At 48.4% G+C, this 72,089-nt stretch overlaps 2 pseudogenes; both read right to left on the minus strand.

The window, feature by feature from the left end:
• Positions 1–2,927, minus strand: part of LOC123038891 (F-box/FBD/LRR-repeat protein At1g51370-like) — a 3,845-nt pseudogene extending 918 nt beyond the window's left edge.
• An 11,037-nt stretch (positions 2,928–13,964) lies between these two features.
• LOC123038892 (uncharacterized) lies at positions 13,965–16,481 on the minus strand (annotated as a pseudogene).
• Positions 16,482–72,089: the final 55,608 nt, after the last annotated feature.

Below are 72,089 nucleotides of genomic sequence, written 5' to 3' on the forward strand. Positions count from 1 at the left end.
GAAAATCGAGAAGCAAAGCAATAGAAATCACGGTGCTATGCGTACGATAATTTGCATCCGATTTTGATATGACACTGTACATCGGGCAGTTATGCGTGGTAGAGAATGCAGGACTGCGGCCGGATTCAGCGCTGTACAAAGATCAGACCCCATATTGTCGTATGCATAGTAGTTTCGAAACCAAAATAATGACACGATGAAGTGTGGGACGGCAAAACTTCGGTAATAAATGTCTTAACATAAACAGATGAACAAGCAAGCCCATAATTCTAATTTCTAAAGGCGTATTCTAGTCTGCGTGCATACAGATGACCTGATGGCTGAGAATAAAAACCAATGCTTGGCTTTTCTAGCTATCCTGGTCAAGTATACCTAGTCATGTTGGTGATAGTATCATCATCCTATCCTATTATTCACAGGCAAATTACTTAGCCTAGCATGCATAACTACATACATGGCTCACATTTCACAGTGGAAGAAAATAAAGACTATAAAGAACCCTAATGATAATTGACTGTACAGATCTATGCAAATAAGTGAGAACACCATAAGCAACAAAATCTGGGAAAAAACTTTCAAGTCACGTGCAGAGTAAATTATCAATATCTCGTAAACAGAGCAAGAATAAGCTCAAAAGAATCCGTACGTAGTTCCTATTCGCTGTATGGAAAGAAAAGGATTGACAAGGCAATTGTATTTTTATACTATTATGGAAGACCTTTTTTGAGAGCGCATAGAGCATTTTTGCAGCTAAGACTCAGAATGTACACCACATACAGAGCTAACTGCTCAGAACTGAATACTGCAAATTATACTGGTCCATAGCTAAATGCTGGATCCAATTTGTAGGAGATGTGACAACTAGGAACCTCAATGACAACTCTATGTTTCAATGGATGAAAGTACCAGAATGTACTAATACTAAATAGCCTAGTAGTCCAGAGAAGAAAAGAAGAAGAATGGTAAGATATGGGCATAATTCATGGACAGCAAATTAAGATATATGCGAGGCTGCAAACTTCTGTCCGCAATGGACAACTTTAGTCTTAACAACATTTTATCAGATATGTTCTTTAATAAGAATTTCCGGACGTGAGCTACAATAGCCTCTTTCTATAGTAAATTACTAGGAGATAAATTTTTAAGATCCTGATATGATAAAACTAGCGTACTAGGATCAATAGAACGATTGTGGTGATACTAATACCACAAACTGTCTGCTTGAATGTGCTAATTACCATGTGTAACTTACATATAAGTCCGAAATAAGCATTGCATCTGTTACAGTACCATAGCGCAGATACTAGTAACTTGTATGAATACAGTGAGAAACGCTAAAACAAGAAAATCTGGACATACATAAAGAAGCAAAGCACTATAAATCAAGGTATCAGAATAATAATCATTGTACCACAAGAAAAACCTCTTACCAAGTGTCATAACTCTAACTGTGTAGTCTAGTCTACATATCTAGATTGTCAAGAAGACTAGATGGTGGCTGAGAATAAATGGCAAGGCATGAAAATTAACCTATAATAACTGGTCAAATATGTTACACGTCTTACATTACAGTGGACAAAACCAAAAAGAGCATATAGCATATAATTAAAGATCTATCACAATGACTGACTTGAAGTATGCAATCAATCATAAAGTGCAGTCTCTCCGCAACCACATATAAAGAGCTTATCACAACCAGCAACAATAAGCAGAACATGAACTCGTAATGCATACCACAATATGCAGTCTCTCAGCGCTGGGAAAGCATTTGAGGAAGGTGGGCACCATCTTGACGTCATTGCGAACCCCGAAACGCACATTCAAAGTCAGAATCTTCACGCTTGTGAGCATGGCACTTGCACTTCTTGCATTTATCCCAGGCTGAAATTTGACGAATTCAGGAAGGAACATCACACAATTGAGTCATCGGTTGATAATATTTGCTAACTGAATGAACAAATGGAGACTGATAATATTTGCTAACTGAATGAACAAATGGAGACGGGAGATGTACCATGATGACTGTCTCTCCGACCTCTAGGACCTGCCCTGGCTCTAAGTACCCGAACGTGCGCAGCTTGGGAGCATCCACAATCCTGAGCCTGGTACACAAGTCACGGGCGGTTTTGCAAGATTGAATCAGGATGAGCCTCTCCAGGCGCGGAGCCTTGACCACGGCGATGTCCTCCAGAACAGAGCCGCAGATTTGCACGCACCGCAGGCTCTAGCTGACGAGACGTAGGCGCAACCCGCCATTGATGCATCCCACGATGTTGAGGACCTCCAGGACGGGGCTCCTGGCGACCAGGGAGTCGACGACGCCGTGCTCCATTTCCATGAAATAGAGGCCGAGCTCGCGGAGGCGGGGAAAGGAGGCGCCACGCAGGGCGGCCGTGCCCGGAAGCTTCCAGATGCCGAGGTAGAGGCGGGTGAGGGTGGTGATGGTGAAGAGCGAGGCGGGGAGGGGCACGTCGAGCGGCCAAGGGCGGTTGACGAGGACAAGGTCCTGGACGCCCTTGGTGGCGAGGAGCTGGACCCAGCGCGCGGGCTTGGCCTTGTACGCGTCCATGTGGCTGCAGATGAGGTGGACGCAGCTGAAGGGGCCGGGGTGCGTTTCGAGGATGCGAGAGACGGCGGCGGTGACGGCCGGCGTGTTGGACGGCGTGGGGCTGAAGTCTTGGGCTTTGGGGAGGAGGTGGATGTCGACTAGGACGAGCGGCGTGGAGCGCCAGAGCGCGCGCCAGCGGGAGGAGAGCGCGGCGGTGCGCGCGGCGTCCCTGACGGGGAGGCGGGCGAGGATGTTGCGCAGGAGGTCCCGGGGGAGGCGGCTGATGCGGTCGGCCCGGCGGGCGGCGGGGAGGGCGGCGAGCCGCGCGCCGTTGTAGAGGGGGTAGTCGGGGGAGGCTTTGGTAGATGTACGACATCATGAACTCCACGGTCTCCTCCATCTTGTGCCGGTCGGCGCCATGGCGCCGTGCGTCGGCGGCCGTCGTGACCTGCTCCTGCTCGGCCATGGCCAACGGCGGCGCCGGCGAGGGTTTGGGGCTCGGTTGTGAGTGGTGTGTGGAGGCGAATGGTCGGTGCTCGGTTCTGCAGTGGTTTCGTGGGCCTAAGGCCTTATACAATGGGAGGTGCTTAAAGAGATGCTTAGAAAAATAAACCGGGTTTTTCTAAAGCATCGGTGCCTATTTCTACAGAAGAGACGCTTAGTTAAGCGTCTATCCTGTACAAATAAGCACCGGTGCTTAAGAAAAGCATGGTTTATTTCTCTAAGCACCTCCCCTAAGCATCTCCCATTGTACAAGGCCTAATGCGGCTGCTCACGGGCCCATAAGTGAGTATGGACCCACGAGTCAGCCACCCGCTTCTTCATTTTGCTAAGCTCCTCTCTCATCACTAAAAGATGTCATCTCTCATGGCTAAAAAATTGGTTTCCATGCTGATTGGGTTACCTTAATAATGCTATGCGTCGCTTCAGGTAAAAATGCACTCCCTTCATTCCGAAATAAGTGCCATGCTTTTAGTTCAAAATTAGGAGTACGTTTTATATCTGTATATATTTTAGAACAGTCTTTACATAAAATTTCTTGGAAAACATCCTGGTTGATTATAGCGGTGCCGCCTCCCTCTATCGCCAACTGTCCCGCACACATCCCTTTCCCCATTCCCACAACCTTTTTTTTTTAAATCGATCTTATCCTTTTAGGAGATACTTCTTAGGGCATCTCCAGCCGCTGCCCCCAGGACGCATAGAAATCGCCCCCTGAGGGCGAGCCGGCGATACACTCGGTGCTAGGGGCGGTTTTGCGCCCAGTCATCGCCCCAGCTCGCCCCCAGGCGCCGAAATTGGCCCACTTTGCAGCCCAATTTCGGCGAATAAACGGCCCATATGGGCGAGAATAGGTCCATATTCGGCATGATTTCGCCGTGTCTCGGCGTTCAATTATCAACACAATTATTCCTTATCACATATTTTATCATAGAAAAATCAAATACTTTAACAAAATACAACAACAACAAATAGTTCAATACAAATTATATAATTCAACAAATAAAAACTCGTATTTCGTCACGCGGCGTCCCCCTTGAGCCTCCATAGGTGCCGGTTCTTTGCTTTCACCCGCCCCGGCGCCGAGCCACCTCGACGCGGCTTTTCATTCATCGCCAGCAGCTGGGCGAGGGCGGCGAGCACCATCAGATGCTCTTCTTTCTGGACGTCGGCCGCGGCTTCCTCCTCCAGCAGCGCGGCGAGCTCTTCCTCCTCATCCGAGTCCATCGCTGAGACAGTCAAAACGTCGAACACCTTGCGCGCGGTGGGCGTGTACCCGCCGTTAAACCGCGCCTCCGCGGCCGGAAACGGCGGCCGGAAACGACCAGCTGCTGCGGGAGGGGCTGCCGCGGCGAAGCGCTGCTATTTTCTGGCGGGGAATGGCTATCTAGCGGAGTAGGCTGGCGGCCGTCGCGGATATAGCTAGTGGTGGCCGAGGGCGCGGGGGGTGAGAGGCGTGTCGGGGGAAGAAAGCCTTGACTTTTCCCCTGTCGGTGTGGGCCAAGCGTGCTTTTCCCTAGCGCCGGAGCCCCCAACGGCTCCCCAGCGCGCGGGTTCGGCCTGTGACCGCCGGGCGGAAAAAAGGTCTGAACCGGCGATTTTCGGCGTCCTGGGGGCACGACTGGGCCGTTTTTTCGGCACCGGTGCCGAAAAAGTGGCCTGGGGGGCCTGTTGGGGGCGCGGCTGGAGATGCCCTTAGCTTCTTCATCTTCTCCACATCTCTCATGTGTCATATAACCAAGACACCTTTACGACCGCATAACCTCATCACGCCGCCCATCTATTCAACAATACTGTGCCCATCTGTGTTACTCCCTGCATCCATCCTTGCGTGGCACTACTAGAGAAAAGCTTACCGATAGCGCTTGTTTTTGTGCTACTAGTAGCACGGGGTACCAGCGCTACTGCTACGACGCTACAACTATTTTCTAGCAGTAGGGTGTTTATAGACCAGCGCTACTGGTAAGTTCAACTACTAGTAGCGCGTTTTTAGGCCAGCGCTACAGCTAACATTTATGTTTTCTTTTTAATGTTTTGGCGTTGTACACGTTTAAACAGATATATCTTTTATACAATAACAACTCATTATGAACTAGTCTGTTTAAATAGCATATTCATTAACAGTAGTCATCACCACCAAACAATGTTCGTCAATGAGACATCATATATATATATAACACGTTGGTCACTAGTCATAATCACAACTCCTCATCCTCCTCATCAACTCTAACACATTATAGCACATAATAACACATTCTACCTAGGACCTACCCCTCTCATAGGACCTACTCTACCCTTTCTTAGCTAAAATATCATAAAATAGGATAGGCATTGACTCTTCATTAAGGAAACTGAACTCTCCATAATGAAGAACGGAGATCATCCTGTCTCCAAGTCCTGGCCTACGCACAATGTTGCTTCCAAGTAGCTCTCTACAATGGTTGAAACATTTTTTCTAATTATTTATTATCATGGCTTCCTCGCTTTTAGAAATCCGGTATGGACATGAGTGATATGGATACTGTGGCTGACCTGGCCGTGGTGGCCGTAAGCTCATAACTTCAACGCGACCTCTTGGCAACATCAGATGAGGCACACAATCCATCGAGATTTTCTGTTCAAAAACATAGTAATAACTTTATAGTTAGCAATGTAGTTAGCAATGTTCAAAGATGCACGGATGTCGTAATAGTAGAAAATTTTACCATGATATCTCCATTGATGTTACCGTAGCACACCGCATGCACTAGTGCAAATATAGACCATAATTTTGAGGAATTCGATAATAGTTATTGTAATTCTCAAGATCAGTAAAAAAAGTGATAAGACCATCTTTCTCCTTATAAGTTAATTGTGCTTCATCATTGTAGTAGTAGGTTCTGTCTACCATCTTCCGTACATTTTTTGAAGAATGAAAATAAGCTGTCAATGAAAATAAGCTGTCAAATATTTTGAAATTAACAATATAAATTACTTAGTAAATATGTTTAAGAAACTCACACAGCGGTAGAACTAGAAGTGTGTCAACAAGGACCCAAATGGTCATATCATTTTTGTCGATGTCAGGATCACCAAGATCGAAGGTGAGAAGCATACCCTCATGAAAATCATACGCCTTGGAAAGGGCTTCCCAATTCGGGCAACCAAAACTGGATGAGTTCACAGAATTGTATAGTTTTACAGCAAAATCATAACCATGATGGGTCCTTAGTTGAATTATCTTTGTCTCCGTGCTTTCATGATCTTTAAAACTCATCTTCTCTAAGACATAGCGTCTTGCATGGCATGGGATAAGCTAGTCGAATTGTAAAAGATGGAAATTACACGTTGAAGAAGCAGAGAAGTCGTGCAAAAATAACATAAAAAACTTGTCATCGTTGCGTACCGTATCAACGTCGAAGGTCTCTTGGAGCTTGATGCTGAAGTGCCGACCTTCTACCAGGTGAGGCCTGTCGCACATACCGCGCTTATCTTTGCAGTAATCGCATATAGCGAATTCCCTTTCATCGTCAGACATTTCCTAATAGGTAATTAATAATCCATTATAAATACAGATGTAGTAGTTTGTAGCACAAACCGCGCTCATCTTTTGCATTCAATAAGTAAATAACTAATAGGTAATTAATAATCCATCATCGAATATATATATAGTAGTTTGTAGCAAAGATCATCATATAATAAGACTCATACATCTCGAATAATAGCTCCTCTAGGTTCAGTGGGCCGCGGTGGACACCCAAAGAGAAGGAACCATCACCGGATCATAGCTCCGGTGAGATCCCCAAATAATCTGCCAGGTATTGGAGAACCGGCCGTTCGCCAACGCAACCAAGTAGCGCTGGACGTGCGCGTTCTCCTCCGTGACACGGTGTTGAACCACCTGCGCGGGGGACTGAAGCCTCTCCACCGATGCAGGCCCACGTGACCGCGACCAAAGAAGCTCCGGGTCGACGACGGGCTGGCTCCTCACTAATCTGCGCTCGCCAGAAGGTAGCACAACCCAGTACCAGCCCGGCGGAGCCCAGTCCCGGACATGGCCCCTCGGCTCAAGTAGGAGTCCTCCGCCGAGTCGACGACGAGGATGCGGGATAGGCATCGTCGACGTCGAGAACAAAATGCTTAATTATGAAAACAAAATTGATAAACACTTAGCAAAATTTGACATGACCTTTGCTAAAAACAGGACCAATCGAGCGCCTGAAATTTGCCAGAACGTAAACGAATCGACATTTTTGGCAAAACATAGGCCACTCGGAAAAATATAACATTGCCCTAAATATGACATGTTCAAAATATGACATGTCCACTGCAAATTTGCATAAAACAGGAAAAAATGCTTTAACTAAGAAAATAACAACAATTGCTTTAACTAAAAAATACCTAGAATTCTGTTAACTACAACTAAAACAACTAAAATACCTAAAATTCTGTTAACCACACCTAAAACAACTAAACCACCTAAAATTCTATTAACTACACCTAAAACAACTAAAACACCTAAAACAACTAAAACACCTAAAACAAATTCAACATTATTCTAAGAACACCTACATTATTCTAAGAACCTACCTTTTTAACTAAAACACCTACAAATTTAACTAAAACACCTAAAAATTCAACTAAATCACCTACATTATTTAACTAAAACACCTACAAATTCAACTAAAACACCTAAAAATTAACTACTCTCTAATAACTATAACTAGGGAGGGAGGGAGGAGGAGCAAAGAGGGAGGAGTATACCTCTCGGTGGAGGAGGGCCAGCACGGGGGGGGGGGGCGATAGGTGGGGGAGGATGGCCGGTGCGGGGGGGGGCAGGGGAGGAGGGCTGGTGCGGGGGGGGGCGGCCGGCAGGGGAGGAGGGCCGGTGCGGGGGGGCGCCGGTAGGGGAGGATGGCCGGCGTCGGGGAGGGCGGCCGGAGTAGGACGCGGGGGCGGCGGACGGATTGGGGGACGACTGGGATTCGATCTGGTGTGAGCGTGTGAGTGTGAGTGAGGGGAGGGGTGGTGCGCGGGCCGGCGCGGGGGGAAGCAGAGAGGTGGGCTTAGCGGCAGCGCGGGGTAGGCGGCCTAGCGCTGTAGCTAAAGCTGCAACGGGGGCCTGAGAGCGTGGCCCATTAGCAGTAGCACTGGCTGTGAAATCCAGCGCTACTGCTAACGTGCACTTGTAGCGCTTTCGCTGGCCGGCGCTACTGCTAAATAGCAGTAGCGATGGGTATCTAACCAACGCTACTGCTAAATGTCTACCTATAAGCATTTTCCTAGTAGTGTGGGCTCCAGGCCCTTCGCAAGTGGCGCAACATTCCTATTGTAATGGACCACTCGGAGATGCGTCGATGATGTGGGAAGGACACAAACATTTCCCATTGCACGCGTTGTTGCGAGCCAGGCGTGGGCTGCAGCAAGCGGTGGTCAGCTAGTGTTGCAACCTTTAGGCGAGAGATGCTAATGCTACAAGGCCTAGATGACTGGCGCTTGAAAGGCATGTCGTTGGCGTTTGCAAGACCCAGGCACAGTGCACTGTTCCCTAGCACGAGACGGAGGTGGAGGGCATGTTGTGTGAACCTGCACCACAATGCTTTATGGGGTGGAGTCAGCGACAGAGTGTGTTGTTGTATTCGACGAGCGTACCAACGCTGCCACAAGGTCGGGTGTGTTGTAGGCAGGCACCTAGGTAGCGAAGCTACAAGGTTACTGACGTGTTGCAATGCAGCATGCAGGGGGTTTTCAAGGTGAATGCCGCTTGTGGCAGTGTTGCAACGCAACACAAAGGGAGAGGCCGAAGGCGGGCACCGCTCGCCGCAGTGCTGCAATGCATCACTCAATGGGGAGACCGGAGGCGGGTGCAGCTCATCGCGCAGTGTTGCAATGCATAATGCAAGGGGGTCGGGTCCACCGGCCGCACTACTACAACCCAAGATGCAGGAGATTGCCGGAGAAGGGGCCGCTCACTACTGCAATCCGGGGCTCCCCTCACGGAGGACACACGGGATGCTTCAAGGGGCCACAAGATGCTCCCCTCAGTTGTTAGTTTCCTTGAACTATTGATTACTTTTACATCCCTTCACGTGTGTCTCGAGACCAATTTTAACTGTGTCTTCTGCAAAAATTTAAGGCATAACTTTATTACCAAACAAAAGTTTTACGCTGAGACGCTCTACCCAAACTGGCGGGGTTTCACTTCACGTGAGTCTCAACCTTTCTAAAAATCTAGATGATTTATTGTATTTGAGCATTGCATAGTCATAACTTTTTTTATTAAATATAAAAAAGCATAATAGAATGAACATTATAATGCATTGTTGCATGTTGAGATGGCAGTTTGCCATGCATGTTGCATATTGTGGTGACATGCTTGCATGTTGAATTGAAATAAATATTTAGAGGGGCTAGGTATTTAAATATAGAAGATGTCCACGTGAACAATTATTCTCAACTCGGCATCATCTGAATTCCATGGTAAATTCTAAATCAAGAACTCAAAGGAAACATTGAAGATGAAGGAAATCTCTATAAAGGCTTAATTAAGGTCGAATAAAGATGGCTATTTATCACTCATTTCTCCCACCATTTATCAGAAATAGTTTAAAAAATATTTATTTTCTGTTTTTCTTAGCATTTTCTCATTTTTAGGAGTATTGTAGTATTACTCACTTCACATTTTTAAGTTATATTATTTTACTATTTTAGACGGGTTATCTTGTTAAATAAAAATTTCTCCTGTTTTTAAATGCTAATTTCAAGGATGTGAATTTTTTGCATGCTAGGGTAGGTGCCTTTTCTAGATCATCCAAGGCTCAAAGACTATTGTTTTTTTTAATAAAACCACATAGTCTTCGATGAAACATTAAAAAAATCCAGATATTTTAGAAACTTGTACAATAATTTGTAATAAATGAATAAAATTAATGCTCTTCAATTTGAAATGTTGGAAAACTAATAATTTATCATTACTCCCTTATATTTTATAATGTATCGTTTACTAGGGTTCATTAGAGTTGAAGCAAAATTATGGAAGCACGAAGCTCTAATATGTCGCCCCTGTGAGTGATTAATGAAGACCCGAAGGCTGCTCGATGGCAAGGATCTGCCAATTTTTTTCAATTGGCACAATGTAGGTGAGGGGGGCTTAACCCTTGGCCTCTCCTTCAAGGGAACATGCTAGCTAGGGTTTCTGCCTCCCGCTGGCGGAGCCGCCGATCTGCTACGTCTCATGTGGCCTTAGGACGATGGCGGTGCGGTGGATCCCGCCCTTGCCAGCGGGAGAGGTCCATTTTTCTATGTTTTCTTAATTTGTTATGGTTTGTGTCCCGCTCAGAAAGACGAGATGGTAGCGACTCCCTGAAGATGGAATAAGGTTATCCTGGCCTAGCCCTTGTCCCGCTTGTGCGTCTAGCATCATCAGACGACGTGTGGAGGCGTGTCTCTAGCAGATCTCGCACGATTCGGTCGGTGGTTGTCTTTGGTGGATCCGCTCAGATCCGGTCTTCGTTCGCCTATGTGAGTGTGTCTTCAGGTTGGATCCTTTCGATCTACGCTTCTCTTCATCAACAGCAGTTGCGGTTCTAGTGTGTCGGTCATTTGGGGCCTTAGCACGATGACCTCCCAACTGTCTACTAGAACAAATTTTGCCCAGATCCGGTGAGGAGGGGTGATGACGGCGGTGCGCCTTCAACTCGCTCCAGTGTTTGTAGTCGCCGCAGGTGGTCTATGAACCTGGATGTAATTTTTATTATTTCTGGTGCTTGTTGTGTCATGATTGATAATGAATGGATTGTAAGTTTTCTCAAAAAAAAAAAGATCCGAAGGCTTTTGCTAGACTTCATTTTTTGAACTTCAAAGTCATGTACTGTCCAAGGACCTGTAAAGCTGTGCTCACACTCTTGCAGCAACGGGCAGCAAGAGGATAAACGAGCCAGTCTATTACGTGTCTCATTCTTTGCACTAAATACTGTCCAAAAATAAATGCATTCCCAAAAATAAATGTTCCAGAAAATCAAAATGAGAAAAGGAATCAAATGCCTTGAGATCAGGTTGGGATCCAGGAACTTCAGATGGAACATTGTTATCAAGTAACACATACAGATGGAGCTGAAGTCAGCAGCGTGACCTCCTGATGCTCCTCTACTGCATTTGGAACTAGTGCAGTTTGTTTACTCCTTTCATGTTTGAAACTAAAGAACCTGAAACATGTAACATGTTTCGTTCAAGTAATTGAACGGGCCGGGGTACCCGTTTTCGGCTTCCTGCTGATCTAAAAAAACACCCAGCAACCGCAAAGAAAGAAGCGTATTGCCAGAAATAAAAAGTTCCAAGGACCATACATAGGTAGAGAGGGAAACTAAACTCAACTGACCACCACCACAGGTTACAGGGCAAGCTAAATATCGGTTGATAGCACCAGGCACCAACCCGCAAATTCGACAAACCAAAATAAGGCCGCAAGTAGCAACAGTCCACTTCTCCCCAGAGGCCTAAGGGCATCTCCAGCCGTTCGGCCCCCCAGGGCGCCTAAATAGAGTGGCCTGGGGGCGTGCCGGCGCTAGTTCGGCCCCTGGGGGCGACCTAACTCCCAGTCACGCCCCCACGCGCCGGCCCCGGGATGCGGGAAATTCAAACTTGGTCGTTCCCGCTCTCAAAAGACGCCGCAAATCCGGCGATCGAACGTAGTCTGGCGTTACAAAAAACAGAGGGGCGCCGTGCGCAACGAATCACTCGGCTTGGTCGGCTCCAGGCGTTGGCGGAGTCGGCGTGCGCGGGCTCGTCGGTGTCGGACCTGCTTCGTCGCAGGGTTGCGTCGGCGCGGCTTCGGCACTGCTGGGCGGCGATGTAGAGGCGCCGTCCGGGCTTGGCATCCGTGTGGTCGTGGGCGTCATCAGCGTCGTCGGCGTTGCCGTCGGCAGCTCGTTCAGGATGAGGCCGCGCTGCACCAGGTACCACGCCTTGAGCTTCTCGTCGTTGCTCTGGAGCATGTCCGCCCCGCTCATCAGAAAAGCCATGTCGGTGTTCCTCTTCTTCGCGGCGACGTTCGTCCGGAGCAGGAGCTTCTTGTTCTTCATAAGCGATGACCACCGCGCCTCGGTCTTCTCTTCTCGTAGGACGGCCCGAGCCTGGGCGTCGGCGAGGCAATGCTCGATGGACTCCTGCACTCGCGCGGTTGCCGCGTCGGAACTTTTCCCCTTCTTTGCCAACTTGTGGCCGTCCGGCCGTCCCTCTGACGCGCCCGGAGTCGTCGCGTCTGGCTTGTATGTCTCCTTGGCCTTGTCGAGGGCACGCCGGACTTCCGCCCACTTCTCGCACTTGTCAATGCGCTTGTAGACGTGCAGGTGCTTGAAGTCGGCGTCTTGGTTGTCGCCCCGATACATGGCGAACATACGCAGCAGCTGCCCGGAGAGACAAACAGTTGGCGGGCGGCGGGCGTAGGGGACGAAGATATGCGGGCGAACGGCGTGCGTACCTGATCCTCAATGCTGGCGCCGCTCTCAGGGCGAGCCGCGACCACCTCGACGATTCCATGCCATTTGTTGCACGCCAACTGGATACGCCCCCAATGGTTCGCCATCGCCTTGGAGCCGCGCTGCATGTACACGCCTTTGAAGTAGGGGTCGACGAGCTTCCGCTCGTCGAACTCGGCCTTGATGCGGTCCCAGTATGTGTCCAAGCTCTGGTTCGCGCCGGTGGTCGGGTCGAGGCAGACGACTTTCCATGCTTCGGCGAGGCATTCCTCCTCCTTGGACGTCCACTTGATGCGCGGTTCTCCTGACCTAGCCGCCCGCTTCTTCTTCTTCTGGCGCCCCTTCGTCGGAACAGGGGCCGGTTCCTCCTCCTCCTCCTCCTCCTCCTCGTCCTCCTCCTCCTCGGGTTCCTGCGCATCGTCGCCGTAGACGTAGCCGAGCTCGGCCTCCATGTCGCCGTTGAGGTCCAATACCTCGTCCTGGGTCGCGAACCCGGGAGACTCGGTGGCCGCGGTCGATCCTGTCGCGATGATGTCGTCCATGTCGGCTCCCGTGTCGTCGGTGTCGCCGAGGTGTGAGAAGGGTAGTGGTCCGCGGTAGAGATGGGGCGTCGGTGTGGACGCGTAGGAGGTGGGCGGAGAGTAGTTGTATGGAGGGTACTGCACGCCGACGAAGGCGGGCGAGGGCGTGCGCGTAGCGGGGTGACCATGAGGGAAGGTCATGTTTGGGTTGAACCCACCGTGCGCGTCGCCGTCGGCGTAGCAGCCGGGCGACGATGAACCCCATGGAGATCCGGCGCCTTGCTGTCCCCAGGGCGCGTACTGGGCGTGGCTGACGACGGGTGGGTTCATCCCCGCCTGGTTGACCGATGAGGAAGACGCCGCCGCGCGTGCCGTGGTGTCGCGTGCCTTCTTGGCTATGGCCCTGTTCCGCCTGTCGGCGGTGACCGCTTCGCGCCGCTGAACTTCCACCCTCCACTGGGCGTTCGACAGGCCTGGTGGCTTCGATGGCGGCGCCCTCGACTTCCTCGGCTTCGGCTGGGCCACGGCGCCAGTCGCGGTTGCCGCCGCGCGCGGCATGGCGTACTTCTTCGGCGGCATGGCGTGCTTCTTCGTGGCGAGCGGCAGGGGGTTTGGCGGGAGGAAGGCGAGCGAGCGGGAGAAAGGGATAGAATGGCGGGAGGAAGGCGAGCGAGCGGGAGAGATGCGAGGGAAAAGCGTCAAGAAACGGCGGGAAAAGACCCTCGGGTCGCTTCCAGGGCGGGCCCACGCGCCTTTTTCGCTTGCCCCGGCTCCACAAGCGCCCCCCAGGGCGCCGGGTTCGGCCTGGGTCCGTCGGCACCAGTTTTGGCCCGAGCCGACAAAAAACGGGCTTCTGGGGGCGCGACTGGGGCCTTTTTTTGTTGCCGGCGCGGCAAAATCGCCTGGGGAGGACCTGTTGGGGGTGCGGCTGGAGATGCCCTAAGCTTGGCCGACCTCCACTTCCGAAAACGGGTCGTGGAAAGAGAAATCCGCCCCGGTTTTGAAGTTCCAGGGGTAACCCCCCGCAGGCCCGTTGTTCACAAGCACAAACTGGTAGCTGGATTGGGATGCCATTCTTCCGAAGCTGTGTCTCACCTTGTCCACCGCCTTCTCCTTCGAAAACGGCGTGAAGCGTGGGTTGGCCATTATGACGAACGCGGCCCTCAGCGTGCGCGCGGTCCGAAAGAAGAACTCCAGGAAGCCAACCTCGCCCGGGTCCCCTATGAACTCGCGGAGGCTCATCGTGTGGATGCGCGACGCGACGTTTTCGATGGGGCCAGACTCCTCCCAGAAGCTGCGGGTGAGGTGGTTACCAGTGGGTTGATCGCATCTTTTACTCTCCAAAAATAGATTCGATCGGTCAGCAGTTGGGAGAGCATCCGAGGAAGGTGAATGAATGAAGCCTCGGATTAATATACTGTATGTTGTTGGAGAAATGACAGAATTATACTTCCATGCATGCAACTAGCACAAAGCACCAAGTAGCCTACTGGAACAGAGACACAAATGTGCTGGTGTTGTCACTGTATGTGCAGCCTCTCATGTATTATGTATATAATAAGTATAACAAACTAGAAACTGAGGCATCAGATTTCAGTCAACTGCATGTGGAGGTCTTAACAAGGTGACCCGGCTTGCCAGAAATATTCTTCAAGACAAACTTCCAGCTGTGTGCTGTGAGAACCAGTTAACAAATAGGAGTAGTTAGTTAATCGGAGACAAGTGCCAGATATTGCGCAATTAGTGTACATAGTAGCATCAATTTGGTATCAGTGGCATACTGCACCGGGCTTCCGAGAAACTGTAGGAAGCCAATATGCTAGTTTATTATAGTATGAAGTTTAATCTGTTTGAAATAAGCATTACTGCACGTCACTTGTATCATCCACTTTCCACAGACTGCTAGCTAGTATGAACACAATTTGGTATGGGTGGTAATACCATACAGACCTCCGAAAAAAACTGTATGCAGCAAATGTGCTAGTTTACTATGTGCAAGTTTGATCAGTTTGAACTTTGAAATAAGCATTGCATGCAACTTTGCAGCATCCACGTTCCACATGAAAAATACCGCCAGCGGGTAGTATGAACACAGTGGGACAAACTAGAACAATAATTATAGTTACATACTCTAGTCTGTGTGCGTAAAGATAATCTGATTGTCATGAATAAATTTGTAATGCTTGGCTTATTTTTAGCCTCAACAACTGTCGACGTGAATGTGCTAGTTTACTATGCGTAAAGATAATCTGATTGCACGTCTCATGTCTGTTACAGTGCAATATAGGCATATACAGCACTAGAAAGAAAATCTGGACATACCTAGAGAAGTGAAACACTATAAATCAAGATACACCGGCATAATAATCATTGTGCGGCAAAACACCAGCTTGCATCACTTATCATCGTTCACATTACAGTGAAAAAAAAACTATCATATAAAGAGCTACCACAATGACAGACTTGAAGTAAATAACAGGCAAGAAATCAATCCAAATGACGGTGCCTTGGACCTCTAGGACCTGTCCTGGCTCTAAGTATCCCAAAGTGTGCAGCTTGGGGGCATCTCCAATCTTGACTCTGCTGGAGAAGGCACCGCGACCCACTCTGCCGGAGAGGATAAAGCGCTCGAGGCACGGAGCCTTTACCACGGCGATGTCCTCCTTTGCGGAGCCGCATATTTGCACGCAGCGTAGGCTTTGGCTGACGATGCCGAGACGCAGCTCCATGCGGCATCCCTCGATGTTGAGGATCTCCAGTTTAGGGCTCCTTGCGACGAGGGACTCGACGGCGTCGTGCTCCATTTCAACGCTGCATATGCCGAGCTCCACAAGGTGAGGAAAGGAGGCACCGCGTAGGACGTCCGTGCTTGGCAACTTCCAGAGGCCGATGTAGAGGTTGGTGAGGGTGTTGACGCGGAAGAGCGCGGCGGGGAGGGGCACGTCCTGCGTCCACGGACGATTGACAAGGACGAGGTCCTGGACGCCCTTGGTGGCGAGGAGCTTGACCCACCGCGTGAGCTGGGCCTTGTACGCGTCCATGCGGCTGCAGACGAGGTCGACGCAGCGGAAGGGGCCCGGGTGCGTTTCGAGGATGCGGGAGACGGTGGCGATGATTGCCGGTGATTTGGCGGGCGTGGGCGGCCAGCCGTGGCCGTCGGGGAGGAGGTGGGCGTCACTGAGGACGAGGGCCGAGGGGCGTGGAGCGCCAGAGCGCGCGCTAGCAGGAGGAGAGCACGGCGGTGCGCGCGCCGTCCTTGGCCGGGAGGCGGGGCACGATGTTGCGCAGGAGCTCGTCGGGGAGGCGGCTGATGCGGTCGACGCCGTCGGAGGGGGCGGCGAGGGCGGCGAGCCGGCCGTTGTCGGGGAGGAGCGTGTAGATGTACGTCAGCAGGTGCTCCATGAACATGTCCAGCTCGTGCGGGTCATAGCCACTGCGCCGCAATGCGGCCGCCATCGCGGGTCGACGTTGGTGAATGGTCTCGGGTCGGCCATGGCCGGACGGCGGCGCCGACGAACGAGGGTTTGGGGATTTGCGGATTCGACGAGTGGGTGGGTGAGTGGACTGTGGAGTGGAGTGTGCGCCGTATACAGGGGCCAAACTAGTTCGTTGTCAGCGACCAAGATGGGCGCCAAAGTCGAAGTTCGAAACAATATGCGGCCCAAGAGGCAGCCTCGCATGCCCGCTCGGCTAGCTGGGCCTGAATGGGCCTAGGTTCCCTCTCCTTTTATACCCAGAACGATAGCGAGGATAGGCGGCGGCTGGTGATTGGCTGGTTTGTAATCTGTAGATGGCGTGAGCCAGTAGTCCCTCTCCTTCCACCCCTGATTCCCCATTCCTTGTACTCGAATTCGGCCATGGTGAATGAAATTCGAGATTGAGACCTTACAATCTGGCATCAGAGCCGTTCCTCCCCACCACCCTGGACTTCCCCGTCCACCGCGACACACCAGGCTCGCCGACCGCCGCCATGCTGAAGCTATGGAAAAAAATTCCCCCGAGACCAAGGCGATATACGAGCTGCTGCGAGCGGATTTCGACTCCGCCTTCTCCAAGAGCTCGGCGGAGCGCAACCATGAGATGGTCTCAGCCATCGCCAAGCTCGACAGCAAACTGGACCAGCTCTCCGGCCGGATCGACGACGTCAAGCTCTCCATCGGAGTCGACCTCGACGAACTCCGCGGCAAGATTGGGGTGGACCGCGTCACCATGCCCTGCCCAACCGCGCCGTCGTCGCCACGCGAGCCGCCTGTGTCCACCAAGGGCACTTCGATCCACAGCGGATCAGGAGGATCTGAAGGATTCCGCGCTGAGGGCGATCTTCGAGCACCAGCCCAGCGTTACGTACCACCACCGGCTCAGGTATGCATGTAGGTCAGAGCACCACCAGACAGATCATCCAGGCTCCAGAAATTTTTCGTCCGCATCAGGCTGAAATTGTGGGGTACGGGCCTAGAATTGAACTTCCGCGATTTGATGGCTTGAATCCCAAGCTATGGCAGACTCGCTGCGAGGATTACTTCAAGTTCTGGAACACACCGCAACAACAGTGGATTTCGTTTGCATCTGCTCAATTTGAGGGCACTGCAGCCCGCTGGCTCGAATCAGTTCAACACCGCGCTCCTTAGGTCAATCGGGCTGAGTTCTGCACCTTGCTACAATCCAGATTTGGCAGGAATAAACATCAGAACCTCTTGAGGCAGATGTTCAAAATTCATCAATCTGGTTCAGTAGAAAATTATGTGGAACGTTTCTCTGAACTGTATGATCAACTCACAGCGTATGAAGCACAACCGAACATGGTGCATTATGTGACAAGGTTTATGGAAGGATTGGCACCCTCAGTTCGTCTGCTAGTTGGCATTCAGCAGCCTGATGACTTGGATTCAGCATATGCGTTAGCACTGTTGTCAAAAGAGTTGGGAGACAATGTGATGCAGCAACAATATAGTTCTTCACAGGGCCGGCCCTGAGGGGGGGCAGGGGGGGTGGCCGCCCCGGGCCCCCAAGATCGAGGGGCCCCTCCCCAGATATACATGTAGGCTATGGCCCAACAAATTTTTGGTCAAAAAATTCTATGGAATAGATAGCTGGGCCTCACGCAGCACAATGAAATGTACGCATCTACTCCTAGCGAGCAAGGGAGCCAGCGATCGATTCGTTCGTACATGCACATCGAAAAAAAGAAATTGATTGATCCTCTCTGATTCGTTTCTATGTAGGTTGGTACGTGCATGTCTAAAAAAAGAAACCGATTGAAACTGATTGATCCCTTCCTATTCCATCATGCAGGTATTTCACGCAGCGATTCCCAATTTCTCAGTCGGCGTCGACCCTTCATCTCTTCGCGACTGCGAGTTCGGTGCTCCTTTTCCCCCTTTCTTCTAAATCGATTTTTCCTCCCTAATTCAGATCGACCGCCGGTTTCAGTTTCGTGCCTCCCTGGGGCCATCGGAACCGTGCTTTGCTCTCCGTCCATAAATGATTCGACCATCCGAGGTATATCTTCTATTCATATTGAGGTTCCTAGTCGCCTAGATGAATAGCCGGCACATCGGCATTGTTCAACAATTGTTAATTGATGCAATTTTTTCTTTATTTTGAGAGTTGTGTCTTATCCTATCATCCATAAGAAAGTATCAATCTGGTAGCAATGAAAGGAAAAGGAAGAAAGATGTGGATGAATTAGTACAACCACAGTGCAAAAATACTCATATATTTTTCTAAGAGAGTTGGCATAGTTGCCATAGAGGAAGGGCAACGAACTAATGGCAATTCAGAATTTGATCAGAGAGAAGAAAATGTCAACGCCAACAACAACGATAATAACGTAAGTGGCTCTGATCATGTACGTAGGTAATTCATTGGATGTAATGCACAGTGAGGTAGTCATCATGAACAACCAGTTTATACTACTAATATTTATGAAAAACATTGGGAAAATCTTGATAAAAAAACAGACATCTTAGTTGAGAAAGGGTCTAAGAGAGGAGACAAAAAATGTCATACCATCTAGATGATGCAGAAAGACATTTTTCATATGCTCATTATCATAGGAAATTAACCAGTGGGTAGGAACATGATAAAAAATGAGTAGTTTATTCAAAAGATGTCGACAAAGCTTTTTGCTTCTGCTGTAAGATCTTCATTCTAGCATTAGTAGGAGTTTATTCCAAAAATGTTGACAAGGTTTTTTTGCTTCTACTATAATATCTTCAAGTCTACCATTAGCAGGAATCAGGGATCATGAGCACATGATGGATTAGGACATTTGTAGATAATATATATATATATATATATATATATATATATATATATATATATATATATATATATATATATATATATATATATATATATATACTGATTCTGGATGCATTTAAATGTTATTCGTAATATTTCATACATGTGCATATTAATTTTTATTGTTATGATATATACATTAAGGGCCCCGGATTTTGGTCTCGCCCCGGGCACCCAAAATCTCAAGACCGGCCCTAGTTCTTCAGGGAGCAGACGAATGCAAGTGTCCACAACACCTAAACAGTCTGTCAGCAAAACTGCAGAGGAGAGAAAAACTTCAGAGCAACCGCCTACAGATGACAGGTGGGCTGCTTTGCAAGCTTACATGAAATTAAAAGGCTTGTGTTGCATATGTGGAGAACGTTGGGCATGTGAACATCGATGTAAACAGGAAGTGCAATTGCATGTAGTACAAGAAATGCTTGACTATGTGCAAAGTATGCCTGCTGATTTCAGTGACACGGAGGACACTGTTTCTGAAGAAGTCAATGCTATCTGCATTTCAGCAGTAGCTATGGGAGATGTGACTGCTCCAGCCACAACTACTATGAAACTAAAAGTGCAACTGCAAGGCCATCTTTTAGTTTTTCTGGTGGATTCTGGTAGTTCTCATTCCTTTGTGGATGGAACAGTAGCTGATTCACTTACATGAGTTTCTTCAATACCTGTCAGCATGGTTAAAGTGGCAAATGGTAGTCTAGTTCCTTGTGGTCAACAATTGCAGAAAGGACATTGGACCAGCAATGGTCATGAATTTGTGAATGATTTCAGAGTATTTCCACTGGGTTCTTATGATGGAATCCTTGGTTTGGACTGGTTGGCTAGCCACAGTCCAATGCAGGTTGATTGGGCAGCCCATTGGCTCTCCTTGCAGGTACAAGACACTTTGGTTACACTGCTGGGCCAGGATGCAGTTCCTCAAATGTTTGCTCTGGTTGAAGTTTCTGCTCTACTGGCAACTGAAACACAGGGGACACTGAATTACCTGCAGAAATCAAACAAATGTTGGACAAATTTGTACCTGTATTTGCAACTCCAACTGGTTTTCCACCTAGAAGAAAGTATGACCATACTATTCCCCTGATTCCTGGAGCACAACCAGTAGCTGTTAGACCTTATAGAATTGCACCAACATAGAAAGATGAAATGGAAAAGCAAGTTCAAGAAATGCTTGCAGCTGGGATTATAAGACACAGTACCAGTGCCTTTTCCTCTCCTATGATTATGGTGCAGAAGAAGGATAAAACATGGAGGCCAGTGTTTGACTACAGAAAATAAAATGCTATTACAATCAAGTGTAAATATCCAATTCCTATTATTGATGAACTGTTGGATGAGTTAGCTGGGTCTAAATGGTTTACTAAACTGGACCTCAGGTCTGGATATCACCAGATCAGACTAGCACCTGGAGTGGAACATAAAACAACATTTCAAACTCATTTTGGTCACTTTGAGTTCATGGTACTGTCCTTTGGATTAACTGGCGGCCCTAACACCTTCAATTTTGCTATGTCTGTTACCCTGTCTCCCTGCCTCAGAAAATATGCCATCAATTTCTTCGATGATATTCTTATATTCAGTGCTTCCTATGAATTGCACTTGCAACACCTGGAAGAAGTGTTGAAACTGTTATTGCAACACCAGTGGCATGTGAAGCTCTCTAAATGTTCATTTGCTCAAACTCAGATTGGATATTTAGGGCACATTATTAGTGCACAAGGAGTATCCACAGATCCAACAAAAATTGTAGCTATTCGGGAATGGCCAGTGCCTGTGTCTGCAAAAGATGTAAGAGGATTCCTTGGACTTGCTGGGTATTATAGGAAGTTCATATCTCAGTATGGAATGTTGAGCAAGCCTCTTACCAATATGCTAAAGAAAGGGGCCCTTTTTCACTGGTTGGACAATGAACAACAAGCTTTTGATCTATTGAAGAAGGCCCTGGTTTCAGCACCTGTCCTAGCATTGCCCAATTTCTCCAAGGTTTTCATATTAGAATTAGATGCTTGTGATGTGGGTATAGGAGCTGTCCTTATGCAAGAAGGACACCCAGTTGATTATGTCAGTAAAGCCCTTGGTCCCAGGAACCAAACGTTGTCAGTGTATGAAAAAGAATACCTAGCTATCTTATTAGCAGTGGAACACTAGAGACAATATTTACAGCATGCTCCTTTTGTTATCAGAACTGATCAACGCAACTTGGCTTGTTTGTCCGAACAGAGGCTGCACACTAAATGGCAACAAAAAGCACTGAAAAAAATGTTGGGATTACAGTATACTATTGAGTATAAAAAGGGTGTTGACAATACTGCAGCAGATTCCTTATCCAGGCGACCTCACAATCCTCAGGATGTGCTGACGGAACTGCAACACATTTCTTCAGTGCAATCTGCTTGGCTTGAGAATATTAGTCGGAGTTATACTAATGACACCTTTGCTTCTGATTTGCTGAAGAAGTTATCAGTGGCTCCTACTTCTGACAGCAAGTTCTCTCTGAAAGCTGGCATTATTCGTCATGGAAAATGTGTCTGGATTGGTAATGATCCAGTGTTACATAGCAAGGTGGTCGCTGCATTCCATGAAAGCCCAGTGGGAGGACACTCTGGATTTCCTGTGACTTACAAGCATGTGAAGCAGTTGTTCAAGTGGAAAGGAATGCGAGGGTTTATCAAAACTTATGTCAAGCAATGTCTGACCTGCCAACAAGCCAAACCAGAGCGTATTCCTTATCCAGGGTTGCTCCAACCTCTGCCAATACCAAACCTTCCTTGGGAGATGGTTACAATGGACTTTGTGGAAGGACTTCCCACTTCTGGTGGCTACAATTTCTTGATGGTTATTATCGACAAGCTCTCCAAATATGGCCATTTTGTCCCTCTGCACCATCCTTATACTGCTGAAATAGTTGCGGAAGAATTTCTGAATTCAGTATACAAACTCCACGGCATGCCTCTGTCCATTGTCTCTGATCGAGACAAAATCTTTACTAGCAAATTTTGGACTGAGTTATTTCAGAAGTCTGGAGTTATGCTGCGTTTGAGCTCAGCCAAACATCCACAGTCAGATGGGCAAACAAAGCGTGTTAATCAACAAGTTGAGTGTTTTTTGCGCTGTTTTATCAGTGGACACCCCTCACAATGGGCCAAGTGGATTTCCTTGTGTGAATTCTAGTACAACACGAATTGGCACTCGGCGACAGGAAGAACACCATTTGAAATCATCTACGGGCATGGTCCACGTCATTTTGGGATTGCAGTTGATGATACCATTCAATCCCCAGACTTGCGGCAGTGGCTTTCAGATCAAGTGGTCCTGGATTCAGTCAAACAACATTTGCTCCGCTCACAGCAACGCATGAAAAGTCAAGCTGACAAGCACCACACGGATCGTGAATTTGCAGTCGGAGATCGGGGTGTTCCTGAAGCTTCAACCTTACCTTCAAGCTTCAGTAGCGCCGCGTGCAAATCATAAACTCGCATTCAAGTTCTATGGTCCTTTCCGTATCCTGGAGCGTGTGGGAGCTGTGGCATACAAGCTCGAGCTGCCAGCAAGCAGTAAGGTCCATCCTGTGTTCCACGTGTCCCTACTCAAGAAAGTACTGACGCCGGACTATGAAGTACTGCCACAACTATCTGCTCCTGAAGATCAGTTTAGGTGTCCTGAGCAGGTCATGCAGCAACGAGTTGTCCGTCGTGGTTCTGACTCGGTCGTCCAAGTGCTAGTCAAGTGGAGTGGATTGCCGGAGGACATGGCTACTTGGGAAGATAAGGTGACGTTGCAACAAAACTTTCCGAGAGCACCGGCTTGCGGGCAAGCCCCCTCTAAGGGCGGAGGGATTGTCAGCGACCAAGATGGGCGCCAAGTCGAAGTTCAAAACAATATGCGGTCCAAGAGGCAGCCTCGCGTTCCCGCTCGGCTAGCTGGGCCTGAATGGGCCTAGGTTCCCTCTCCTCTTATACCCAGAACGACAGCGAGGATAGGTGGCGGCTGGCGATTGGCTAGTTTGTAATCTGTAGATGGCGCGAGCCAGTAGTCCCTCTCCTTCCACCCCCGACTCCCCATTCCTTGTACTCGAATTCGGCCATGGTGAATGAAATTCGAGATTGAGACCTTACATTCGTGTCGTGGACTGGGCCTGGGGAATGTTGGTTTTCGTTGGGCCAAAAAGCCCGACACGGGTTGCTAGTGGACTTTGCCAGCACTTAACTTCTTCCTCTACCCCTCAAAAAAAAACACAACTTCTTCTTCCTCTTGTTTTGAACCGGGGAATTTCATCTATTCCACTAACCAGAACAATTTCTTCAAAAAAAAACTAACCATAACAAGCAGCAGTTACTAAAAGTTGAAGATATAGTGGTACATTTTCAAGTTTATATTAGTGATAGTTATTTTTTGGGAGGCAGAAATTTCATATTTGTCTACGGTAGAAAAGAGTACAAAAAAGGTTCTAAATTTATCAACCAATTGAACCATATTTTTTTTCATATGGGGTATATTTTGAAAACAGTTATGAGGTATTTTTGGGGTAGTTATAGCCACCAAAGTTTTTCCATGTTACCAAAAGAAAAGAAAAAGGTTGGCTCGGGGTTCGCTTCAATCCAGGCTCCGCCAGCCTTGGGCAATGGACAATTTCAAAGCGAGCAAAAGTTTAAACTAGCATATATTTTGATCTCCCCGAAGGTGACACCAAGTGCATATTTGTCTTGTTCCTTTCTCTGATTGCATATATATGACCATTGTGGAACTAGTTTCCACCATTACTGCGGTCGTACATAGTTCTTGAGCAGTTTGGAGGCCTTTGAGACATGCCATGGCTTCAGACTGCAATGGTTTGATATGGGGAAGTTGCATGCAGCAACAATTGCATGAACCGGGACGGATCTCGTTTGACATGAGGCTGAATCACCACTAAGTACTGCAAATTATACTGGTCCATAACTACATGTTGGATCCCATTTGTACATGGTGCCGACTATGACCCTTACTGACAACCCTATACTTTAATAGAGATGGAGGAAATCTCTATAAAGGATTTTAATAGAGATGGCTATTTACCACTCATTTCTTACACCATTCATTATAAATTGTTTGAAATTTGTTTATTTTCTGATTTTCTTACCATTTTATTATTTTTTACAAGTATTGTATAATTATTCTAAACTTCACATATTTTTATCTTACGTTGTTTTCCTATTTCAAATGCTTTATGTTGTTCACTAAAAGTTTCTCCATTTTAAAATGGTATTTCAAATTTTAAAATAATGATTTGCTTTGTGAGTGTCTACATGTCCACAGTTAATTCCATTTTACCCCCTAGTTTGACATTTGTGGCACATTTTACCCCATTTTGTTTTTTCCTCACTCTTGGCGCTGACTAGGTTGAAATATAGGCAGGTTTTTCTCTCTCTCTTTGGTTTGTATTCTGGTATAAATTGAGAAATTTCGCTAAATGAGGTAATATCTGTCACAAACATCAAACTTGAGGGTAAAAATTGAATCAACTATTTTAGTTATTCAAGATAGAACTTAAAATTCATGTTCACATATTGTCTGGAATTTTTCTTTTATTTAGATTCTAAAAACCGGACATATGTACAGGACAACGTTTATTTGCAATATATAGAGGGAGCATGCAGCAAGTCAGTTGTTATAGCATCTACAACCGTGCTCCCGAAGCCCCCTTCCCCCTATGGTCGGCGGATGGCCCGATCACTGATCAGTTAACAAAATGACCTAGACGGGCTCCTCATACCAGTCTTGTACGCTCGGGCTGTCCAACACCTCTCGTATCCAACCAAATCTGGGGCAGATATGAGAAGGCTAGGGTTCAGTTGTAGGTTCTTCATCACGTGAGTCCTTCACATGCAGCTTTGACTTTAGTTCCCTGCTTTGCCTGTGTTTCTCTTTGCGTTCGTGCAAAGCTGACGATTGATCTCGTTCGGTCCAGTCTCCAGTGCAGCGAGCGCCTCACACGTACGCCCGGTTAGGGAAGAGCTCTTCCCTTTTTTCCGAAAAAAGAGAAGAGCTCGTGACTTGGCCGAAAATTTTAAGCCCAGACTGATGAAGGAGCAGCTGGCCATTGGTAGTACTTCCTTCGTTTCTAAATATTTATCTTTTAAGAGATTTTAAATGAACTATCATATATATATATAGACATATATATATATATAGACATATTTTAGAGCGTAGATTTACTCATTTTGTTTCGTATGTAGTCACTTGTTTAAATCTCTGAAAACACAAATATTTAGGATACTGATGAATTTTTTCTGCCTATCGACATATTGATCAATGAGCTGCCCGGATTACGGAGAATGTGGAGTCTAGAGCAAAAAATTGGCTGTTTGTTTGAACTTAATGAATCACTGCGCCATGACAAGTTCATCAAGTTTATTTTTAGAAAAGGAGGATGACCCGGTCTCATGCGGTCATTTTATTGATTATTCTCAAGGACATTACAAAGTAGTACAATATGCTTGAATCCGCCATCCTGGCAACATCTGCCGCTACTCCTACACATATGATGAAGGGGTGCAAGCTGGGCCACATACCCAGATCTCTCACCTAAGCCTAACATCTAAAGCCGGAAGCCCTAACGGAGCTATCTACCAGGTCCGGGGCACAAACCAGTCTGACCCACTCACATGTGTCATCGCCGCCATCTTCCACTGGTCCATCTTCAGAGCAGATTGAGGTGTCAACCTTGGCATATCCTCTGCCATCGATGCCACCACGACAGCATACGACGACCTCCACCTACGCGAGCCTTGGTACGTCCTCCGCAATGGACGCCACCACGACGCCAAACGACGACCTCCACCCACGCGAGCCCATCTCCAAGCAACAAACGTAGATCCATGCTAGGATAGGTCCGCACCACCGCCGCCGCCCACTACCCACAAGCGTCACCCAACTCCAAGGTTCCCAAAGTGGCACCTTCAAGAAGGGAACGACGCCGTTAGAGCCGCCGCCCCCCAACAAAGTTAGGGCTTTCGCCCGGGAGACCTAGGGGAAGGGGAAGTGAGGAGATCAGTCCATACCTACGCCTCCAAGAAGGGGAACAACGCCCTCAGGCGTCGCCGTCGGCGCGGCCAGTCATGGCCGGTCAGGGATTTCGCCAGAACTAGATCCCCACCACCAACAGCGCCTCTTGTACAGTACTGGCGACCAAGGGAAGCGCGACCCGACCAGGCTGGCCCGCACGCCGAACAGGGGAGGAGGGGAGGCGCTCGATCGCGCGCACTGACCGCCACAGAAGCCGCCGCCAGCCGCCAACGACCACCGGGATCCCACCGTCCGGCGGCCAGGGCGCTAGATCCACCGCCCGCACGGCTGCTCGCCGGAGCCTGCCGTGCCTCGCCAAAGGAGCCGCCGCCCCAGATCCGGGACTCCCCACGCAGAGGCAGGGCAGCCGAGGCCCCGCCGACACCATCCTTGGCGCCTCGGGCTTGCCCTGCGGCTGCCTCAGGCGGCGTCGAGGAAATGGAGCAAGGTAGGGAAGGGGCCGCGGCGGTGCGGCTAGGGTTCCCCCGCCGCCGCCGGGGGAGGCGACGCGGGGGTCAGGGGAGGGGTTAGGAGACGACTAATCCTGGGTAATCCAAGTTCACCAAGCTAGCGGTGACTTTGTGGTCTACATGGTATGCTCGGCGCAAGGCAATTCATGAAGCTATATTTCAGAGCCCTCATCATACAATATCCTTTGTGAATTCATACATTAATGAGCTCGAACAGCTACCAAGAGGAGGTGAGCATCCAAAGGTGACGACTCAAGTTGATAATGGGCAACGGTGGCTTCCCCCGCCGGCCAATGTTACAAAGCTGAATGTGGATGGCGTGGTAGCTCACCACAAACATGGAGGCACGGCAGCGGCGGTTTGTCGCGATCATAATGGTGTCTATCTTGGTTCATCAGCGGTGGTGTTCCGAATTACAGATCCGGCGGCGCTTGAAGCATATGCGTGCAGGGAAGCCATGTCATTGGATGAGGACCTGGATGTTCAGAACCCGATTGTTGCTTCAGATTGTTAAGGAGTAGTGAATGACGTCAACCATGGGTCAGGAGGTCACCATGCACCAATGATACATGAAATCACAGCTCGTAGGAGTACTTTTCAGTCTTCTAGTTTCATCCATGAGGATAGAAACTTTAATTTTGAGGCCCATAAACTTGCCAAGTTTGCTTGTAATTTAAACTTAGGTAGACATGTGTGGCTGGGTATTCCTCATGACCCAGCTAGTGTACCTATGGACATTTCCATGAATCAATAAAGACGGCAAATTTTTCTCACAAAAAGAAAAAAACTAGCTAGCAAAGGTCTTTTTTTGCTGTAGTGATGTGGCAGCTCAAACAAGATCTCACACCTTTTCCGTCCTTCTCCGACTTGTAATCCGCATCACGTGCGTAAGTGCATGAAGCCGTGTTGCTTTACACGAAACCATGTGCCACGTCAACCAATTGTTTTTTTTAGAACACGTCAACTAGTTGTTGGCTTGCTTTAGGGCATCTCGAACGCCGATCCGCATGCGTATCAACTGTGCTGTCTCGACAACGGAAGGCATCCAACGCGGTCCAGTATCGATCCACGGCATGATCCGGACTTAATTTCTTCCGCAAACCGGAGACAAACATGAGGGCCTTTGCGGGGCTCCAGACCAATCCCACGCCCTCTTCTAACTGCCCCGGCCCACCAAAATCCCTCCTACGCCCGACGCCACCTGCCCGTATTCATGTTGCTATAGAGCGCGCCACTCAATATTGAAGACGGCTCAGGGCGGACACGACCTCTCACTGCCTCCGCCACTGAAGCGGCGCGCCGGCCGATGGTGCTGACCACGACACGTCTTCGGCGTCCGTGCTTATTCAATGCAGAAGACGGGTGACTGGACGAGACATGATGAATATCTACCGCGCCCGTTCAATGCCACTGCCCATCCGTATGCTGCCAGTAAGCAGGCTCGCTGGTCGAGAAACCCACTCCGGCGCCGCTCATTGACGCACCCGGACGCCTCGCCTCGCCGGAACCCGCTATTTAAAGGCGTCCATACCCGGCTAACTCCACACCACACCACAACACCCTCCCCATCCTTCTCTGTTGCACTGCATCCACCATGATTGTAGGTGGCGAAGCTTTGTGAGAGAGCCTTTCCACAGAGATGAAGCATGCCATGCCAGGCAGATCGGGGCCGGCTGGTCGGCCAGCTCGCCCAAGTTCTTCGACGACGAGGACGACACCACGATGGAGACGGGTTACGACGACATTGCCCCATCTCCTGCGCCTCCTTTGCACGCCGACTTCATCATGGAGCAGGTGCAGGTGCTCTGCAACGCCGCCATGGCGGAGGTGCAGCCTGCGTCGGCGCCTTTGTCGGCATTCCAGTAGACGCATGAGGAACATCGGTACAACATGTTCCTCCTGGAGCAGCACTAGCTAGTGGAGGACCAGATCTACGACGCCGTCCGCGCTCAAGCCGCCGCTCGCCAGGAAGCGGCCGCCATGAGGCGCAGTGGCAGGCGATCGCGGAGGTGAACAAGGCTAGGTGCGCCTCCTATGCGCCGTCGGTGAACCATTAGGCGGTCCGGTGGGACGACGACAACGCCAACACTACCATCTCCATCGCCGACCTCACGTCCACCGGCGCCCGACAGGTCGCGGACTCCTTCGAGGATGAGTAGGCCACAGGAGGCGGCAATGCCTCGTTTCCCATATGGGCCGGTCCGTCTCTTCTGTTATACTCTTTCTCGCCGGAGACCACACCTTCACTTCATCGGTCTTATCACCGGTGGTCATGAAGGCGGCGGATGGAGGACGACGCGGGCTTGGACGCCGGGCAGTGGCGGAGGCAGGGGGGACCAGCAGGGGCCCTGGCCCCCCCTAACACCAGGATTCTACATGTAATTTGCTATGAACAGTGGCAAAATTAGTACTAATTTGCTGCTAAAAAACTACTTTTCAACACTTTGGCCCTCCTCAGCCTGTTTTAGTAGTACTTGGCCCCCCTAATATATATTTTCTGGCTCCGCCACTGACACCGGGCACCACCGCCGTAGGATATGTTTAGGGTCAGGTCTTTTTTTTGGTTCTAAATGTTTGAAATGTAATGAAAATCCGCCGTGTTTGTATGAAATCCGTTATATTTATATAAAATTCGGTCTTGTTTGCATGAATTTTGTTCGGTTTGTTGAAAAAAAATATGAAATGTAGGTGGCTACGGTTGGATGACGGCCTTCCGCATCCGAGTCTACGGACTGATCCCCTATACGCGGACTGGATGACTGATGAGAGGAAATTTACGGGTGGCGTTGAAAGATGGCCTTCGGACATTAATCCTCCATCGATCGCCAGCATGTCCACCTCTGGATGCATGTCGACCCACGCATGCATGCATGCATGCATGCAATGCAACAAAGCGTAGGTGGTACGTCTATCCGCGGATCTACGTCCTATGTCAACCTCTGGAATCATGCATGTCGACCCATCACTATCCGCCGGTTGCAGATGCTCTTAAACCAAGATAAATATCCGGTGCAGGATTCAGCCTGTGAAACGTAGGTGGTACGTCCTAGGGTTCTTCACGTGAGTCCTTTGCATGCAGCTTTGACTATAGTTCCCAGCTTTGCCTGTGTTTCCCTTTGCTCTCGTGCAGAGCTGGTGATCCATCTCGCTCGGTCCAGTGCAGCGAGCGCGTTACACGTACGCCCGGTTAGGGAAGAGCTCGTGACTTCAGCCAAGCCCAAACTAATGAAGGAGCAGGTAGCTAGCCATTAATTAGTACTACCACTGAAAAATAATTCATTTCTGCCCACCTTTGCCGTGTAGTGATGTAGCAGTTCAAACTAGGCATGTTTGGTTTGCAGCCTAAGGTTGCCACGCGCTTAGGCGTGCCACAATATCTTAGCATGTATTTGGTTTATTGTTACATGTGTGACTTGCCACACTTTTCTAGCTACATGGTCTATATGTCATAAATTCAACTTCTTGTCAAATCTTGTCACACTTGTGGTGCCATTTTGTTAGCCACAATTTTAATGGCAGCCACACTTTGCCTAAAATTAATTGTGACAAAGTTAATCATGAACCAACCAGACCCCAGTAGATTTCCCACTTTTTCCGCCCTGTCCTTCTCCGACGTGTAATCCGCATCATATCATCGGTGCCTATACGTTCCAGCTAAGGGCCTGATTTAAGGCGCCCGTGCGTACGTGCATGCAGCTAGCCATGCTGCTTTACACGAAACCATGTGGCACGTCGATCAACTAACTGTTTGCTCGATCGCCAGCATGTCACCCTCTGGATGTCGACCCATGCATGCCATGCAACAAAAGAAAGAAAGAAAGAGCCGCCATAACTCCACTGCACGAGCATCCTCACGGCTACACAGCCTAGCAATAGCAATGCAGCCGTACGTACGTACGAGAGAAGAGACGACCCATGGATGCAAACTTCCCATCTCCCTCTCCAGATCTCTTGCTATATATGCTAGCTACACATGAGCTGTTCTCTCTCTCTCACGAGTCTTTAAGAACCCTACAGATCTTAGCATTGTCCCTCCCATATTCATCTAGCCATAGCTTCGATCGCCTCTCATTGACATACGTAGATCCGCACCGCATGTCTACCCTTGAGGCCATGATCCTTCTGCTGCTGCTGCTCACGCCCACTGCCGCCGGCGAGGGGGCGAGGAGGCCGCCGGCGACGTCTGCGCCGTTCAGGGCGCCGCTGCACGGCCGGCAGCCGCTCTTCCGTGGTCGAGCGGCCAATGGGTGCATGCCGCGGGGCTCCCGCGTGCCGCCGTCCGCTCCCAGCCGGTACGCCAACTACCACACCCTCGACGCGGGCGTGTGCGACCACGCCGGTGGCCGGAGCCGGAAGCCGTGAGCCGAGCTGAGCATCGTATCGTGTTCTTTCTTTGGAGAAGGTCATCGATTCTTCTTTTTTTCTTACGAAGAATATATATACACAAGTTATGCTGAAAGATGAAGGATACATAATCTGTCCAATTACTGGATGTTTTTCTCCCTCTTCTTCAAAGAAGAAACGGGGTTTGATTATGGATCTAGACTGTGAGATTTAATCTCCTGTAATTTTCGCGTCTCAGACCGTTAAATAAGTTCTGGTCAATTTTTCGTATATATATCGTTCAGTTTGTTTCTCGATCTGGTGGAGAATGTGATCACTCATGTTTTTTTTTCCTTCTTAGTTTCGTTTCCTATGATGTCTGTGATGGAGATCAGAATAGTTGCGAAAAAGAGAAAAAGGATTCTAGAGATCAAAGGGCAGTGCTAGGCGCCGGCGCACCGGCCCAAAATTGGACCGGTCGGCTGCCGAGCGTACGATGAAGTCTTTGCTAACCGTACGATACAACTTGTATTCGTCCCCCAAAAAGTCAAACGCGAATGAAAGAGCGGATTGAGGGGTTAAAGGCAGTGAATTGGCTCAGACACACTCAACGGCCGCCCTCACTTGCCGTCAAATTCTCGTGCTTGCCAGCCGCCTGCACTTGTCCTTGGCTTCTCGTGCTTGCCGGCCACCCATGCCACCACACACGCCATCCGCGCTCGCCGGTCGCTTATGCCACTACGCTCGCCTCGGCTCGTCATGGTCGCGGCACGAACACGGGAGAGTTCCAGCAAGGGGCCAGCATCGACTTGCCGGTTCCAGTACTTGGTTGAAGCAAAAACGACAAAACCTCCAGTACTTGGTTGAAGCAAAAACATTTGCCGGTTCCAGCGAAAATTAATGGTGGTTCCAACAAAAATCTGAAGCAACAAAACCTCCCATACTCGATTAAAGCAAAAAAACTTGACGGTTCCAGCAAATATTAATGATGGTTTCAGCAAAAATCATACTAGCAGAAACTTCAGTGGTCGATTCTAACAAAGAGATTTGATGGTTCCAACAAATATTAAGGACAATACTAACGCTCACACGTGTGGTGTGAGTCAAACCCGGCCACACGCCCTATAACACACAGACTGTGGCACGTCACCGCATGCATGCATGTGAAAATCTTTTTGGATATTCAGTTTTTAAAATGTTTTATCTCTTAAATGAAAAATCCGATTGAAGATACGTTTTCACCATTAAATCTCATGCGTGAGATCTTCGAAACTAGATCTCATATCAATATATTTTGACGAACTTTTTTTGGGTTAAAAGTTGCCATGTCTATTGCATAGGAATTACCATGATGTTTACGCTGAAGTTGCCATGCTATGTTTCAACTATTTTCTTCTACATTTAAAAGTAAATTTTGATGTATTATAAAACGGGGAATTAAGAAACTAGACTTGCCATGAACCATAAACTTAAATTGCCAGGATACATGCACTTAAAATTGCCATGGTTCATACAGAAAATAATTTTCATGGTCAAAGTACTATAATTCCCATCATCAAAAAACTAAAATTTCCGTGCTCTACAAACTAAAATTGCCACATGGCAACTTTAGTTTAAGCACTATGGCAATTATAGTGTAAACATCATGGCAACTTTTGGGCAAATAAAATTTCATCGAAACATATCAACACGGGGTCTAGTTTTAAAGATCTCTCGAGAGGGATTTAATGATGAAAACGGATTTTTAATTTGATTTTTTAATAAGGAGATAAAACATTTTTAAGCCGAAAACCTAAAAGATTCATGCTGATGTCATCTGTTTATACGTGGCAAAATGAGTGGTGATGAAGGCGTGAGGGCGATGTGCAAGATGCAACACGTGTGAGCATTAGTTTTTTCAAATATTAATGGTGGTTCCAGCAAAAATCATACCAGCAAAACACTACGGTAGTAGTAAACGAATTTACCTGTTCCAGCAAAATGTAACGCTGGTTCCAGCAAAATAATCTCAGCAGCAAAAACCACCAAAGCGGATTGTAGCAACCAAAAAAGCCACTTCCAACAAAAACAAATACTGGATCCAGCAAAAAAACACGCCGCATGGCGAGGGCGTGTCCGGTTCCAACATCAGAAAAACACTGGTTCCAGCATCATCACGTGCCAGTTGCAGCTCCACAGACGGTTGGTTCCAGCACCTCCTGAATCTTTACCTTGTCAGTTATAGCTCGCCTCTCGAACGGCTTCAGCGCCACCCATCATCGCCGACGGCTGGTACGGACATTCGTGGTGGTGTGGCCGCGCGACAGCCTAGGCATGTGGGGAAGAGTAGAGAGGGGAGGAAGATCGAGCTCGCGAGAGGCTTGCTGGTTGCGGGGAAGAAAGCAGCAGCCCTAGTAATGGTGGTCATTGACGACTGCGCGTGGGATCTAGCGGATGGCGGCATGGAGAAAGATGGAGAATGGCTACGGCTGTGTTGGAGTAGAAAAATGGATGGATGAAAGAAACTCACGTGATAAGATAACGCTCTGGTAAGCGGTCGTGTGTGCAGGACCCATGTGGGGACGTGGCTCTACGAGGCAACTGGCGGAATTTCGGCCGGCTGACCGGCACCAAAAGTTTTCCAAGATCAAAAGCCATGTTTGGCCGCAAGGGGAGATGTTTAAAGGAAAGAATTGACCTGGGTGGAATATTCCTAGCAAAATTGAAACCCCGGGGAAAATGAGCTTCACCATGGACTAGGCCATTCTCCCTTCTCCCCTGTTCCCGCGACACGCCCCGCGCATGCGTCCCAGGGCGCCCGGCTCCACCGCCAGCGCTTGAGCCTCCCCTCCCCTGGTACTCTCCTCCTCTTGCCCCCACCGAAGAGCGTCCATTAGGCGAAGCCCGTGCGACGCAGGCGGAGGTGGGGCATCTCCTTCTGCCCTGTTTGAGGTTCTGGTGGCGCGGTTCAGCCACTCATGGGGCGTGGAGTCCGGCGGGGCTCCCGGCGACGGGGAGACTGGATCCGTCAGCTGTTGTGCTGGGAGGTGGTGGTGCGCTGCCGTAGCGCTGGTGGCGGGGATTTGGTTGGGTTGGCCGATCGGGATCTTTATCTGTTGTGGGGCGACGTGACTGGTGTGGTGGTGGTGCCCCCGCCGGGCAAGGGGGGAGGGTGGAGCCAGCCCCTTCCCTCGCCCTTGCAGCGCGTCGTGGTGGAGCTTGCTCTAGCCCAGATCTGTGTCAAGCAGGGCCTTCAGCCTGGCTGGTGGTGGCAACCGGCGCAGGGGGGGGGGGGGGTGGCCGCCACCTTCCTCCTGAGGTGGTCACAGCCATGGTGTTGGTGGCCGCCTCGGCCAATCGTGTGCCGGGGCTTGCTGTCCGGTGCTTGGTAGCGTGGGGCCATTGAGCCGGAGGGGCGGTCGTGACCGGGGGTCAGGGCAGCCGGCGTCTTTTCATCCGTTGGTGGCTCCGTCGTTGGTTTGGGGCCAGGACGGCTTTGGCCAGGTGGCTTGACAGGGACCGACGACTTTCTCGCAGCGAAAGGCGGTTGTTCTTCCTCGACATGGTGGTCACGCATCAGTGCCTCGGGAGAAATGGTCCAGCGAAAGTTTCGCAAGGCCTTGGCCGTTGCTGGCTACGACGATGTTTAAGGACGCCGTTTTCCTCCTCAGAGGTGTTGCTCCCTGTCCATCATCCCCGAGCCATCCGACTTCCTCACCGGTGTTGTGTCCTACATTCCTCGGCGTCTTCTTTGGCAGGGTTCATCAGTTTTTTTTGGTTCCAATGTTCCTCTAGGTGCCTCTTGTCGCCGATAATGTACCTCGATGTCTTGGCCTCTTATATACGACAGTCTCCTTTCTATGCGAGGTCATCCCAGGACCGGGGGGTTGCCGGGATCAGAGTCATGCGGGTAGGCTGCCGGTGGTACTCTTTAGTCAAGGTGCATTGGGTGTGGTCGTCGGTTGACAATGATGCCCTCTCGGGTTGGTTGTTGGGGCGCCGGCAAATGTCATGCTTGACCTTCTCAGGCCGCCCATGACGACATCCGCAGACGCCGCTTTCCTCCTTGAAGGTGTTGTCTATTTGGCTCTTCCTCCGTCAAACTGATGGTAGCTTATTTCGCCTGGCCCGTCGGTTGGAGTGTGCCTTAGAGTGGTGGCATGCTTGGTGAGGTGTGTTTAGGTGCTCCAAGAAGACTTGAGTTTATTGCCTGGAACTAGCTAGCTTCCTTAGTTTAGTGCTTAGCTTGCCTTGTTTAGCCCCTGTTTTCGGGTCCCTATTTTTAGCTCTTTGTGCTTCCATTGTAAAGCTGGTATCCCAACTGGGTTGGTCTGCGCTTGTATCTCCATCTGGATTGGTTATGGCTGTATTTGTAAAGCAGGGCAGAGCCTTTTTCGGCAATTAGCCTCACCATTTGGGAGGAGCGGGGGATATATAGTATCTTCTTCTCTAGTGAACTGCTCACAGTTTGGTGAACTGCTCATACTTGCTGCAATCCTGCCGCCGGCTGCCGCAGCAATCATTTCCCGGAGAGATTGATGAGAGGAGGAAGATCAAGTGCAGAACACCAAGCACCAGTTCCACCATATTTGCTTGTTGTATTCTTGTTGGCATCAGGCCCAAGATCAAAACGCAAGTCTGCAACAGATCAAACGAGCACATCGTGCACCAACTCCTAGTCCTAGACGACGAGCACCCTCTTGCGGGGATCAAGAAGCAAAGTCTGTAACAGATCAAAGATGCACGCGGACATCAAGGGGTTTGCGGGGGGGGGGGGGGGGGGGGGGAGATGTTGGGGTAGGCAACAAGGGGTTCGCGGACAGTGGCGGTGCGAGAGAGACGGGGAACTGCTGCCACGAGTCAGAGCTTCTACAGCCGTGAGTAGCTAATCCGGCCCCTAAAATGTCTGCCGACACGCCCGTGGCCGGACAGTGATCAGGCATACCTTATATGTAATCTTCCACAACTAGGTACCTTATTACCAAACCCTCAAATCAAATCCAACGGAAAATCTGGTTCTGTCGCGAGAGACCTGCAAAGTGAAGGTCCAGTCGCCGGTAAGGTAGAGTAGGACATGAGACACGGACCGGCTCACGGGACTTGAGGCGCTGCCGTTTCCCATGTCCTCCACTTTGTTGTCGGAGCCCATGACCTGGACGCCGATGGTCGATGTGAGGTCCACGATAGACCCCTCTTGGCCGGAGCCCGACACCTGCACCACGACGCGGTTGCGGTGCCGGGGGTGCCAGTAACCTGTAGTGGCTCCGTCGTGGCGTGAGAGTCCGCCTCTGCGAGGGCTACATGGCCTCCCGTTCCCTCTGCCAGGGAGCGAATCGCTTGACATAGCTCTTGAGTTGATGTTACTTGTCCTGAACCACCGCCGGGTCGTCCCTTTATATACAGAGGTCGACGCCCTGCGGCTCACAGAGTCCCAGCCGGCTCATAAACAGTGGCCGGCTCGGTCTCTTAACTATTCTTACCTTACAATACAAGTCACGCATACATGGCGGTTTATCACTACGGGCCTTAAGTCACCTCTGGGCCTTGGGCCCTTAACTAAACCGCCATCTATATCCTGGGTCTTGGGCTTCAAGAATATTTGTAAGTATAACCCGGCCCCTTCGGGGCGGGTCATACCAATAGTTATATCCCCAACATTAGGCCCCAGATTGATTTGAACTGGTTCATGTCAATCTTCGACACTTAAGGAAAAATCTTCCGCCCTTATGAAACTTTTGTAACCCGCCATGACGTCATTCTCTCGATTTGTGGTAACCCGCCATGAAGTCACCTGTCATAAAAGCACGTTTTATCCAATGCATCCCAATGGATCTTTGTCTTGATGACCATCCCAAAAATCGAGGCGTCCTTGTAGTTGGATAACTCATATTTTCGGCCTTCTCGTTTTTCGCGCTCTTTTAGTGGCCCTTCCTTATAAATAGACCTGACTAGGTCTTCCTCATTATTCCCTTTCCGCATCTTCTTCCTCTCGCCCCCGTCTGTCACTGGAGCTCCGCCGCCGCCGCAGAAGGGCATCTCGTCTCCGTCGACCTAGGCCACTGCATCGACCTGAACTTGACCAGAAAACAGCGGTGCCCCTCCGCAGCAGATCCATCGCAGTAAGTTTTCCTCTTTCCGCACCATAGATCCATGCTAGGGTTAGCGAGTTCACCTGTACAGTTCCCTGTTCATTCCAGTTCTTCGCATTTTCTTCTGCCGTGGTTTCTTTGATCCAACAGTAGCATAGATCGTGTGCGGTAGCTGCTCCGCATCCTTTTTAGGCGCTAGCAGATCTTCTTTCTTTGTAAAGAATCCTCAGTAGAACGCATGAACTTCTCTGTACTATGTTTTTTAGGTGTAGAAATTTTTCTTTTCTGAACATCTGTTTGATCCAAAATAATAGTTGTAGTTTGTGAAATCTGTTTATTCAACACTTAGGCACAAATCTGCACTCGTTAGTTTCATCTAGCCATGGCGACTCTGATCATCGGTTTAAAAGAGGCAATGCTCAATTGATAACTTGAACCACCATTGGCGGTTTAAATAGTCTTGACGGCTTATAGAGCCTGTGGCGGCTTAAATAACTTTGACATAATTATCCTTATACCATTAGGCCCCTTCGTAAGCCGCCATCTTGACTATGCACTGTAATATTTTCCTGCCCGGCTTAAATTTGAACCGGTACTTTTTTCTTTGTCTTAGGCTTTTCAATCATAATGGCACCAAAGGCACCCACCTCCTACAACTGGGTTAAATCCATTGTCACAGACAGTACTCTTGACGATTTTGTGAAGACCGGCTATCTGCCAAAGAAAGAAGTCATGACTTATCGTGCTCCTAACCCGGAGGAGGAATTTTCTCAGCCCAAAGAAGGAGAAGTTGTTGTTTTCACGGATCACATGAACCGGGGTTTCACTCCACCTGGCTCAAAGTTCTTCAGAGACGTGTTGCATTTCTTTGATCTTCACCCACAAGATATCAGACCCAATTCTGTGTCTAATATCTGCAGCTTCCAAGTATTCAGTGAAGTATACCTCGGAGAAGAACCCAACTTGCTACTCTTCAGAGAGCTATTTTGCTTGAACCACCAGAATGAGTGCGCTAGCGGTCAGAGGTTAGAGCTTGGCGGTGTCTCAATCCAGCGCCGTAGGGACGTGATCTTTCCTTACGCCAACCCACCGAGCCACCCCAAAGATTGGAATATGACATGGTTTTACTGCCAAGACACCTCGCCGGCTGGTGAAAATTCTCTGCCCGGCTTTTGTGCTCTTCGTCTTGGGCCCAACCATCATTTGCCTGACAAGATTACAGCTGCCGAACGCAAATCACTCGTCACCACTTTGGTGAAGATCAAAGCTCTTCTGGGAAACGGGTTAACAGGCATGGACTTGGTCCGGGTTTGGCTCGCCTGGCGGGTCATTCCGTTGAGCCGCCGCCCCGGCTTGATGTGCGATTATACGGGCGCAAAGGGTGACCATCTGGGTCACAGCCCTGATGACTTGCCTGAAGATGTCATCGATGATATGACCAAGTCTCTTTTGAACGAGAGCCTGGCAGACTGTGGTAAGGTGGGCTTATCCCCCTTCTATAAAGCTAACCCGGCTCCAAAGGTAAACCGCCCATATGAAATAATTACCTTGATTTTTCGATGTTTCAACCATACTCATAAATATGTTAATCTTTGCAGGCGGATGATAAATTCTGGAAGGTCAAATATGACCATGAGGTTGCCAAGAAAGCCAGGAAGGAGAAGAAAGCCGCCAGAAAAGAGGCTGCCAAGAAGAAGGGCAAAAAGGCCACCGCCTCTGACCTGCTTCGGCTAGCAGACTCTTCTGAGTCGGAGGTAGGCCTTGATCCCCTTGGCTCATTTTTTAACCATCTTATTGACACTGATTATCAGCAGGAGGACACAGGAGCAAGCCATAACAAGGCCGATGAGGTAACTATCCTTTCCTCCGACTCCGATCCTTTGCCAAGATGGAAAATCCGCAGAGTGACCCAGAATGTAAGGTTTTCTCATCCTTTAGCTCATCACGATCCTCAATTTCTTTTGAAGCGGCAGATTCATGAGAGCCAGAGGCAGACCCGGACTAGCAAGGATGCGGAGCTATCCTCCGGCTTACCAAACACCCCAAAGAAGTGCCGGAAGGAGGTCACCTCTGATTTAAATTCTCTTTATCCTTTGGCGGGTCTTACTCCCCAACCTCTCAATTCTTCTGACTGGGATTATCAGGAAACTTCCCCTTCCTCCGGCGACTCAATGCAGTCCAACCTGCCGGCTTTCAAGACTGCACCAAGGTATAATAATCTGCTTATCTTGTATTTACTTTAATCCCTTGCCTCTGTACTAACCTTTTGTTTTAACACAGTGGACAAGCGAAGCCCAGCAAACGGGTTAGGAAGAACAAGTCAGCTGAAGACACGGTCGTGACTGAGCTGGTTCTTGAAATAGCTGTACTGGACTCATCAACTCATGAGCCACCATCTGAGCCAGTTCAAGATATACCAACTTCCTCTGCTAACCCGCCTGCTGAATGAGCCGCTGATGAGTCAGAAAATCCAAAAATCCCTAGCCCGGTCAGGACAGATGACCCACAAAACACTGACGTTGAGATCACCAGAACCGGTTTTGTTGAGCCGGGAAGGCCAACTGTGCTGGCCAAGTGTCCCGCCAAAGAAGAACTTCTACCGCCGGGTCAAGCTGGATGTTGAAAACTATGCTCATATGAGTGTTGGAGACATCTTTTCTAGCTACATGAACCAAGTGCACAGCAGCCAGAGCCTTGAGATTGACATGGTGAAGAAAATGCACCAAAAATTCGAGGTATAACCCTTTCTCTCTTTATTCATTAATCTGTACTATGCCAGCTCCCAAGTCTATTGCGTATGATGCTTATGTTGTAGACTTAGAAACAAATTTAGTGACATTAGTAACATAGATGAATAAGACATACAAGAAGTCCGGCTTACTCTATAGTCCCCAACGGGCGGCTTAACCAACATGGTTAAACCGGTCCTTAAAATGGTTATTTAAAAAATGTACTTACGGAGCTTTGAACCACAATATGCATTAGCCCCCAAGTGCCAAGTATTATTGTTTGCAAAAGTGGTTGGGACTTACTGTTACAAACCGCCGTGTTATGAACCGCCGCTGAAAGTAAAATTCTTCGGCAAACATTAGCACCCAAGTGCCAAGCATTGTTGCTGGCAAAAGGCTTGGGACTTTAATACTGCATAAAAATTGGCTTGATTTTGACCCTGTATTTGTATAGGCTGCCACGAGTCAACTCGAATCTGAGGTGACTGATCTGAAGAGCCGCCTTGAGGCCCAAGAAATGGAGACCCAAAAGGCCGATACCAAGTTCAAATTCAATATTTCTGAACAAGAAAAACTGAAGAAAGAATTTGATAATGAAAAGAAGTCCTGGGCTGATGAAAGAACAACTTTAATTAAACGAGTTGAGAAGGCAGAGGCGGCTCTGGAAGAAACAACCAGTGAATTAACTGGCTTAAAGCACCAAGTCTCTCAAATGGTCACGACAATCTTTGGTAAGTTGCCCTACAAGCGTTTAAACATTTGAACCTTTCAGTTGATCATATAATTGGAATTGACTCACGTGATCATGTTTATGCAGGCCCCAGAAGCTCCAATTTGAACCAAGATATGCTGATCAAGCTGAAGGCAGTTTACACCTTGTGTGGAGCAATTATATACCGGGTCTCAACGTGCATTAGCCACGGTGGCCTTGTCAAATGAAGTGCCTACCCTCCTGGTAGAGGTCTTGAAGAAGCTTTCCGTGCTGCCCCAATGGTTCAATGAACTGAGGCGGTCAGCTGCAAGAGCCGGAGCGGTAAATGCTTTAAGCAGGGCCAAGGCTTGGCTACCAGAGTTAGACCCGGCCAACATTGCCACTGGCTATCCAAGCTTGAAGGAAGATGGCACTCCTTTTGAAGAAGCAGACTTTACCGCTTGCATAAAGGAGATACGCCCTATGGCTACCTTAATAGCGAACAAAGTGGATCTTACCAAGTACCAGGTGGGTTATGATGAAGAGAACCAGAGAATTCTGACGCCTCATTATGAAGTGACCAGTCTAATCCCCCCACACCGTAAGCACACCTTCGCCCCTGAAGTTGACCCGGCCGGTCTAGTTGATGATGAAGCCGAATTTGAAGCTTTGAAAACATTGACTGGTCATCGTCAACCTTCCAGGACAGGGAACAGGGCGAGGAGGCAGAGAGGGCTAACCCAGACGCTTCAGGCCAATCATGAAGGCTAACCTGCCATGGCGGCTCACACCTATGACGTGCTGGAAAAAAAAAGTGAATCATCTGGACTCAAGGAGTCATGTAATAGAGTAGAAATAACATTGCTTTTGTCGTGCCATCGTGCATGTTTTATTGCTTAATGTCATTAAGTTGTCGTGTTATATTCACCCGTCTTTACTTTCCATCTACTTTCCATATGCTTGACCAAACCTTTTTAACTGTCTTGCACATGAAAATAGATCACAAGGTCCCTTGGCGGCTTACCGCCAGGCGGGTCATAATAACTTAAAAAGAGTCACAGATAAGGCTGTTGCAACATATAATGTTTAAAACACAACTATAATCGTACACCTGCGACCTTTAACTTTGCACCGCCGGCTCATATGACGCGGTCAGTAAGGGCGATAACCCAATCTTCGGACATCAATATTTCCAAAGGTATAATGATGCTCATATATTGGAGACTTATCAGCCAAAATTAAACCGGGTTAAAATTAACCATACTTATACTTGTAAACCTCAGAAAAGTCTCCAGTAAAATAAAAGGGTGCTTCCAAAAAACTTAAACTAAAAATATAAAAAATTCAAGGCTGCTGATTCGAATACGATCAGTAAACCGCTCCAGAGGGGTTAAGCTCGGATTCGAATATGATCATGTAGCCCGACAGTAGTGTTCTCTTTGGTTCGAATACGACCTATGTTTGAACAGGAAGCCCCCTATTGACCTTGAGAGTTTTTTAACAACTCTAATTCGAATGTGATCAAAGTCGGTTCCTAAAAGTGGTTAAGCGATGATTCGAATACGATCAAAGAAGCCCCCTAGTGAGCTCGGCAGTGTGCCAATCAAAAGGGTACCGACAGTTATGTTCTCTTTGGTTCGAATACGACCTATGTTTGAACAGGAAGCCCCCTAGTGATAAAAAAAGTGTAACGGCCAGATTCGAATACGATCGTAAGCCGGATCAAGCGGGTTAAGTCGGATCGAATACGATCATCCCCCAAGTGATCATGTGAAATAACAATGATAACAATGATGACATATTTACCTTTGAGGAAAAAAGGATAGAGGTCCTGCTTTATTATTTAACATAATATATACATTGTCAAAATATGTACATCATGAGAGCCGGTGGCTCAAGTGTAGTAAGGCCGAAGATGAGCTCTATTCCACGGCCAGCGGGTCTCCTGCTCTGACTTACGTGGGTCTTTGTGCTCTCGAACATCGATAAGGTAGTATGACCCATTGTTCAAGTTCTTGCTGACCACAAAGGGCCCTTCATAAGGTGGGGATAACTTGTGCGCATCAGTTTGATCATGGATGAGCCGGAGCACCAAATCACCTTCCTGAAAGGCTCTGGACTTAACCCAGCGGCTGTGATAGCGGCGCAAGTCCTGTTGGTAAATCGCCGAACGAGCTGCTGCCAAGTCCCGCTGTTCATCTAACAGGTCAAGAGCATCCTGACGCGCCTGTTCATTGTCCGCCTCCACATAAGCCACCACGTGAGGCGAGTGATGACGGATGTCACTAGGGAGAACCTCCTCAGCTCCGTAGACCATGAAGGAAGGTGTATAACCCGTAGATCTGTTGGGAGTAGTGTTGATGCTCCATAACACAGAGGGTAACTCCTCAACCAAACAACCCGGCGTCCGCTGCAGGGGGACCAAAAGCCGGGGCTTGATGCCTTTCAAGATCTCCTGATTGGCTCTCTCAGCTTGACCATTGGATTGAGGGTGAGCCACTGATGAAACATTAAGCCGAATATGCTCACGTTGACAAAATTCTTCCATGGTGCCTTTAGACAGATTAGTGCCATTGTCAGTTATAATGCTGTGTGGAAAGCCGAAGCGAAATATCACCTTCTTCATGAACTGAAGCGCCGTAGCTACATCGCACTTACTAATTAGCTCTGCCTCAACCCACTTTGTAAATTTATCAACTGCCACCAAGAGGTGGGTCTTTTTATCTTTGGACCTTTTGAAAGGCCCAACCATGTCAAGCCCCCAGACTGCAAACGGCTAAGTAATTGGAATCATCCTCAATTCTTGAGCCGTCACATGAGCCTGTCTTGGGAACTTCTGACAACCGTCACATTTACTGACCAGGTCCTTCGCATCAGCATGAGCCGTCAACCAATAGAATCCATGACGGAAAGCCTTGGACACAAGTGATTTTGACCCAGCATGATGACCACAATCAGGGGAATTTCTTGGCCTTCTTCAGGGGAGATGCAATGCTGAAACGCCCCTGTAACACTGCGATGATGCAACTCGCAACTGACAATCGTCATTGACTTAGACCATCGGGTTATCTGCCTGGCCAAGGTTTCATCCTCAGGCTACTCGCCCCAGGTCATATAAGCCAAATATGGCACTGTCCACTCTGGAATGACATGAAGATCCGCCACCAATTGTGCTTCCGGGTCAGGAACAACCAAGTCCTCCTCTGTAGGTAACTTGACAGAAGGGTTATGCAGAATATCCAAGAAAGTATTAGGCGGCACCGACTTACCCTGAGAGCCCAGCCGGCTTAAAGCATCAGCCGCCTCGTTCTTTCTACGGTCAATGTGCTCCACTTGGTAACCCTTGAAGTGTCCAGCAATGGCATTGACTTCACGGTGATAAGAAACCATTAGAGGATCCTTGGAATCCCACTTGCCTGATACCTGTTGAGCCACCAAATCTAAGTCGCCGAAACACCTTACCCGGCTTAAGGTCATCTCCTTAGCCATTCGAAGACCATGGAGTAAGGCTTCGTACTCAGCTACATTGTTAGTACAGGGAAACATTGTAACAGCCAAAAATTTAACCAGGTTTTAATTATTAAAATCCTGCCAGGAGTTTAAAATTTTTGCTTTCTGGATTTTCTGTTGATTTCATAACCTTTCTTTTTAATATTGAGGAGTTTTACCCAAGTGGAAACTTTCCAAAAATGTATTGGACTTCTACGCTCTCTCATTATAATAATTTTTAATCAGTAGATTTTATTTATTTAATTATATCTCTCTGAGCTTTATTCCTTAAAATGACTTCCATTAGTTTTGGAGATCTTTTTGAACTACCACCATTTGATAAATTTAACTAAAATTCCAACCAAAATTTGGGGATGTCATGTGATGTTTCTAAATCACTTTTATGTAAAAATATATTTCATTCATTGCATATTTTGAGTTCTACACCTAATTTTCAAATCTGGTCCAGTGGGTAGTTTTCTACTATAGCATATTTAAATATTTCTTTAAAGCCTCCACTAAAATTATGGGATGTCAGTGGTAGCATGCAATCCAACTTTATGCAAAAACCTAGTGATGTTCTTTGGAAAAATTGAGTAAATCAACCTCTTTTTCATTCTGGTCCAACCTTGTGATTTCTACTGCAACCCTATTTAATTTTTGCTCTAGTGGCCTTGTACTTTCTCCTGTTGTAGTCAACCCTACAAAACCCCTAAGTCCAGGAGCATGCACCCATTGGGACATTTTTGGTTCATGTAATGATGCCATTTACCCCCTGTCTAGAATTGAAGTTTTGCAAAACTTGCACTAACAAGTTTCTTCATTTGTCAAACTAACCTTACCACACTCTCACGCATCTGAAGAGACCCCACTCTGGAAGATTTGGCCACTCCAAGAAATGCCTAGGCGCCCCGGACATTATGACAAACACCTTATGGGCATGATCTATTTTGACATGATCTTTGTTTTGCACTGAGGCCTTGCACCTCTGGAAAAACTAACTTGTCCACTAAGCCTCTAGATGACTTTAGCCTAGGTCTGTTAAACCCCAACCTCACCAGAGACCTCTAGCATGCCCTGGAATTTTGTCGAGCACGTCCCGTGCGTGCTCTGGGCGCGCCCAGAGCGCGCGTTTTGCACGTGCCGCGACCGAGCCGCCGCGTCTCGCCCCGCACCCGCTCTGGCCCTTGGCCGACCGCAGCCAGCACGCCACGTCTCCTTCTGCACCCCACGAGCACCGCAACCCTCGCCATGTCTCCGGCAAGCCAGCAGCTAGCCGCCACTGCCGCCCGACAGCCCCTGGACTGGTCGGCGCCGCCCGAGCCACTCCCGCTCGCCAGCTCGCCCTTGGAGCAGTGACCGCTCGTCCGCTAGCTCCTGGCGCCATCCTCAGCCCCGCCATGATGCCCTGCAAGCTACAGAACGGCGGTCGCCGATGATCCTATCCACGGCCGCCGCAAACCGACCTCGTTGCGCTATAAAAGGAGGCCCCCGAACTCATTCGAGCACGCAGGCGACCTCAGGCCACGCCCATGGCACCTCCACAGCCCGCAATCGTCAGGGGAAAGCCGTCTTCTCCAACTCCGGCCGGTTCGGCTGCCGCCACGTCCTAGCTCCGTTCACCGCAACCAGAACCCCTCCCGTCCGTCCAACGCCACCACCAGGCTCCACACGATCTTGCGGAGCCGCCCAGACCTTGAGCCTCGACGGAGAGCCACCGTAGCGCGGATCCCCAATCGTGCCCGACTCCGTCCGGGAGCTAGCGGACGAGCGGTCACTGCTCCAAGTCGGCGACTCCGTCCAAGTCGGCGACCATGGCGGGTACCCACGAGTTCGTCTCGACCTCCTGAGCACACCCGTGTGCTCAGATCACCGAGGGACGCCTCTGTTCGCCGGCAATCCTCGCCGGAGCTCCGCCTTTGTTCGGTCGGAGGAGGCGACGCGCGCGTGGTGTGGTCAAACCTGACCAGTGGGCCAAGCGGGTCCACTGTCAGTGACCCAGTGCCAGTCCATGCAGGCATGAGTGGAAACGTAATTCCAAAGTACGTGTTCGACGTGTACATTTCGAAACGTTTTCTTTTTCTGTTTTATTTAAAAACCAAAATATTGACTAAACTTTGACTGGCTATAACTTTTTAAATATAACTCCGAATGAGTTGATTCTTTTTCCTACCTCTCTCAAATATTCTCTAGTTTATTGTAAGATTTATTTCAAAAAAATTCAGACAACTTTTTGGTACTATTTTTTTAAAACTATATATTGATTCAAAGTGTTTTAAATAGGATTTTTGGAGAGAGGAGAAAGCTTTCAAGAGTTTTGGAATGCACCTTGCCTCCCCACGACTTGAAGGCAAGCATTCTGAACCCTGGCATAATATTGTGTGTGTTATTTGACATGGTGACAACTCCACCCCGACACGGGCATACGTCATTTTATGTGATGATGTGTTCCTATGGATGAGTGCATATTAATGATTTCATGCTATTGGAGTTGATATGGTTGTGATGGTAATCACCGTCATATGCCTTTCATGAATACCGGAAGGGAATCCGGGAAGGCCTCTGTCTTGGGTAGACACGGTCTTGTCCCTAGTCCTCTGTCGAGATGGTCGTGTCCGGTATGGCATGAGGGGGTATGTCGCGTGGTGTTTGTGTCTGTTGGCTGAAGTATATATTGTTATGCTAATCATGCAGGGAATATTTAAACCTCCTAAGTTGACCATAGATCGAGTCTTGTTCCGGTAAACCCCATACTTGTTTCGTGCTGCCACTCGTCCCTGCCATAGGTAGGGTACGGTTCAGTAAGTTGTCAACCCCTTTCTTAGCACACACTGTACAGAGAGGCCATGGTGGAAGATACCGGAGGCATCCGGTAGGCATGCCACCTGGTCCGGGAGCATGGGTGTTTCAGTTGTATCGGAAGGGGTAGCTCCCCTAGCTTGTGCGCGGTATAAATTTTGTGATCCCATGTTACGTCGAGGTTGTAGCCTCCCCACTTAGAGTTTCGCTTAACGGGTGTCATGGGTGATTCCACACACCGGTAAGTTAGGCTGGTGTGTACGGATAGGTGTGTTTTCAATTAAAAGACCGTAGAAGGAATTAGTCCCGATGGACTAAAGGAATCCGTTACTCGTGGGTAAAGAGTGCACTCTCTACAGAGATTAAACCTATTCGAATAGCCGTGTCCATGGTTAAGGATTACAGTCTGGGATGGGTCGAGTGTCGGTCTTAGTGTCGGTCTTCGGAGGAGGAACTGTTAAACCAGAACTGGGATCACGACTTGAGACTTGTGATGATTATGATTATTATTTTGTTGTGGACTAACCCTTTATATTATTGGCATTATCGAATATCCCTGGGATGGTTCTACCTCCTGGATATTCACTGTGATTATTTATAAGCCCTTTAGGTGGTGTCGCTGAGACGCCCGACTGTGGCATGCTTGTTATTTATTTAATTTATAAGCCCTTTATGTGGTGTCGCTGAGACGCCCGACTATGGCATGCTTGCTATTTATTTATTTTATAAGCCCTTTATGTGGTGTCGCTGAGACGCCCGACTGTGGCATGCTTGCTATTTGTTTATTTATTTTATAAGCCCGTTATGTGGTGTCGCTGAGACGCCCGACTGTGGCATGCTTGTTATTTATTTTATAAGCCCTTTATGTGATGTTGCTCAGACGCCCGACTGAGGCATTTCTCATTGTTTACAAACCTTTCGAGGCGTCGCTTCAGACACCCGATTGGTGCATTTTAATACTAGGCTGTTATTGCATACTTATATATATAAATGACCTGCTTGCATGCATCAGAGATTCTAATTTGTGACTGACGTCATGATCATAAAATATTTCAGTACATAATTATCATTGTTATATTATACCCGTGTTCATAATGTTTGCGAGTACATTCAAAAGTACTCACTGGCTAGTCCCTGGCTATTGTCTTGGCCAGATTTCTTGCGCGGAGAGGAGCGACCGTGATGACAGCCCCGGAACCTAAGCAATGGTGATAGCAGCCTCGCGAAGATAGGAGTTAACCTGGTCAGCTGTTCCTGTAGAAAATGGAGTCCCATAGACGCTGATGATCCACAAACCGCTTCCGCCATCACCCACTAGAAACCATTTGTTGTACTCACAGGCCAGAATGGTCTTGTACTGCATATTTCGTATTTTGCTTGGATTTTCTGTATCAAGTTGGTGCCTCATCAGCTAACAGTAATCCTGGGGCTGATGAGCACAAGGGCCATTTTCTGGAAATCAATACCCAGAAAAAACCGGTCGTCACAAATATCAACCGTAGCACATAACAAAATTTTTCACCTCGGGGGGAAGCTAAAACGAATCCAGCCCCCAAGCCCTCTAGTTGCCTGGACCCGTCAAAATGAATAGTCCAATATGTGTTGTCCGACCTTTCTTCAGGCATCTGCAACTCTGTCCAATCGTTAATGAAATCCACTAGTGCTTGAGATTTGATAGCAGTGCGTGGCACATACTTTAAACCATGAGCACTAGTAGATAAAGGGGCTTTTGTCCCGGTTGGTAAGGCCCTTTAGTCCCGGTTTTTGAACCGGGACTAAAGGGTCGTTACTAATGCCTCTCCCCTTTAGTCCTGGTTCTTAAACGAACCGGGACTAAAGGTCGCGGCCACGTGGATTTTACGATTTTTTTTTGAATTTTTTTTAAATTTTTTTTTAAATTTTTTTTTCTGAATTATTTTGACCTCTAATATCTAAGCACCACCCCTCATCACTGCTCAATTTATCATCTATTCTCAAAATCATCTAACTTCCCGAATGGTCACCCATCCTCCCACTCCCCCAGCCTGAGCACGATTAACTTCCGGGTTCTATTCTCCCCTGTTTCCAAGTCTGCACTTGTTGTTTTCCAGACAATAGTAAGATGTCAATCCTATTAACCTTCAGGAATTTTGCTTGAGCATGAAGCGACACATTTCATTGTTTGAGTTTGAAACTATTGTTTTAAAAAATAATAATTATTTAGTAACACTAATATTTCTTGAATAATTAGTTTGACCATTGTTTGACCAATGTTTGACCACAGTTTGACCATTGTTTGACCACAGTTTGACCAGATTTGACCAAAATTCAAAATAACTGAAATAATTATTTAGTAACACTAATATTGTAGAATAATTAGTTTGACCATTGTTTGACCACAGTTTGAATTTTTTTTGATTTTTTCCACTTTAGATCTAAAAAGGCCCGTAACTTTTTTCTGTTAGGTTTTTGAGGATTTTGAAAATGTTTAACGGGTAGATGATTTTTCGAGTAGATGATTTTTCATATAAAAAACTTTTTCATCCGAGTTAGTATGCAAAAGTTATGCCCATTTTTACAAATTCTCGAGAGATTTTGTAAATAAAGTTGAAATTCATATTTGCAAATTTTCCCAACAACTAGACCACATATCACATGGGAAACTTTTTTCCTTTTATTTTTTTTGTCATTTTCATCATTTTCTTTTATTTTTTTAAAATTGAAAAGGCGATCCAAAGGGGGGGGGGTAGAGTTTGAAAATGGGACCTTTAGTACCGGTTCGTGCCATGAACCGGTACTAATGCCTCAAACCCCATTAGTAATGGTTGGTGCCACGAACCGGGACTAAAGGTCTAACCCTTTAGTCCCGGTTGGTGCCACGAACCGGGACTAATGGGCATCGCACCCTTTAGTCCCGGTTCGTGGGACCAACCGGGACTAAAAGGTCTAGACAAATGGCCCACGTGGCCTCTGGGCGCACGAACCAGGACTAATGCCCCCATTAGTCTCGGTTCTAGAGAGAACCGGGACTAATGGGCTAACCCGGGGTGGACCAAAGCCCTCTTTTCTACTAGTGGAGGCCCAAGTTTAGTGGCCCACTTGGCGACTCGTCCTATCGCTTCTCTGTTCTGAATTATATCTCCTAAAGGAGGAGAACTAACCACAGTGATGGGGTGGCCCAGGAAATATTGCTTAAGCTTCCGGCTTGCCATGAACACCCCATAAATGAGCTTCTGCCAATCGGGATACCATTGCTTGGACTCGATAAGTACCTCACTGATGTAGTAAACCGGCCGCTGAATCGGATGCTCCTTGCCAGCCTCCTTGCGCTCCACCATGATGGACACGCTAACAGCACGTGTATTAGAAGCGACATATAATAATAAAGGCTCCTTACCGGTGGGAGCAGCAAGAACCGGCGGCTCAGCCAACTGTCTCTTCAAATCTTCGAAGGCAGCGTTGGCAGCGTCACTCTAGACAAAATTATCTGTCTTCTTCATCATCTGATACAGTGGTATGGCCTTTTCACCTAACCGGCTTATGAACCGGCTTAAAGCAGCGATATGACCCACCAAACGCTGAACATTATTGATAGACGCCGGCTAAGCCAGAGAGGTGATAGCCTTGATCTTCTCCGGGTTAGCCTCGATGCCCCTGTTTGAAACCAGAAAACCCAAAAGCTTGCCTGCAGGCACGCCAAAAACACACTTGGCCGGGTTAAGCATCATCTTGTAGACCCGAAGATTGTCAAAGGTTTCCTTCAGATCATCTATCAAGGTCTCCTTCTCTCTGGATTTTACCACAATGTTGTCTACATAAGCATGAAAATTGCGCCCAATTTGACTGTGAAGACAATTCTGCACACACCGCTGGTAAGTTGCCTGGGCACTCTTAATCCCGAAAGGCATAGATACATAGTAGAAGGCTCCAAACGGAGTAATGAACACCATCTTCTCCTGGTCCTTAACTGCCATCTTGATATGATGATAACCAGAGTAAGCATCCAAAAAGCTCAAATGCTCGCAACCTGCCGTAGCATCAATGATTTGATCAATACGAGGGAGAGCAAAGGGATCAGCTGGACATGCCTTGTTTAAATCTGTGTAATCCACACACATACGCCAAGTGCCGTTTTTCTTAAGCACAAGCACCGGGTTAGCCAACCACTCTGGATGAAAAACTTCAATGATGAACCCAGCTGCTAAGAGCCGGGCTACCTCCTCACCAATGGCTTTACGCCCCTCCTCATTGAACCGCCGAAGAAATTGCTTGACCGGCTTAAACTTTGGATCAATATTAAGAGTGTGTTTAGCGAGTTCTCTCGGTACACCTGGCATGTTAGAAGGTTTCCATGCAAAGATGTCCCAGTTCTCACGGATAAACTCGATGAGCACGCTTTCCTATTTGGGATCGAAATTACCACTGATACTGAACTGTTTTGATGAGTCGCCTGGAACAAAGTCAATAAGATTAGTATCATCGGCCGACTTAAACTTCATAACCGGCTCATTCTCTATGGTTGGCTTTTTCATAGACATCATATCCGCTGGATCAACATTGTCCTTGTAGAACTTCCACTCTTCTGTTGCACAGACCGTCTCAGCATAAGCCGCGTCGCCTTCTTCACATTCCAAGGCTACCTTCCGGCTTCCATGCACCGTGATGGTTCCCTTATGACCCGTCATCTTAGCTGAAATACATATAACACGGCCATGCCACGAACTTGGCATAAGCCGGTCGCCCAAACAAAGCATGATATGGGCTCTTGATCTTGACTACTTCAAAGGTCAATTTCTCGGCCCTGGAGTCTTATTCATCCCCAAAGGCTACCTCCAATTCGATCTTCCCGACTGGATACGCCGACTTACCGGGCATGACGCCATGGAAAATAGTGTTGGACTACTTAAGGCTCTTATCAGTTAACCCCATGCGACGGAAGGTCTCATAATAGAGGATGTTGATGCTGCTGCCTCCAACCTGAGGGGCCACCACCAAGTCTAAGTGACCCGGATTATCAACCCGGGGAGGGTGATCTTCCCTCTCCATAGAATAGGCTACTCAGACCATCTCAAATAACGAGGAACTGCCGACTCAACAGCCTTCACAGCCCTCTTATGAAGCTTCTGGTCTCGTTTGCACATACTGGTGGTAAATACATGATATTGTCCACTATTTAGTTTCTTTGGATGGCTCTGGTATACTCCCTATTGCTGTTGTTGCTGCTGACCACCCTGGCCAGATTGCAGATTATAACCACCTGAATTGCCTTGAGAATTTTGAAAGTTGGGATTTGAACCACCGCCCGAGCCATGAAAACCACCGCCACCTGAACCGCCACCCTGCCCATTGTTACCATCGAACATGTTGGAATTTTTGAAAGCCTTCATGATCGTACAGTCCTTCCATAGATGAGTAGACGGCTTCTGCTGAGTGTCGTGCCTTGGACAGGGCTCATTCAGTAACTGCTCAAGTGTGGGGCCTGACCTGCCAGACTGGGAGGTGGTCTCTGTGGGGACCGATTCTCCTGGTATTAATTTCCAGAAAATGGCCCTTTGTGTTCACCATCCCCAGGATAACTATTAGCTGATGAGGCACCAACTTGATACAGAAATTCCAGGCAAAATAAAAATATGTAGTACAAGACCATTCTGGCCTGTGAGTACAACAATATGGTTCTAGTGGTTGATGGCGGAAGCGGTTTGTGGATCATCAGTGTCTATGGGACTCCAATTTCCACAGGAACAACTGACCAGGTTAACTCCTATCTTCGCGAGGCTGCTATCACCGTTGCTTAGGTTCCGGGACCGTCGGCACGGTCGCTCCTCTCCGCGCAAGAAAATCTGGCCAAGACAATAGCCAGGGACAAGCCAGTGAGTACTTTGAATGTACTCACAAACATTATGAACACAGGTATAACATAACAATGATGTGCTGAAAATATTTTATGCTCGTGACGTCAGTCACAAAAGATAAATAAAACTCTGATGCGTGCAAGCATGTTATTTATGAATATGCAATAACACAGTAGTATTAAAAATATGAAATAAATAACAAGCATGCCACAGTCGGGCGTCTTCGCGACACCACATAAAGGGCTTTAAAAGAAATGCCATAGTCGGGCGTCTTAGCGACACCACATAAAGGGCTTTAAAAGAAATGCCACAGTCGGGCGTCTTAGCGACACCACATAAAGGGCTTTAAAAGAAATGCCACAGTCGGGCGTCTTAGCGACACCACATAAAGGGCTTTAAAAGAAATGCCACAGTCGGGCGTCTCAGGGACACCACATAAAGGGCTTTAAAAGAAATGCCACAGTCGGGCGTCTCAGCGACACCACATAAAGGGCTTTAAAAGCAATGCTACAGTCGGGCGTCTCAGCGACACCACATAAAGGGCTTTAAAAGCAACAGTCATAGTGAATATCCCGGAGGTACAACCATCCCAGGGATATTCGATAATACCAAAAATATCACGGGTTAGTTCACAACGAAATTAATAATCATAATTATCACAAGTCACAATCGTGATTCCAGTTCTGGTTTAACAGTTTCACCTCCGAAGACCGACACTTGACGCATCCCAGACTATAATCCTTAACCATGGACACGGCTATTCGAATAGGTTTAATCTCTGCAGAGGGTGTACTCTTTACCCACGAGTGACGGATTCCTTTAGTCCATCAAGACTAATTCCGTCCACGACCTTTTAGTTGGAAACACACCTAACTTGCACACACCAGCTTAACTCACATGTGTCTGGAATCACCCACGACACCTGTCAAGTAAAACTCTAAGTGGGGAGGCTACAACCTCGACGTAACATGGGATCACAAAATTTATACCGCCTGCAAACTGGTGAGCTACCCGCTTCGGCTACAACCGAAACACCCATGCTCCTGGACCCGGTGGCATGACTACCAGATGCCTCCAGTATCTTCCACCATGGCCTCTCTGTACGGTGTGTGCTAGGAAAGGGGTTGACAACTTACTGATCCGTACTCTACTTGTCGTAGAGACGAGTGGTAGTACGAAGAAAGTATGGGGGGTTACTGGCACAAGACTCGATCTACGGTCGACTCAGGAGGTTGTAATATTCTCTGCAAGATTAGTATAACAATGCATATACTTCAACCAACAGATAGAAACACCACGCGACATACCCCCTCATGCCATACCGGACACGATTGTCTCGACGGAGGACTAGGGACAAGACCGTGTCTACCCAAGACAGAGGCCTTCCAGGCTTTCCTTCCGGTATGCATGAAAGGCGTATGACGGCGATTTCCATCACAAATCATGTCAACTTTATCAGCATAACAATCATTAATATGCACTCACGAAAGGGTCACATCCTCACATAAAATGACGCATGCACGTGTCGGGGTGGTGTTGTCACCGAGTCTAGCAACACGGACAAAAATTACACCAGGGTTCAAAATGCTTGCCTTCAGGTACTGGGAAAGCAGGGTGTATTCCAAAACATCTTGAAATCTTCAAAAATCCTATTTAAGAGAATATATATGAATTAACAAACAAAATCAAAACAGCACAAAAAAGTTGTTTTGAAATATTTTCAAATAAATCTTAAAATAAACTAGACAATATTTGAGAGAGGTAGGAAAAAGAATTAATTTATTTGGAATTGTATTTAAAAAGATATAGCCGGTCAAAGTTTGGTCAAAAATCTGTTATTTAAATAAAAACTGAAGAGAAAACGTTTCGAATATATACGTACACGTCGAAGGCGTAATCTGGAAATGTGCTTCCACTTAAATCCACGTGGACTGGGGCGGGGTCACTGACAGTGGGTCCAGGGGGCCCTCTGGTCAGGTTTGACCAGTCCATCCCTCCCTCCTCTTCCTTCGCCCGAACGGAGGCGGGGCGACAGCGATCAACACCAGCGGATGGCTGCTCCCCGCGGGCTCTAGAGAGTCAAGATGAATCCGCAAAACCGGGGCGGTCCTCCCGGTGGTCGTTGGGTCGGCGGGGGTGGAGGGAGTCGCCGACGGTGAGCTTCGCGGCGGAGGAGGCCTCGCGAGCAAAGTGCTTTTGGGGCTGCGGTGGTTCCTGATCGAAATCGAGTAGGGGGAAGGGTTCACGGGAGGAAGAGAAGGCTCCTGGTGGAGAGAGTGCAGAGGGGGAGATCCTAATGGTGCCGGAATGGCCGGGGCGGTGGCGGCGACAGGAATTGCCGGAGACGGGGAAGAAAACCTCCCCGGGTCGATTGCGAGATAGGGAAGTGCCATAGAGGTGGCCTGGGGTTTCCTGCGTGCGGGAACGGGCTCGGGGCTTCCTTAAATAAGCGGGTCGAGGAGGTTCGGCGGCGGCCGTGGATAAGGTCACCGGCGACCGTCTTCTGTAGCTGCAGGGCATCGTGGCGAGGCTGGGGATGGTGGCAGGAGCTAGTGGACGAGCGGCTACTGCTCCAAGGGCGAGCTGGCGAGCGGAGGTGGCTTGGGCGGCGCTGGCCAGCGCAGGAGATGTCGGGCGGCAATGGCGGCTAGCTGCTGGCCTGCCGTAGACGTGGCGAGAGCTGCGGGGCTCAGGTGTGCAGCAGGGGACACGGCGTGCTGGCTGCGGTCAGTCACGGACTAGAGTGAGTGCGAGGCGTGACGCGGCGGCTCGGGCGTACGTGCGTGCCAAACGCACGCTCTGGGCGCGCCCAGAGCACGCACGGGACGTGCTCGACGAAATGCTATGGCATGCTAGGGGGTTCCAAACCACAAGAGGGTTAGCAGAGTGGGGTCATAGGCTAGGGCAAATCCATGGGACATGCTGGATAGGCCAGGGGCTCCAGTTCACAATGTAAACTTGAAATCATGCCAAATCTGGCTATGCACTCAGGGTGTTTGACAAAATGCCAAAGGCACCTAGGCAGTTCTTGGGGTGGCCAAATTCTCCAGATCAGTGTCTCTATGGATGTATGAGAGGGTGGTGAAGTTAGTTTGCAAAAAGGAGGAACTTGCTAGTGCAAGTTTTGCAAAACTACAATTCTGGACAGGGAGCAAATGGCATCATTACATGGACCAAAAGTGTTCCAAAGAGTGCATGCTCCTGGACTTAGGGGTTTTGCAGGGTTGACTACAAGCATGAGAAAGCACAAGGTCACTTGAGCAAGAATGGATGGGGTTGCAGTAGAAAACACAAGTCTGGTCCAGAATGAAAAAGAGGTTGATTCACTCAATTTCTCCATAGAACATCACTAGGTTTTTGCATAAAGTTGGATGGCATGCTACCACTGACATCCCATAATTTTGGTGGAGGCTCTAGGGAAACTTTTAATTAGGCTATAGAGAAAAACTGTCCATTCGACCAGATTTGAAAAACAGGTGTAAAACTCATAATATGCAATGAAATAAATATATTATTGCACAAAAGTGATTTAGAGACATCGCATGACATCTCCAAATTTTGGTTGGATTTTTAGTTAAATTTATCAACTGGTTGTAGTACAAAAAGAGCTCCAAAATTTATAGAAAGTCATTTTAATGAATAAAGCTCAGGGTGAAATAGTTTAATAAATAATTCTACTGATTAAGAAAATATTATACAGAGAGCATAGAAGTCCAATATGTTTTGGAAAGATCCACTTGGGAAAGACTCCTTAATATTAAAGGAAAGGTTCTGAAATCAACAGAAATATACTTGCAGGCAAAAAATTTAAACTCTAGGCAAAATTTTAATAACTAAAACCTGGTTAAATTTTTGGGGTGTTACAATTACTACCCCCCTTAAGAAAAAATCTCGTCCTCGAGATTTGTTAAGGGTTGTTAAACCAAAATACTATTACCTGGTCAAAAGATCATTTTACTCAAGCGGTGAAAAGTGGCTACAGTGAGAGGGCAATAAGTGGTGAATAACTACAGTGTGGTATACTGGCGTTGTGTGGAGAAATCCACGTTTTGGTAAAATGAGCGATTTCTACGCTGCACGTAGTGAAATTATAATAAATTCTAAATTCTACAATACGCTGTTCGTACCCGAGAGCATAGTGCTCCCTTTGGCAGACAGGTGGGACCAGGGCCCACCGTCAGTCTCTCCTTCTTCCTCTGGCTCTCTCTTCTTCCTCTCTCCCGCGCGCTTTCCCGGCTTTCTCCACCGGCGATGTCTAGCGCGTAGGGCATCTAGGCCGTACTGCGGTAGTGCGCAGCGTGCTTGCTACCGGTGCAGTGTGCACTCACCTCGCGGGCCAGTGCGCTATCGCCTCCGAACACCGGCGATCGGGCGACGAGCGGCGCTGGTGGACTTCGCCCACCGTACACCAATCTCGTGCTATAAAACGACCGCGGTGCTCCTTCTTCATCTTCGCACCTGGCCTCGTTTCTCCTCCTCCTTCTCCTCCATTACTGCTCACCGGAGCTCGAGACGAGGCTCCAATGGTGGAGACGGTGCCGGACTGGTACGTGATCCTGGTGTGTGGAGGGCTGGCGGCAGTGCCGGGGCTCTCTGTGCTTCTGTGCGCGATGATCCTTGATGATCACCGTGATGCTGCCGCTCGGGTGCTGGCTCTCCGCGGTGGTAGTGATCACGGGGATTAGGCGTAATGCCGGGTGTTAACTGTTATCAGTGTGCCGGAGGTGATTAGTATCCGGATGATTATCCGCTAATCTCTCCCTTGGGGGCATGTGGAGTGCTTAGAGGGGTGGTTGGTGAGATGCAACATGGTTGTGTGTCTTTGCAAGACAGTGTAAGAGTCCGAGTGGTTGTGGGTCTTTGCCGTGGTGTTGCGTGAATAAAAATAATCCTTGCCGTGAGAGGATAAATGATGCAGCAACTCAGGGAAAAGAAATCTCATTCCAGGGTTTCGCGGTTACACAAGTTAATCACGAAGAAAACTACTCATATAGGTAGAAACTACATACTCGACTCATCGCACAAATTCGAGGTACCATGCATAAGTTACAACGTAATAATAAATGCTGAAATAACAAACACAACAGTGACGTCTAAAATGAGAATGGTAACTGGACAGGGTCTCGAGAAAAAGTCTCTGTCAATGGAATACACTCCTCTTCTGTCGGAGGAAGTGGATTGACCAGTCGATGTATGTGTCTCTCTGGATCGGGCCTCAGTGGTCTGCCGATTGCAATCTGAGGATTCAAATCAGCGGGACTCTGGAGATAGTCCATCACTCGCTGGTTCAAATGCTCTTGAGCGATGATGTACTGGATGAGGTTGGCTAGCACTAGGTCTCTCTCAATCCGTCCACCGGGAAAAGATGTTACTCCTCCGGGTGCTGCACGACTCGGAAAGTAATAATATCCTCGTTCGCGGGCATAGGGTACCGTGAATCGAAGACGAGCAATTGCTTCGTTCGCAGCAGCTTCTATGGCCAAGCGTGGGGTCGACATAGATTTCCCTACGAAGGAAACCTCCGTTGGATCTTGGTTGGGGTCTACGGGAGGAATGTGTACTGCTGCCCAATATTCCAAGGTGGAAGGGGTGATTCTCGATTTGAACAGCTCGTACTGGGGTGGCTGGGTAGAACCCATGGTACTGCAGGTAAAGTCCCACAATATTTTGACAAAGCTACCTGGGTTGCATCTGGGGTTCTCCAATAAATACTAGGGCTTGGCATGGCAAGGAATGGTTGTGAGAATGGTGCACGAGGTGAGGGGTGCTGGGTAATGTCACAAGGTGGCCTCCTTATATAGCATCTGGGTTGGTTTATTTACCGTGGTAAAAGATAATAAATATGCCAGATCACCTCCAAGAATCGGGGTCAGTGTCGGAGATACACATATCTCATAAAGAGACGTGTTACTGTGGGTGTCGTTGGGGTTGGTTTTGGTGGCTGTGCCTTGAAAATGTGCAACTATGCGCTGAAAAAAAACCGCAAGGCTACTATCAAAACAGAGGTACAACAACAGGCTACGTTTATATACAAGGTCGCACGATTACAATGCGAGGATATACTGAGACTCGGTACTACTCGTACGGCTTAGTCTACCTCGTTTATGTCTAAACGGGCGTGCCTGGTGGATGTCGAGGCTTCTCCACGTGTCTCACTATTAGGATTAGTCGGAGATGGTGGAGGAACTGCAGGGTCGGGGTAGCGATGATGACCATCGCGCTGATTGTTGGCCACAATTCCATTGGAGTGTGCTCCCAAAAGGTGACGAAGCACTTCTGGGGTCATCAAGACACCTTGGCCGCTGGCTGGAGCTGACCTCAGGGTCTCAATCGGGTGTCCGAACAACACGACTGGGTTGTCGGCGTCGGGCTCGGTTTCCCTGCTTACCGGGGCTCGGCGAACCAGCTCTCCCCGAGCTGCGATCAGATCAATCGTGATCTGGTCGAACAGTGCCTCTAGTGAACTTACATAGCGCACTAGGTGCAACAATGCGGGATCCATCTCGTGATCTCCGTTGGCAACTTGGGGTGGTCTACCATACCCTTCACGCCTTGGGTAGTAGTAGAACGAGCGACAGTTAACCCTGGGCGACAACTGTCGGAGTTGAACTATAGCCTCTCGAGCAGCTAGCTGGATGGCTTGTGGCTTGAAGGAAGTTGTTCTTCTGGTGAACCTGTAGGGGCATTCTGGCGACAGACCCCTACCGTAGATGTGCACAGTGGCCCAGAATTGGCGGTCCTCACCGCTCATGGGTCCTTGGTACGCAACATATTCTGGGGGCTCTTCTAACGCATAGGCACGACGGGTGAGGTTTGAGAGTATGGTCACGAAACCTCCAAGGTTGGTTGCTGTGGTCTCATTGTGCACTATGGGACCAAACATTGTGTCTAGGTTGAGGGAAGAAGCTGTGCTGTGCTGGGTTGAGGCTAGCGTACCCTTTTTATAGAAAAGGGGGACGGAGTCTTCCTTCGCACGCTTGCGAATGAGACATTTTTGCCATCGGTCACTAGTGTGTGATCGACAGGCTAGGTTGATAGGTTGGGCACTGACTGCCAAAAGTGTCGGGATCACTATGTGGCTATCTTGCACGGGAAGCTTGGCTGGGGTTTTGGTTAGGGTCTGGTGGGTTGGTTTGCCTAAGTTTTTCAACCTGGCTAAGATAGGATTAGCCAATGGTCACCCTGGCTCTAATACCAAGTTTGTGGGGACCGATTCTCCGGGTATTAATTTTCAGAAAATGGCCCTTTGTGTTCACCAGCCCCAGGATAACTGTTAGCTGATGAGGCACCAACCTGATACAGAAATTCCAAGCAAAATACAAATAGGTAGTACAAGACCATTCTGGCCTATGAGTGCAACAATATGGTTCTAGTGGTTGATGGCGGAAGCGGTTTGTGGATCATCAATGTCTATGGGACTCCAATTTCGACAGGAACAGCTGACCAGGTTAACTCCTATCTTCGCGAGGCTGCTATCACCGTTGCTTAGGTTCCGGGACCGTCGCACGGTCGCTCCTCTCCGTGCAAGAAAATCTGGCCAAGAGAATAGCCAGGGACAAGCCAGTGAGTACTTTGAATGTACTTGCAAACATTATGAACACAGGTATAATATAGCAATGATGTGCTGAAAATATTTTATGCTCGTGACGTCAGTCACAAAAGATAAATAAAAATCTGATGCGTGCAAGCATGTTATTTATGAATATGCAATAACATAGTAGTATTAAAATTATGAAATAAATAACAAGCATGCCACAGTCGGGCGTCTTAGCGACACCACATGAAGGGCTTTAAAAGAAATGCCACAGTCGGGCATCTCAGCGACACCACATAAATGGCTTTAAAAGCAATGCCACAGTCGGGCGTCTCAGCGACACCACATAAAGGGCTTTAAAAGCAATGCCACAGTCGGGCGTCTCAGCGACACCACATAAAGGGCTTTGAAAGCAACAATCATAGTGAATATCCCGGAGGTAGAACCATCCCAGGGATATTCGATAATACCAAAAATATCACGGGTAAGTTCACAACAAAATTAATAATCATAATTATCACAAGTCACAATCGTGATTCCTGTTCTGGTTTAACAGTTTCACCTCCAAAGACCAACACTAAGACCGACACTTGACCCATCCAAGACTGTAATCCTTAACCATGGACACGGCTATTCGAATAGGTTTAATCTTTGCAGAGAGTGTACTCTTTACCCACGAGTGACGGATTCCTTTAGTCCATCAAGACTAATTCCGTCCACGGCCTTTTAGTTGGAAACACACCTAACTTGCACACACCAGCTTAACTCACATGTGTCTGGAATCACCCACGACACCTGTCAAGTAAAACTCTAAATGGGGAGGCTACAACCTCGACGTAACATGGGATCACAAAATTTATACCGTGCACAAACTGGGGAGCTACCCCCTTCGGCTACAACCGAAACACCCATGCTCCCGGACCTGGTGGCATGACTACCAGATGCCTCCAGTATCTTCCACCATGGCCTCTCTGTATGGTGTGTGCTAGGAAAGGGGTTGACAACTTACTGAACCGTACTCTACTTGTCGTAGAGACGAGTGGTAGTACGAAGCAAGTATGGGGGGTTACTGGCACAAGACTCGATCTATGGTCGACTCAGGAGGTTGTAATATTCTCTGCGAGATTACTATAACAATGCATATACTTCAACCAACAGATAGAAACACCACACAACATACCCCCTCATGCCATACCGGACACGATTGTCTCCACGGAGGACTAGGGACAAGACCGTGTCTACCCAAGACAGAGGCCTTCCCGGCTTTCCTTCCGGTATGCATGAAAGGCGTATGACGGTGATTTCCATCACCAATCATGTCAACTTTATTAGCATAACAATCATTAATATGCACTCACGAATAGGATCACATCCTCACATAAAATGACGCATGCACGTGTCGGGGTGGTGTTGTCACCGAGTCAAGCAACACGCACAAAAATTACACCAGGGTTCAGAATGCTTGCCTTCAGGTCATGGGAAAGCAGGGTGTATTCCAAAACATCTTGAAATCTTCAAAAATCCTATTAAAAGAATATATATGAATTAACACACAAAATCAAAACAGCACAAAAAGTTGTTTTGAAAAATTTCCAAATAAATCTTAAAATAAACTAGACAATATTTGAGAAAGGTAGGAAAAAGAATTAATTTATTTGGAGTTGTATTTGATAAGATATAGCCGGTCGAAGTTTGGTCAAAATCTGTTATTTAAATAAAACAGAAAAGAAAACGTTTTCAATATATACGTACACGTCGAAGGCGTAATCTGGAAATGCGCTTCCACTTAAACCCACGTGGACTGGGGCGGGGTCACTGACAGTGGGTCCAGGGGGCCCACTGGTCAGGTTTGACCAGTCCATCCCTCCCTCCTCTTCCTTTGCCCGATCGGAGGCGGGGCGACGGCGATCAACGCCGGCGGATGGCTGCTCCCCGCGGGCTCTAGAGAGTCGAGATGAATCCACAAGACCGGGGCGGTCCTCCCGGTGGTCGTTGGGTCGGCGGAGGTGGAGGGAGTCGCCGACGGTGAGCTTCGCGGTGGAGGAGGCCTCGCGAGCAAAGTGCTTTTGGGGCTGCGGTGGTTCCCGATCGAAATTGAGTAGGGGGAAGGGTTCACGGGAGGAAGAGAAGGCTCCTGGTGGAGAGAGTGGAGAGGGGGAGATCCTAATGGTGCCGGAATGGCCGGGGCGGTGGCGGCGGCAGGAGTTGGGGGAGACGGGGAAGAAAACCTCCCCGGGTCGATTGCGAGCTAGGGAAGTGCCATAGAGGTGGCCTGGGGTTGCCTGTGTGCGGGAACGGGCTCGGGGCTTCCTTAAATAGGCGAGTCGAGGCAGTTCGGCGGCGGCCGTGGATAAGGTCGCCGACGACCGTCTTTTGTAGCTGCAGGGCATCGTGGCGAGGCTGGGGATGGCGGCAGGAGCTAGCGGATGAGCGGCTACTGCTCCAAGGGCGAGCTGGCGAGCGGAGGTGGCTTGGGCGGCGCTGGGCAGCGCAGGAGCTGTCGGGCGGCAGTGGCGGCTAGCTGCTGGCCTGCCGGAGACGTGGCGAGAGCTGCGGGGCTCGGGTGTGCAGTAGGGGACACGGCGTGCTGGCTGCGGTCGGTCACGGACTGGAGTGAGTGCGGGGCGTGACGCGGCGGCTCGGGCGTACGTGCGTGCCAAACGCACGCTCTGGGCGCGCCCAGAGCACGCACGGGACATGCTCGACGAAATGCTATGGCGTGCTAGGGGGTTCCAAACCACAAGAGGGTTAGCAGAGTAGGGTTATAGGCTAGGGCAAATCCATGGGACATGCTGGATAGGTCAGGGGCTCAAGTTCACAATGTAAACTTGAAATCATGCCAAATCTGGCTATGCACTCAGGGTGTTTGACAAAATGCCAAAGGCACCTAGGCAGTTCTTGGGGTGGCCAAATCTCCAGATCAGTGGTCTCTATGGATGTATGAGAGGGTGGTGAAGTTAGTTTGCAAAAAGGAGAAACTTGCTAGTGCAAGTTTTGCAAAACTACAATTCTGGACAGGGAGAAAATGGCATCATTACATGGACCAAAAGTGTTCCAAAGAATGCATGCTCCTGGACTTAGGGGTTTTGTAGGGTTGACTATAAGCATGAGAAAGCACAAGGTCACTTGAGCAAGAATGAATGGGGTTGCAGTAGAAAACACAAGTCTGGTCCAGAATGAAAAAGAGGTTGATTCACTCAATTTTTTCAAAGAACAACACTATGTTTTTGCATAAAGTTGGATGGCATGCTACCACTGACATCCCATAATCTTGGTGGAGGCTCTAGGGAAATATTTAATTAGGCTATAGTGCAAAAGTGTCCACTGGACCAGATTTGAAAAACAGGTGTAGAACTCATAATATGCAATGAAATAAATATATTATTGCACAAAAGTGATTTAGAGACATCACATGACATCTCCAAATTTTGGTTGGATTTTTAGTTAAATTTATCAACTGGTTGTAGTACAAAAAGAGCTCCAAAATTTATAGAAAGTCATTTTAATGAATAAAGCTCAGGGTGAAATAGTTTAATAAATAAATCTACTGATTAAGAAAATATTATACAGAGAGCATAGAAGTCCAATATGTTTTGGAAAGATCCACTTGGGAAAGACTCCTTAATATTAAAGGAAAGGTTCTGAAATCAACAGAAATATACTTGCAGGCAAAAAATTTAAACTCTAGGCAAAATTTTAATAACTAAAACCTGGTTAAATTTTTGGGGTGTTACAGTCTCCCTTTACGCCGTTGGTTGCTACCCTGCACATTAGTGTTAGCCACAAACTCCAAACTATCATAAGCCTTACGTTTATTACCTCCTTGATTTGTCAGGTTATGCTGAGGACCCTTGCCGTTGCCGTTCTTCTTTCCCTTCCATGTCTTTTCATCATCAGACTCAGGATCCTTGGTACTATCAGAATCGGCGTACTTGATCAGAGCCGCCATCAGTGTACCCATATCATTACAATCGCGCTTGAGCCGCCCCAGCTTTTGTTTTAGAGGCAAAAAACGGCAATTTTTCTCCAACATTAAGAATGCAGAGCCGGCATCCATCTTATCAGACGAATGTATTATGGCCTTAACCCGGCGCACAAAATGGGTTGTAGACTCGCCCTCCTCCTGCTTGCAATTCGTCAAATCCACAATGGACATGGGCTGCTTGCACGTGTCCTTGAAATTCTGGACAAACCGGGCTTTTAGCTCCGCCCATGAAATGATTGAATTAGGTGGTAGGCCTTTCAACCAAGTGCGGGCGGTCCCATCCAACATCATGGTAAAGTACTTGGCCATCGCAGCATCACTGACCTCCAATAACTCCATAGCCATCTCGTAACTTTCAATCCATGCCCCAGGCTGTAAGTCGGCGGTGTATTTCGGCACCTTCCTAGGTCCCTTAAAATCCTTGGGCAAATGCTCGTTACGCAGAGCCGACACTAGATAGGGGACACCTCGGTCCTGGTGGCCACACCTGCCTCGATAGAAGTCGTCAGATAAACCGGATGCATCTGGTAAGCCATCAGTTGAGCCGCCTACTCAGCCGCTTGCTGAGCCGCCCGCTCAGCCTCTTGACGTATTCTGTCTTGATCTACCAAGTTAAAGGCTCCATGGCGTGCCGGGTCATGCCCACCTGGCTGGTTAAGGCGCGCGGACGTTGCTTGAAATGGACGCTGAATCCATGTGCCTGCTATAACTTGGGCTTCGGCTTGGACGAGGGGTTGAATGAATCCTGTCCCGGCTGTATGAGTACGCCTCCTGTTGTGCTAAAGCTGTCTGAAGAAGTTCCCTAACCCGGCGGGTTTCAACCGCTGCTGGAGAATCGCCATCAATTGGGAGAGCTGCCAGTCATGCCGCCGCCGCGATCATGTTCTCCAACGGGTTAGAATAGTGACCCGGAGGTGTTGGTACATACTGAGGTTGAGCAGTATTCATGCGTGGAGGCCCAATCACCTGTGGCTGAACGGGCGCCCCGACCCCGGGTGTTGCAACCCGGTCTGCCTCAGCATGCGGGGAGAGCCACGACGGGTTACTAGGCCCTGCACCAGGTGTGTGAAAGAGGTTTCAAGGATCATAAACCGAAGGGAGTCGAACTGGGTCTTCTGATATCTTCTCCTCATGACCTCATTAGACGCGTTCTGATCTTGTGTGAGCCAAAAAGTCTATGCCTGAATCCGCTGAGCCTGAGCATCCAGAGCCGCCCGCTCTGCGGTTATCCTGACATCTTCCACTGCTAGGTCTTCCTTAGCCTGCACCATATCCAATTTTAAGTGCGCCACTTCCGCATCATGTCAAGCTTGATCCGCTGGGTTGACCATGGTGATTAACAGAGCGGTTATCTTATCTACGAGATCCATCAACGCCTGAGCCGGCAAGCGCACAGGGCCTCCTGCCCCGGCTGTTGCTGACCCGGAGGTTATGGCCGCTGCAGTTGTGGAGTCTTGGATAGGTTGTGTGCCAGCCATGAAGATTCCAACCCTGCTCGGCGGCTCGAGGTAATCCGGAATACTGCTGCCATCGGAATAGCCCTCGAGCCCGCCGTCTTAAAGTTGATACAATGAATCTATCTCACCTGTGGACGACACACCATTAGAGTAGATGGCCGTCTCACCGTCAGATGCAGATCCTTTAGAGAGCCCTCCGTGGATACATCCCACGAAGGCATACTTCACAGCAGGCGGAGCCTGAGCGGGTCTCGCACGCTGAGCCATCTCGACAAGGTCGGTCCAGATGTCCGGCTCAGAGCCTGGCTCGCCGATATTTCCGATGAATACGTGAATTCCGCCGAAGGGGACCCGTTACCCGTAGTCAATTGATCCGGCGTCGGGGCCCTAGTCTGCATCGTCAATGTAGAGCTTGCTGCGATGACTCTTTGTCATCTGACCCACAGCATATCCCTTGAGCCCTTCGAAGCTGCCCTTCAGGAACTCAAATCCACCGTGCGCTGGCCCCACGGTGGGCGCCAACTGTCGTGGAATTGTCATGGCAGATGTCCTAGTGAAAGGACTGTTGGAGAATGTTGCAGAAAATAAAAAATTTCTACGCTTCACCAAAATCAATCTATGAGTTCATCTAGCAACGAGAGAGAGGAGTGCATCTACATACCCTTGTAGATCGCGAGCGGAAGTGTTCAAGAGAACGGGGTTGAGGGAGTCGTACTCGTCGTGATCCAAATCACTCACGATCCTAGTGCTGAACCGACAGCACCTCCGCGTTCAACACACATACGGTTGGGGAAGACGTCTCCTCCTTCTTGATCCAGCAAGGGGGAAGGAGAGGTTGATGGAGATCCAGCAGCACGACGGCGTGGTGGTGGATGCAGCAGCGATCTCGACAGGGCTTCACCAAGCTTCAGCGAGAGGGAGAGGTGGTGCGTGGGGAGAGGGAGGCGCCAAGAGCATGGGTCCAGCTGCCCTCCCTCCCCACCTCTTTATATAGCCCCCCTAGGGGGGGCGCCGGCCCTAGGAGATCCAATCTCCAGGGGGGCGGCGGCCCGGGGGGAAACTTGCCCCCCAAGCCAGGTGGAGGCGCCCCCACCCCTAGGGTTTCCAACCCTAGGCGAAGGGGGGCCAAGGGGGGGCGGGCGCACCAGCCCACCAGGGGCTGGTTCCTCTCCCACTTCAGCCCATGGGGCCTCCGGGAGAGGTTGCCCCACCCGATGGACCCCCGGGACCCTTCCGGTGGTCCCGGTACAATACCGGTGACCCTCGAAACTTTCCCGATGGCCGAAACCTGACTTCCTATATATAATTCTTTACCTCCGAACCATTTCAGAACTCCTCGTGATGTCCGGGATCTCATCCGGGACTCCGAACAACTTGCGGGTTACTACATACTAATATCTCTACAACCCTAGCGTCACCGAACCTTAAGTGTGTAGACCCTATGGGTTCGGGAGACATGCAGACATGACCGAGCCACCTCTCCGGTCAATAACCAACAACGGGATCTGGATACCCGTGTTGGCTCCCACATGCTCCTCGATGATCTCATCAGATGAACCACGATGTCGAGGATTCAAGCAACCCCGTATACGATTCCCTTTGTCAATCGGTACGTTACTTGCCCGAGATTCGATCGTCGGTATCCCAATACCTCGTTTAATCTAGTTACTGGCAAGTCACTTTACTCGTATCGTAATGCATGATCCCGTGACCAGACACTTGGTCACATTGAGCTCATTACGATGATGCATTACCGAGTGGGCCCAGAGATACCTCTCTGTCATGACAAATCCCAGTCTCGATTCATGCCAACCCAACAGACACTTTCGGAGATACCCGTAGTGCACCTTTATAGTCAGCCAGTTATGTTTTGACATTTGGCACACCCAAAGCACTCCTATGGTATCCGGGAGTTGCACAATCTCATGTTCTAAGGAAATGATACTTGACATTTGGAAAAGCTCTAGCAAAACGAACTACACGATCTTTGTGCTACGCTTAGGATTGGGTCTTGTCCATCACATCATTCTCCTAATGATGTGATCCCATTATCAATGACATCCAATGTCCATAGTCAGCAAACCATGACTATCTGTTGATCAACGAGCTAGTCAACTAGAGGCTTACTAGGGACATGTTGTGGTCTATGTATTCACACATGTATTATGATTTCCGGGTAACACAATTATAGTATGAATAACAGACAATTATCATGAACAAAGAAATATAATAATAACCATTTTATTATTGCCTCTAGGGCATATTTCCAACAGTCTTCCACTTGCACTAGAGTCAATAGTCTAGTTACATTGTGATGAATCGAACACCCATAGAGTTCTGGTGTTGATCATGTTTTGCTCTAGGGAGAGGTTTAGTCAACGGATCCGCTACATTCAGGTCCGTATGTACTTTACAAATATCCATGTCTCCATCTTGAACATTTTCACGAATGGAGTTGAAGCGACGCTTGATGTGCCTGGTCTTCTTGTGAAACCTGGGCTCCTTGGCAAGTGCAATAGCTCTAGTGCTGTCACAGAAGAGTGCGATCGGCCCCGACGCATTGGGTATAACTCCTAGGTCGGTGATGAACTCCTTCACCCAGATTGCTTCATGCGCTGCCTCCGAGGCTGCCATGTATTCTGCTTCACATGTAGATCCCGCCACGACGCTTTGCTTGCAACTGCACCAGCTTACTGCCCCACCATTTAAAATATACATGTATCCGGTTTGTGACTTAGAGTCATCCAGATCTGTGTCGAAGCTAGCATCGACGTAACCCTTTACGACAAGCTCTTCGTCACCTCCATAGACGAGAAACATGTCCTTTGTCCTTTTAAGGTACTTTAGGATATTCTTGACCGTTGTCCAGTGTTCCTTGCCGGGATTACTTTGGTACTTTCCTACCAAACTTACGGCAAGGTTTACATCAGGTCTGGTACACAGCATGGCATGCATAATAGACCCTTTGGCTGAGGCATAGGGGATGACACTCATCTCTTCTTTATCTTCTGACGTGGTCAGGCATTGAGCCGAGCTCAATCTCACACCTTGCAATACAGGCAAGAACCCTTTCTTGGACCGATCCATGCATATTGAACTTCTTCAATATCTTATCAAGGTATGTGCTTTGTGAAAGACCTATGAGGCGTCTTGATCTATCCCTAGAGATCTTGATGCCTAATATGTAAGCAGCTTCTCCAAGGTCCTTCATTGAAAAACACTTATTCAAGTAGGCCTTAATGCTGTCCAAAAGTTCTATATCATTTCCCATCAAAAGTATGTCATCTACATATAATATGAGAAATGCTACAGAGCTCCCACTCACTTTCTTGTAAACGCGGGCTTCTCCATAAGTCTGCATAAACCCAAACGCTTTGATCATCTCATCAAAGCGAATGTTCCAACTCCGAGATGCTTGCACCAGCCCATAAATGGATCGCTAGAGCTTGCATACCTTGTTAGAATTTTTGGGATCGACAAAACCTTCCGGCTGCATGATATACAGTTCTTCCTTAAGATAACTGTTAAGGAATGCCGTTTTGACATCCACTTGCCATATCTCATAATCATAGTATGCGGCAATTGCTAACATGATTCGGACGGACTTCAGCTTCGCTACGGGACAGAAAGTCTCATCATAGTCAACCCCTTGAACTTGCCGATAACCCTTAGCGACAAGTCGAGCTTTATAGATGGTAACATTACCATCCGCGTCCGTCTTCTTCCTGAAGATCCATTTATTTTCTATCGCTCGCCGATCATCGGGCAAGTCTGTCAAAGTCCATACTTAGTTTTCATACATGGATTCTATCTCGGATTGCATGGCTTCAAGCCATTTGTTGGAATCTGGGCCCTCCATCGCCTCTTCATAGTTCGAAGGTTCACCGTTGTCTAACAACATGATTTCCAGGACAGGGTTGCCATACCACTCTGGTGTGGAACGTGTCCTTGTAGACCTACGAAGTTCAGTAGTAACTTGATCCGAAGTACCTTGATCATCATCATTAACTTCCTCTTCAGTTGGTGCTGGCACCACAAGAACATCTTCCTGAGCTGCGCTACTTACCGGTTCAAGAGGTAGTACTTCATCAAGTTCCACTTTCCTCCCACTCACTTCTCTCGAGAGAAACTCTTTCTCCAGAAAGGACCCGCTCTTGGCAACAAAGATCTTGCCTTTGGATCTTAGGTAGAAGGTATACCCAATGGTTTCCTTAGGGTATCCTATGAAGACGCATTTTTCCGACATGGGTTCGAGCTTTTCAGGTTGAAGTTTCTTGACATAACCATCGCATCCCCAAGCTTTTAGAAACGATAGCTTAGGTTTCTTGCCAAACCATAATTCATACGGTGTCGTCTCAACGGATTTAGACGGTGCCCTATTTAAAGTGAATGTAGCTGTCTCTAGAGTGTATCCCCAAAAAGATAGCGGTAAATCGGTAAGAGACATCATAGATCGCACCATATCCAATAAAGTGCAATTACGATGTTCGGACACACCGTTACGCTGAGGTGTTCCAGGCCGCGTGAGTTGTGAAACGATTCCACATTTCCTTAAGTGCGTACCAGATTCGTGACTTAAATATTCTCCTCCACGATCGGATCATAAGAACTTTATCTTTCGTTCACGTTGATTCTCTACCTCATTCTGAAATTCCTTGAACTTTTCAAAGGTCTCAGACTTGTGTTTCATCAAGTAGACATACCCATATCTACTCAAGTCGTCAGTGAGAGTGAGAACATAACGATATCCTCCGCGAGCCTCAACGCTCATTGGACCGCACACATCAGTATGTATGATTTCCAATAAGTTGGTTGCTCGCTCCATTGTTCCAGAGAACGGAGTCTTGGTCATTTTGCCCATGAGGCATGGTTTGCATGTGTCAAATGATTCATAATCGAGAGACTCTAAAAGTCCATCAGCATGGAGCTTCTTCATGCGCTTTACACCAATGTGACCAAGGCGGCAGTGCCACAAGTATGTGGGACTATCGTTATCAACTTTACATCTTTTGGTATTCACACTATGAATATGTGTAACATCATGTTCTAGATTCATTAAGAATAAACCATTGACCATCGGGGCATGACCATAAAACATATCTCTCATATAAATAGAACAACCATTATTCTCGGATTTAAATGAGTAGCCATCTCGTATTAAACGAGATCCAGATACAATGTTCATGCTCAAAGCTGGCACTAAATAACAATTATTGAGGTTCAAAACTAATCCCGTAGGTAAATGTAGAGGTAGCGTGCTGACGGCGATCACATCGACCTTGGAACCATTCCCGACGCGCATCGTCACCTCGTCCTTCGCCAGTCTCCGCTTATTCCGCAGCTCCTGCTTTGAGTTACAAATATGAGCAATCGCACCGGTATCAAATACCCAGGAGCTACTACGAGTACTGGTAAGGTACACATCAATTACATGTATATCACATATACCTGTGGTGTTGCCGGCCTTCTTGTCCACTAAGTATTTGGGGCAGTTCCGCTTCCAGTGTCCGCTTCCCTTGCAATAAAAGCACCCAGTCTTAGGCTTGGGTCCATTCTTTGGCTTCTTCCCGGCAACTGGCTTACCGGCGTGGCAACTCCCTTTTCGTCCTTCTTGAAGTTCTTATTACCCTTGCCTTTCTTGAACTTAGTGGTTTTATTCACCATCAACACTTGATGTTCCTTTTTGATCTCTACCTCTGCTGATTTTAGCATTGAATATACTTCAGGAATGGTCTTTTCCATCCCCTACATATTGAAGTTCAACACAAAGCTCTTATATCTCGGTGGAAGCGACTGAAGGATTATGTCAATAACCGCGTCATCCGGGAGATTAACTCCCAGCTGAGTCAAGCGGTTGTGCAACCCAGACATTTTGAGTATGTGCTCACTAACAGAACTATTTTCCTCCGTCTTACAACTGAAGAATTTGTCGGAGACTTCATATCTCTCGACCCGGGCATGAGCTTGGAAACCATTTTCAGCTCTTCGAACATCTCATATGCTCCGTGTTGCTCAAAATGCTTTTGGAGCCCCGGTTCTAAGCTGTAAAGCATGCCGCACTGAACGAGGGAGTAATCATCCGCACGAGACTGCCAAGCATTCATAACGTCTTGGTTCTCTGGGATGGGTGCTTCACCCAGCGGTGCTTCTAAGACATAATGTTTCTTTGCAGCTACGAGGATGATCCTCAGGTTCCGGACCCAGTCCGTATAGTTGCTGCCATCATCTTTCAGCTTGGTTTTCTCTAGGAACGCGTTGAAGATGAGGTGGACATGAGCGTTGGCCATTTGATCTACAAGACGTTTTTGCAAAGGTTTTTAGACTAAGTTCATGATAATTAA

This window comes from Triticum aestivum, chromosome 2B, assembly GCF_018294505.1.
Source record: "Triticum aestivum cultivar Chinese Spring chromosome 2B, IWGSC CS RefSeq v2.1, whole genome shotgun sequence".
Taxonomy (NCBI): Eukaryota; Viridiplantae; Streptophyta; class Magnoliopsida; order Poales; family Poaceae; genus Triticum; species Triticum aestivum.